The 70,521-nt window shown below is 43.4% G+C and overlaps 1 protein-coding gene across 1 annotated transcript; it reads right to left on the bottom strand.

Annotated features, from left to right (window-relative positions):
• Positions 1–9,935: 9,935 nt before the first annotated feature.
• LOC136463286 (protein DETOXIFICATION 16-like) lies at positions 9,936–51,798 on the bottom strand. Its single transcript, XM_066462294.1, has 8 exons — positions 51,529–51,798; positions 51,234–51,436; positions 51,041–51,122; positions 10,997–11,262; positions 10,792–10,878; positions 10,301–10,715; positions 10,099–10,185; positions 9,936–9,989 (listed from the first exon to the last, which is right to left on the bottom strand). The coding sequence occupies exons 1-8, from the start codon at positions 51,796–51,798 to the stop codon at positions 9,936–9,938; spliced, it is 1,464 nt and encodes a 487-aa protein (XP_066318391.1).
• Between the last annotated feature and the right edge of the window lie 18,723 nt (positions 51,799–70,521).

Raw genomic sequence — 70,521 nt, 5'->3', positions numbered from 1 at the left:
CCGATTGAAAGGAATTCTTTGGGTTTCCTTCTCAATAATTTCAGAAGGGTCAGGATTTCCCATTGGGCCGAGGAAATAGGAGTCGGGATTGGCAGCATAGGGGATCAAAATCTGGCTCTTGTATTCCTTTAGAAGATGATTGAAATCAAAGGGGAGTAAATCAAAAGAGGAGCGGGAGGATAAAATGAAAGTTGCCGAATATAAGTAAAGTTTACCTCTGGGATTTCATCCTGGGTCGCCATTGAAGATTTGAAGGAGGTCCGAGGTTGCACTGAAAGCTTGAATTTTTGGGCAGCGGCTGCGGTTTTGAACGGTGATGACCTAGGAGAATGAAAGAGCTTGTGGTCAATTTTAGAATAAAACAACTTTTATCCCGAAATTGAGGGGGCATGTGTTAACACTGGATTTTGGTCGATTCTGGAAGATGACAGGTAGACCCACATGCGGGAAGAAGGGTATTCGGCAAACAAAGCAAGCGGTCGGCTAAATGCATTGCGGTCGGTTACTCCAGAAGGCGGTGATTCCATTCGGGAAAAACAGAAGATGGCAGGCAAGGCCGATCGAAAAAGTGAAAGTTGTAATAGTAAAGGACTCTAAAAGTTTAGGGTAAGGAATCGTGAGTTTCCAAGTTTATTTAAAGGTTCCTTTGTAAATCGTAGTCCTCTAGGACTCGTTTTTTGTCTAGGGTATAAATATTGACCCTCGACCATTGTAATAAGGGTTCACAACCAAATCAATACAACCGGCCCCGTGCCAACTTTCGAGTCCTTTTGTTGTGTCGTCGAGTTCTTCGAGAGGAGTCATCGATCCGTCGACCTCCGTAAGTTCCGACAACCTTGTTATCATGTTTAGTATCATGCGGTGGATTTAGACGTGATGCAAGTAGTCTTGTTTGTTTTCAATGGTCGTGCGGCGGATCTTTGTTTGACAATCAAGAAGTCTTTGCTTATGCTTTGTTTATGAGTAGATACCGTGCGGCAGGCGTTTGCTCAATATGCTTAGTGAAAGCAAGATAGTTATCGGCTCTTTTAGATATGGCAAATCTAAATAGATTCATTAAGTTATCCAGTGTTACATGTTACGGAACATTTTATATATATTTGTAACATACTTCTGCCCAATCTAGATCAATATTGTTCGGCCCTCTCTTATGGTTTTATTCGTGCTTCAATGATCATTATTTTCGTATTACCTTCGCAAATAGATAATACGCTCGTAATGGCTGAGTTATTTTGATCTAGATTGTCACATGTCGTGGGTTCATGCATTTTAATTACGTTTAAGCTTTGACGAAACTAGGTGTCGTGCGGCAGATGCAGGTTTTAGATTAGTTTGAGTGTATTTATTTGCACGTTCCTGCTTCATGGACCCCAACTCGGCTAGATTGCCGAGCTTGGTTAGGTATTAATTCATGATTAATTCTATCTGTGCAAATACGTTCTCCCGTGCACATGCATCCGGTAATTGTATCTTTACGTGTGTTCATCCTACGATTAGCCGAATGGTTTATAAACTTGTTGGCAGACGGCTTTCTATAGCCGTGTGTCGTTGTAAGTGGCTTCAGGGCCGTATATATGGAACTGTCTGGTCTCACCCGACATGTTCCGGTTTGGCATTTAATTGTTTTATCCCTTGTTAGTTTTCAGGTCAAACTGACTGGCACGCTTCCGGATCACGAGGCACCCGGGAATCCGATTGAAGCTACGCTTTCCGGCTTGCTGTGTGTGAGGCACAGTGCGTCACATTTTGTGTCAACAATAGGATTTGCCATCAAAGAATGGTGGTTTGCCCCCCACATGGTTGAACACAACTTGAGCCATAATTTGACACTGAGGTTGTTAAGCCTTCAATTAAACGGTGACCACAGATCCGATACCACTTGAAAGGTCCTAATATGGCTAGAGGGGGGGTGAATAGCCTATTTAAAATTCTACAAATCAACTAGAGCAATTTGATTAGTATGACAAATAGCGAAATGCAAACTTGCTCTAGCTCTATGAGGGTTGCAAGCCACCTATCCAACAATTCTAGTTGCAATGATTACTAGGCACACAACTTGCAATGTTACTACTCACTAAGAGCTCTCAAACTTTCTACTCCAACGAGCTCCACTAGATGAACTTGAAACAACAAAACAAGCTCTCAATTCTAATTACACTAAAGAGCTTGCCACAACTAGTTTGCAAGAATATAAATGAGTGAGTAGGATGATTATACCGCCGTGTTGAGGAATGAACCAATCACAAGATGAAGATAAAGCCAATCACCGGGAGAATGCAAATGACAAGAGACAACTGATTTTCTCCCGAGGTTCACATGCTTGCCAACAGCTACGTCCATGTTGTGTCGACCAACACTTGGTGGTTCGGCGGCTAAGAGGTGTTTTACAAACCTCATCCACACGATTGGACACTGCAAGAACCTCCCCACAAGTGAGGTAACTTAGTGACATGAGCAATTTACTAGAGTTACCTTTTGGCACTCCGCCGAGGAAGGTACAACTACCCTCACAATCACCGGAGACGGCCACAAACAATCACCAACTCGTGCTGATCCTCCACCGCTGCACCAAGTCATCTAGGTGGTGGCAACCACTAAGAGTAACAAGCGAAATTCGCAGCACAACACGAATACCAAGTGCCTCTAGATGCAATCACTCAAGCAATGCACTTGGATTCTCTCCCAATCTCACAAAGATGATGGATCAGTGATGGAGATGAGTGGGAGTCCTTTGGCTAAGCTCACAAGATTGCTATGTCAATGAAAATGTGCAAGTCAGTGAGCTTCAACCGGCCATGGGGCTTAAATAGATGTCCCCACGAAATAGAGCCGTTATACCCCTTCACTGGGCATAACGCGGGCTGACCGGACGCTTTGGTCAGTTGATCGGACGCTGATCCCCCAGCGTCCGGTTGCTCGCAGTCAGCCACGTGTCCTGACTTCAACGGTCATCAGTCTTGATCGGACACTGCGCTTGAGTTGACCAGACGCTGAACACCAGCGTCCGGTCATTTACAGTAAGGTTCCAAAACTGACTTTTGCCGACCGAACGCGTGCGGTCATGCTCGACTGGACCCTATCAGCGTCTGGTCACACTTGTGACTTCTTACTGTGCTGACCGACAACAGGACCGAACGCAGCCCTTCAGCGTCTGGTCGTTGAGCGACCCAGCGTCCGGTCAGTTGACCGACGCCAGCATCTTTGCGACCAACTCCATTTCACCTCTAACTTCTTCACCCTTGCTGTAATGTGCCAACCACCAAGTGTATCACCTTGTGCACATGTGTTAGCATATTTTCACAAACATTTTTAAGGGTGTTAGCATTCCACTAGATCCTAAATGCATATGCAATGAGTTAGAGCATCTAGTGGCACTTTGATAACCGCATTTCGATACGAGTTTCACTCCTCTTAATAGTACGACTATCTATCCTAAATGTGATCACACTCACTAAGTGTCTTGATCACTAAAACAAAATGGCTCCTTCATTTTATACCTTTGCCTTGACCCTTTTGTTTTTCTCTTTCTTCTTTTCCAAGTTCAAGCCTTTGATCATAACCATGCCATCACCATTGTCATGATCTTCGTCATTGCTTCATCACTTGGAATAGTGCTACCTATCTCATGATCACGTTGATAAACTAGGTTAGCACTTAGGGTTTCATCAATTAATCAAAATCAAACTAGAGCTTTCAGCTGCACTGCGCTATTGGCCTCATCGGCGCGCGGGGAGAAGAAGGCCGAGCCGGAGCACTGCTCGCCGGGCTCTGGCCAAAGGGGCGCTGTGGCCAGGCCGCTCGATGGTGGTGCGTTCACCTTCCGAGGAGCACGCACGCCGGTAGGGGGCCATCGACGGCGCCATGGTTGCCCGCACGCTCGCTGCGTTCACTCGGTCGCCGCTCACCTCACTGTGCTGCGGAGAGAAGAGAGAGTGGTGAAGAGAGAGAAAGAGAGAGAGCAAAGGGGCGAATGAACTAGGGTTCCTGGGCACCGGCCGCGGCGCTGTTTTTGACCGGCCGAAACGGCGGCTCAGCCGTTCGATTCAATCCGATGGCAGAGAATAGCCGGACCAGAGACAGGCCTAGGTGGGCGCGAGCGGGAGGCCACTTTGCTGGCCCAAGCCCAGGTTGTGGCCTGGGTCAGCGCAGCGCACGCGCGCGCGAGTGAAAAGCAGAGCTGGGCCGGGCCACTATGTCAGTTCTGGCCCAAGATAAGTTTTCTTTTTACTTTCCAGTAATTGCTTATTTCTGGATAATGGAAAATAGCTCAAAGAAAATAGAAAAAGTAATTTTTTCCCTCTGGGTAAAATTCAAGAAATTGAGTATACGTTTTCCGCTGCCAAAGAAATTGTTTATTCTCCAGTTATTTTGAAGCAACGTGATATTTAATTGGAGAAAAAGAGACTTTGACATGACTGCAAAAGAAATTGTTTATTCTCCAGTTATTTTGAACCAACGTATTATTTTAATTGGAGAAAAAGAGACTTTGGCATGATTATGATGTTATTATTTTCTGAACAACGTTGTTAATAACAATATCGTAATTTTAATGATTTATACATTAATTCTATTTCTGCCCAACAGTGATGTAGAATTAGTGTGTAAGAACAATTGTGAATTTTAATGATTTTATACATTAATTCTATTTCTGCCTAATGGTGATGTACAATTAGTGTATATGAACAGTTGTATGTTTTGATTTTGACCAACGTTGGAATCAAGGCATGCAAATGGTGTTATTTTATGTTAAGAAAAGGTTTGACCTAGTTTTCATCTTGTCTAAGGTGGACTGGGTAGTCACCTCGCCGTGTTCCACAGAGTCTGTGACACCGGTAAGGGAGACAAACGAGGATGATGTCGTTTGGGCAACTAAAGAGAGGGATTTTGAATCCCAAAAGATGTCTTATGACTTTGAGCATAGGAAGAGGGTCACTGCCAACAAGAAATGTTTGGCTATGATAAAGAACATGATTGAGCCTGTAATTGTGGGCTCAATCCCAGAGTGTGACACGGTCACCGAGCACCTCGATAGAATAAAGAGTCGGTTCACTAGCTCTTCAAAGACATATGCTACATAGCTGATAAAGCAGCTGGTGACAGAGTGTTAATCTAGAAATGGTGGCATAAGAGAGCTCACGATGCGTCGTCGAAATTATGGCACTGTCGTTTAGGCCATATTTTGAGGGGGAGAATAAAAGACTAGTTAAGAATAATATTCTTCCTCCATTAGAGCTCTCAGATTTAGAATAATGCAGAGAATGCATAAAAGAAAAGTATGTAAAGAAAGTTAAGAAAGATACCAAACGAAGTGCAGGAATTTTACAGATCATCCACACAGACATCTGTGGTTAGTTTCCTGTAAAGAGTGTGGATGGTAATGATTCGTTCATAACATTCATAAATGATTACTCCCGTTATGTCTACATTTATCCAATCAAAGAAAGAATAGAAGCATTGGATAAATGTAGATATTTAAGGCAAAAGCTGAAATCCAACGCAATTTAAAGATTAAGATAGTCAGGTCCGACCGTGGGGGAGTACTACGGTCGGCATACCCCATATGGACAAGTTCCTGGACCTTTTACAAGGTTCTTACAGGAGAATGGCATAGTAGTCCAGTATTCTATACCGGGCGAACCTCAGCAGAATGGAGTAGCTGAAAGAAGCAATCATACCCTGATGGATATGGCGCGCAGTATGATAAGTTACTCCACCTTACAGTTGAGCCTGTGGATGGAGGCGTTAAAAACCGCCATTCATATTCTCAATAGAGTACCAAGTAAGTCAGTGCCCAAAACACCGTATGAGTTGTGGACAGGAAGAGTACCCTCACTAAAACACTTAAGTGTGTGGGGAGCCCTACTGAGGCTATGGATATGGTGCGCAGTATGATAAGTTACTCCACCTTACAATTGAGCCTGTGGATGGAGGCGTTAAAAACCGCCATTCATATTCTCAATAGAGTATGAAGTAAGTCGGTGCCCAAAACACCATATGAGTTATGGACAGGAAGAGTACCCTCACTAAAACACTTAAGGGCTCCTTTGGATACTGTGGTGGAAAAGGCACATGGGTTTGAGCCCCCAAAGGGGAATTCTCCACTGCACCTGCCGCCCCTGTCCCCCCAGGAGATGGAATTCCCTTGGGGGAAAAATTACCGGCCACCATTTGGGAACCACCGGGATACAAATCCTGGCCAGACAAAAAATATTCAAAAAAATAAAAAAATGAAGATTTAAAAAATACAAGAGTCCATAGGTTCATCTCATAGCTGGTCATCACCATTGGCTTTAGATGAGTGTGTTAAGCAACCCAAGAAAACATACAAGAGTCCATAGGTTTACGACAAAAGTACATATTACTTTAATCTTGCTGCATAACCAGGTAGAATTAACAACTGTCTCGTCATAACTGCACTACACTCTATCCCTCACAACCAGCATCAGCATCAGCAAGCTAGAGCATATAGAATCAGCCCTGCAATAGGATGGAGAAAATTCACTATTAGCCGATGCAATGCAATATTTATAAAATGGTGCAATGTAAACCCAGACTGAAGCTAATTCAGATACTTAAGAAATACAACTCATCTCTAGAAAAAGCTACATCGTAAATCCTACCAAGCAGTGAAATGCATAATATTGGAGCTAATGAACTGTTTTGATATCGAATCACCAACTACCAAATTTAGACCTCTCGTTGGTAAGACATCATCAAATTGTCGAAGCCGCTTTATTGAGCAGTTCTAGTACATCTATTTTCTGCCGCACCAGAAGCTCTGGTCTGACAATAATTGAGTACTAGTGAATTTGGTAATGGAGAGATTTGCCTGAGATCAGGCTTATGTGCCTAGCTAGCTTAACTGTCTCCTAGTTTAGAGTGGGCTTCTATGAGAAATGAGTTACAGATACTCTCTAGGAAAAGCTAAGTACATAACCGGTTTGTGATGGAAGATATTGGTTATTTACTTCCAAATGAAGCTTTGTATTAGGAACACGTGTGCTGAGTCCAGTAACAGAAAAAAAAACATTTTTATGCACACATCGACATTTCCTTTCTCGACAAAGAACGGTAAGTACTGATACATAGATATGGCGTGAGATATGAAGCAACCAGGAGAGAACATTAGACTTAACTTTTGGTTAGGAACAGAAGTAGGATCAAAATCCAATAGGTTTATTGACCACTTAAGTGACAGTGTAATTATCTAGAAGTAAACTACTTGTCTAGAATTGTATCCGATATGTATCGAGGTCCATTCAACCACACTTTAAATTACTTGTCGAGGAAAGGCAGAACAATATGGACCAATGTTGAACTAGGGACCAGTTGTTAAGACATAAAGTGCTGAAAATAAATCTAGATAAATGCTAATAATAAGAACCTTTGCCAACTACTACTAGATCACTAGAAAGATTTCTAAGGAAAAAAGGTAAGTCTAAAGATTGTGCCTCCAGCATATCCAGCGCACCCTAGAAAGAAGAGAATAATAGATGAAAGAAATGCGGGTGTGGGGGGTTGAAACCACCGCACCTTGTCTCGTGGATTCTTCTCCACTGGTCAGTTACTACTAACACTCTAAAATGCAGCTGCAGTGCGCTATCTAAAAAACAAAAATAGAGAAAACCTTGAGCCAAACAAAGAGCAGCAAGCTAGTTTGACAACCTCAACTGAACTGGAGTCATTAACCTAATGTTCAACTAAAAAAAGAAGCAACCAGTCACTGCAGCTAACAAGTGAAGGAAACAAATTGACAGGATTGCACCTAAGAAAAAACATAGAACAATAAAAAGAGCACCAGTTGTGGCAATCACCACCAGATTGAGAAAAACAGAGGGGAAAGGGACATCAATCAGAACTAAACTACACTACTACTAATGAACACAGAGCACTATCTCAGGAAATGTCTCTTGGAAAAAGCTTACTAACACCTGACCAAGGTGTTTTTTTTAAAAAAAGAACAGCAGTGTGCTCTCCTGCAATCCTACTAGTATTGGACATATGTTGATACATTTATTCTGTAAAAGTGCACACGAAATTAACACCTGACCACTTGTGGGTTAGCTAAGCCTTATGTATCAAGTGATTATTGGCACTCGACAAAGACATTGATGCTACTAGTGATTGGTGACATTCAGGCTTTGGTTACACTATCGGTCCAAAAATACAACTCTAAACATAAGATTCAGAACTCAAGCAAATAATATGCACACCCTATACTACACTGCATGTAATCCACGATGAAATATGAAATTCTAGAATAGTCTAGAAGAGAATAGCGTGCAATCCGAAGTACTGTAGGAGCAGGCAAGTCCAAGAAGCAAGAACGAGAACAGGAACAAAGCCGGGCACTCACCTCTCCTTTCCCCTTCTCCCTCGTTGCTCCTGCTGCGCCTTGTCGGTGGTCCCCAACTGCTCCTCCAATTCTTAGACAGGAGTGCAGAGAAATGAAGACCAACAGATCTAACAAGAAATAATATTTTGCAGTTGCAGATCCACTTCTCCCACGACAGATCTAACAAGAAACAACAGAGCCAAGATTGGGAAAGACAGAGGGAAAGGGACATGGAGACTCACCACGACGACGGACGGCAGGACAATTGGCGAAGACACGGCCCTGGAGAGTGACGACGTGCTCTAGGACGATGGTACCTGGGCGTTCTTGGCGAGACAGAATGGGGGCGGCCGCTGCAGATCCACTTCTCCCTGCAGATCTGCCGCTTCTTGGAGGGCTCGCGCTTCTTCGAACGGATCTAAAGCGGCCTGGTGACGCAGGGAGCAGCAAAGTACAGATCAAACCCTAGCCGCCATGGATTCCTTCTACCGAAGAAGGAGTGAACACCTGATGGGCGAGAAGAAAGCAAGCGAGACGGGGAAATAAATTGACGAGTGCATCAACGGGGAAGGACCTACAAAGCGGACGAGGAGCTCGAGCCCTAGTCGCCATGGCTTACCTTGCGAGAGGATGGAGTGCGCAGCAGCGCTGCTTCCCGGTGGATGGATGGAGTGTGTGGCGCTGTAGGCACGAAGCGAGTCGTGGGATGGTGGGAGATGGGGATGCGCAGCGCACGTGACTGGGAGTGGCGGCGCTCAAACCCTAGCCGCCATGTCTTGCTTTGCGCGGCTGCACGAGTCGATGTCGATGGCGAGCGCGAGGGGCGACAGGGAAACAGAGACACGACTCAAGAGGTGATTTTTTTGTTCGCCGTGGCTCCACGCGGATCGGGCTAAAAAGGCACGGATTTTTTAGCCCAAGCGATATCCAAACTGTAGCGTGGAATGGAGAGGGTGCCCACTCCCATGGACCTTGGCTCCCCCGCGGATGGGGCGGGGATACCGGCGGTATCAGCGTACCCAAAGGAGCCCTAAGTGTGTGGGGGAGCCCTGCTAAGGCTAAATTATTTAACCCAAATATTGGGAAGCGAGATTCCAAAACAGTAAGTTGCCATTTCATTGGCTATTCAGAAAAGTTAAAAGTTTTTCGTTTCTACTGTCCAGAGAGACATACAAAGTTTGTGGAAACAAGACGCGCTGTCTTCCTAGAGGATGAATTGATGAGGGGGAGCATGGTAGCTCAAGAAATTGACCTTGAATAGAAATGGGTGTATGCGCCCACTCTAATGATTCATGAGCTATTTTTCTCACTACTTGCTGTCACTGCACCGATAGTGTCAGATACTGTGGTGCCAGCACATGTTGTTATTCCACCTATGGCAACAATAAATAATGATAAGGAACCTGTTCTTCAGGATCCTATATAATCTATTGCCAAAACTGCTTTAACAGCCACATGGCCATGAGGCCATCGGTAAATTATTCCTTCGACCACACTAGCGTTTCTTGTGCCAATGCCTCTCCCTCTCCTTGAGTGTTGTCGCAACAAGTCTGCATCCCCTTGTCTGCTCCGGGCAATCTCATGTGGCTGGCCGCCATGTCTAATCTAACGGGGAAAGAGCAGAGCTGAACACTCGATCCTTGGCCTTCAGCGCCTGGAGAGTGCAGACCCAACGGCAGGATTCAGATTTCAGAGCAAGACGAAAACATGAAAACGAAACGAAATGCATGCGCGGCTTCGAATCAAAAACTTGTTATGCTTACTTCTTTCTTCCAGTTGGTGCATAGGGTGATGGAGAGCCGCAGGAGCATCTGCACCACCAGGCCGCACATGATGCCCAACCAGAGGCCCTGCTCATTCAGTGTGCAAACCAGCAGCGATAATAAGAACCTCTTCTCAAATCGAAAATTCAAAGAAGCTAGGTGGAGAAACTGTTGAATGAATGGGGGCAGGCAGAGTACGTGCCATTCCTCCTAGACGGCAAACAAAGGCAAACACGAACGCTGAAGGGATGCCGGCGAGGTAGTACGCTGCGAGGTTGATGTATGCGCCAGCCTTTTGGCGGCCACAGCCCCGAACAACGCCTGAAAGCACGCTCTGCAGGCCGTCGAAGACGATGGAGAAGGCGATGAGGGGCATCATCCTGGCGGTGTAGCGAACCACCTCCTCCTCGTTGCTGTAGGCGTACCCCCACAGGTGGCGCACCAGCACCATGACAACCCCTTCCGACACGCCCACCGCCAACGCCAGGAGCACCACCACCCGGGTTGCCAGCCGGGCCGCCCGCGGATGCCCCGCGCCGAGCTCGTTCGACACACGCGTGCTTACGGCACCACCAAGTCCCAGGGGAACCATGAATGCGAAGCTGCTGGTGTTCAAGCTACAAGCAAGGAGAAGAAACCATGAGCAATGGCCGATGAGAAGATCAGATGGGTAATGGATTGGCTTTATATTACCAAATGGACAGCACGGCCGTCTCGAGCTTGGGGTTGGGGAGGAGGCCGGAGAACATCACCAGGAACTCGAAGGACCACCACTTCATGCTGCAGTACAGCACATACAACGGACTGATGATGAGATCATGAGAGGAAGAAGCTAGCACAAGAATGGATGGATCGATTGATGAATCTCACTGAGACACTGACCACTCAAGGTACTCACCAGACCATGACGGCCGACGGCACGGCGAGCTTCAGGAAGTCGGGGACGCCACGGAACGCCTCGGCGGAGAACCCCGTCCAGCTGTACTTGCAGGACGGCGAGAGCCGGACGTAGAGCGCCAGGAAGGAGAGGTTGGCGAGGTACGAGATGGCGTTGGCCAGCACGGCGCCGTTGCTGCCCAGCCCGAGCGCGCGCACCAGCAGCCAGCACACGGCCAGGTGGAACACGGCGGTGGCGCCGGAGCTCAGCATCACGGGCACCACCAGCACGAGTAGAGAAACGACCTTTGAGAAATTCGGCTTTAGTCCCAGTATTTTTCGCGCTCGGAATTAGAGATACCTTTAGTCCCGGTTTATAGCTCTATTCGGGACTAAAGGTCCGTGTCCAACGGCTACTGCGGCAGACTTTTGCTACAGGGAACCTTTAGTCTCGGTTGGAGTTACCAACCGGGACTAAAGGTTAACTTTTACTCCCGGTTGGTCCCTCCAACCGGGATTAAAAGTCTACTCCCGGCTGGAGGCTCCGTCCAGAACTAGAAAGTTACCTTTAGTCCTGATTTCTATCTCCAACCGAGACTAAAGGTCCCCTCCTATATAGCCCTTGTTTCTCCCCGAGTCCGAGCCACTTCAAGCTCAGTGTTCTTGCTTCATCGCCGGCCTCTCTTCTTCCTCATCACCGGTGTATCACAAGATTTCTTCCATTCCTCTATCGATTCTTCGGTTCTAAATGTTACCAACTTTATACTCTCATTTGTCATCAGTAGCTTATTTCATTTTGTGGACTAGATATATGTGGTTTTTTTATGGTAGATTTTTTTATTTGTAAGCCATTTAAGCTCAAAATCACTTTAAAGTTTGCGTATTTGGATGAAGGAAGGTTAAAGTATTTATTCAAAACTAGTATTGAGTTTTCAATTCTAGCATGCATAGCACACTTCATGGTTTAGAGATATAGAGAATTTTAGAGTTTTTTAATTGTATTTGTTTATAAAATGAGAAATTTATATTATATTAAAAATAAGTATAAAGAGTAGATGGCAACTGCTTCTGGGTCCTCGGCCTCTCATCGGGTTCCAAAGCGACTGAGGCCGGACCTTCCTCTCATTGCATGCGGCAAGTGTGAGGAGAAGATTATGATGGAGTACCAGATGAGGAAGAAGTGTCCCAACAAGGACCGTATCTTCTACAAGTGTCCGGATCGCAATGTGAGTTATTTTATCGTATTTGATGATTATGGTTAATTTATACTTATTTTCATGATGATTGTGATTAAAGTTCTAATTTTTTGTTTTAATTTCAGTGGGATGGCACTGGATGTTCAGGCTGGTACTGGGAGGAAGAGTATGTTGAACACGTGCAAAACTCTCTTCCCCAGGCGGCTACGGCGGCTGATGAGGCAGTGATCCTGCGGAAGAAGCCCATAGATGTTGAATAAACGCATGATCTGTCTATTTTAGTTGGGATTGGTCGTGAAATCCTTATACTGCTGAAGTGCATTTTAGCTTTAGTTTTTTTAGTGATAGTTGGGATTGTCTACATTGTAGCGAGACTTTCATAAATTAATATCTTATGTGGTAGCATGCATGTCGTATAGTTAACTAATTATGTTCTAGATTTTAATATGGTATGTATGTCATGTAATGCAGATGAGCCGGCATTGGATGTACACTGCTGATCGCCGCTCCCAAGAGTTCATTGAGGGCGTGTATTCTTTCTTACGTGTGGCCGAGGCAAACAAACGCGATGGTTTCACGTGCTGCCCATGTGCCATATGTAAAAATTTGAAGGAATATGTTAGCTCAAGGAGTCTTTATTCACACTTGTTGAAGTCGGATTTCATGCCAAACTATATTTGTTGCACGAAGCACAGAGAAACCGGGGTTGTAATGGAAGAAGGTGAAGAAGAACAATGGGACGATGATGACATTATTGCTGAATATGGTGCCTTCAATGATACTGCAATGGGGGAAGCTAAAGAAGAGGTAGTGGCAGAAGATGAGCCCACTGATGATCTTGGTCAGGCCATTTGTGATGCACAAAGAGAATACGAAAGTAAAAAGGAGAAGATCAAGTTCGAGCGCATGCTAGAGGATCACAAGAAATTGCTATACTCAACTTGTGATGCGGGACAGAAAAAGTTGGGTACCACACTGGAATTGCTGCAATGGAAGGCAAAGAATGGTGTATCTGACAAGGGATTTGGGGAGTTACTAAAAATCTAAAAGAAGATGCTTTCGAAGGATAACGAATTGCCCATCACTATGTACGAAGCAAAACAGGTAGTCTGCCCTTTGGGATTAGAAATCCAGAAGATACATGCATGTCCTAATGACTGCATCCTCTACCGTGGTGAGGAGTACGAGAAGTTAGATGCTTGCCCGGTATGTCATGCATCGTGGTATAAGATCAGGCGAGATGACCCTAGTGATGTTGAGGGCGAACGTCCCACGAAGAAGATCCCTGCCAAGATTATGTGGTATGCTCATATAATACCACGCTTGAAACGTCTGTTTAGAAACAAAGACCATGCAAAGTTGTTGCGATGGCACAAAGAAGACCGTAAGGTAGACAATATGTTGAGACACCCTGCTGATGGGTCCTAGTAGAGAGCAATCGATAGAGAATTTCCGGAGTTTACAAATGACACAAGAAACTTAAGGTTTGCTTTAAGTACGGATGGTATGAATCCTTTCGGGGAGCAGAGCAGTAGTCATAGCACTTGGCCTGTTACTCTATCCTCCCTGGTTATGCATGGAGCATAAGTTTATTATGATGCCAGTGCTCATCCAAGGCCCAAGGCAATCTGGCAACGACATCGATGTGTACCTGAGGCCACTAGTTGAAGAACTTCTACTTTTGTGGAACAGACCAATTGTACGTGTGTGGGATGAGCACAAATAGGAGCACTTTGACCTGCGAGCATTGTTGTTCGTAACAATCAATGATTAGCCTGCTCTAAGTAATCTTTTAGGACAATCAAACAAGGGATATAATGCATGCATGCACTATTTCGATGACATTAAAGGTATATTCTTGAAAAAATGTTGAAAGGTCGTGTACCTTGGCCATCGTCGATTTCTTCCTATGAATCACCCCCTAAGAAAGAAAGGCAAGCATTTTAAAGGTAAGGCAGACCACCAGACCAAGCCGGGCAACCGAACTGGTGAGGATGTACTCAATATGGTCAAGGATGTGAAAGTAGTATTTGGAAAGGCACATGGCAGCGAACCTGTTCCGAACGACGCCAACGGTCACGCACCTATATGGAAGAAGTCCATATTTTGGGAGCTACCCTATTGGCAAGTCCTAGAGGTCCGTAGCGCGATCGACGTGATGCACCTGACGAAGAATCTTTGTGTGAACCTGCTAGGCTTCATGGGTGTGTATGGGAAGCCTAAGGACATATTTGAAGCACGATAGGACCTGCGGTGTTTGAAAGAACGAGACAACCTACATCCAGAGAAGACAGATGATGGACGCCATTACTTAAGTCCTGCCAGCTACACTCTTAGCAAAGAAAAGAAGGAAAGCATGTTTGAATGCCTAGCAAGCATCAAGGTACCATCTGGATTCTCCTCGAATATAAAGGGTATAATAAATGCACCAGAGAAGAAATTCCTAAACTTAAAGTCCTATGACTGCCACGTGCTCATGACGCAATTGCTTCCAGTTGCATTAAGAGGAATTCTACCTTCAAGTGTACGTCTAGTCACCGTGAAGCTATGTGCATTCCTCAATGCAATTTCTTAGAAGGCAATCGATCCAATGGATCTAGCTAAACTACAGAAGGATGTGGTTCAATGTCTTGTCAGCTTTGAGTTGGTGTTCCCTCCTTCTTTAATATCATGACACACCTCCTAGTTCACCTGGTCAAGGAGATTAGCATTCTCGGTCCTGTGTTCCTGCACAACATGTTCCCCTTTGAGAGGTTCATGGGAGTCCTAAAGAAATATGTTCACAATTGTGCTCGGCCAGAAGGAAGCATTGCCAAGGGCTATGGAACAGAGGAGGTCATTGAGTTTTGTGTTGACATTATTCCTGACCTTGATCCGATTGGTGTTCCTAAATCACAACATGAGGGGAGACTAAGTGGAAAGGGGACACTAGGGAAGAAAACATATATTGGTATGCAGGACAATTATTTTAATAAAGCACACTACACAGTTCTACAAAACTCCTTGGTGAATCTGTATATCGAGACACATAAAGAGTTGCTCCGATCCGAGTTTTTAGGGAAGTCTGAAGCTTGGATTACATGTCAGCACATGGAAATTGTAACACCCCAGGTGTTTGTCTTCCACATTTGCACTTGCATTTCATGAACATGAGCATCATTCATTCATTCATAAGCTTATATCACATGAAACATGATTTCAAAACATTGCAACATGTTGCATATTTCATGTATGTTGTTTCTTGTATGAAATGAAAAGTGTGCAACACTTAAGTGCAACATGTGCAACTCACTTTAGGGAAATATGGTTAGTTAATACTACGCAACAAGATCATGAAACATGTGAAACATGACTATGAAACAATTGTAACATTTCATGTGTTTTTCATTGTTTCAGTACATACGATGCTTGATTCTTGTGTGACCAAGTTGTGGTGTGGCTAATAATTCTCTTAAACAACTTAGTGACACCTAGAATGCCATTTGGAACATTGTTCATATTGGTCATGTTGCCTAAATAGGATTTCAAAAGTGGTTTGACTTGTTTTGACCCCTAAACCCCTTTGGTTTGACTATTTAAAAAGTGTAGCTTAGGATATTTGCATGTCTGAGCAACCTAAAGAAAAGTTGTAGCAAATTTTATAAGGAACCAACTTTGTTTAGGAGACAAGTCATCAAAATGTGCACAACTTGCTCAAAAATGGCCCACAAGTCAGAATTGAAAGCTGATTCAACACTTGAAAATATTTCTAAGTGTTTGTTGCAGTTTCAGTTTCATGAACTCGACTTTGGCTTGATACAACTCTTGATCCATTGAGAATTAGCTTTTGATTTCTCAAGCATTGTTGGAGCCCTATCTTGGCTCTACAACTTTCATGTACATTGCTTCCACTAATTCATCACGGTTTAAGAGATCAAACACTGTCAATCTTGGCTGTCAGGCTGATCATTTTCGCTGAATCAAAGCTACAGTACCTGACCGTTTTCAGACAACCACCGCCGCGTGGCGCCACCTGTCGCCGGCCGTCTAACCGCGCTGCCATGCGCCGTGGACATCCTGGCACGGCCAGCCACGACATGAACCCGCCCATGCGCCTGCCCGACCAGTTCGCCTGTCTATTTTGCATTCCAGTCGCCTCCACCACGCACAGCAACAGAGCCGCAGTAGCTTCGCCATTGCCGACCAAGCCGCGCCATCGCCTAGCTCGCTCGCCGCGGCAAAAACACGTCTGCCAGCTCGTCAATAGCTCCACCATGTTCTCCTCTACCTCCTCCACCTCTCAGCCGAGCCGATTGGGTCTTGGTAAGGGCGCATTGGCCGTTTCCACCATCGCCCGCCATGATGGGGTCTCGCCGAAGTTGGAGCTCTACGTGGCCAACTACCACCGAGGCTTTCCCGTCCTCTTTTCCTTGCTTGGGTAGCACAGTAGTGACCTCCTGAAGCTCATACCGAGCTCGGTTGAGGCAGCCATGGCTTGCCGTCGCTGGCAGCTCGTGCCGGAGCTCTACTGTGCCGCCATCACCGATGACGAGCCCCCTCCGCTAGGTCTTAGGTCTTGCCACTTGCACCAATCAGTTCCTCTCATCACGTAGAGCACGTAGGTGGCCTTGGTGTCGCCGGAGTCCTCGCCATCAATGAGCAAGACCACCGCCGCGCCATCGAACGCCGCCTCCTCTGTTCTATATCGCTGACGAGTGGGGTCGGCTGACACCCGGGTCCCACGCGCCAGTGACTGTTTGTTAAAAAGGATAGTTCAAATTTCTAGTTTTGAATGCTGTTTTGTAAATTTTGTAACTCCAAATGTGTAGATCCAAATGGTGTGATTCAAATTTTGTTAGACTCACAGTGAAGTCTAGTATTTAAGAAAAATATGACATGAGCACATGATGTAGAAATTTTGGAAGAATTAAATAGGAACTTGAAATGTGTTTTTAAATGCATGCAAACTTGTTTAAATCATATCTTGAGTTTCTATGATCCAAAAATTATGAAATGTGGTGGGTAAGCTAGTATTGCTTAGTAGAAGCTCCGGTTAAAATTTGAGAGTCATTGCATGTAGGGTTTTTGAGTTATAGATTTTCCTTTTATCATTAATTGATACTTGTTTGAATTGTTGTAAATTATCTAGGAATCCTATGACTATGAAACTTTGTGGGTAGTATCCTAGTAACTTATGGATGCTAGGAAAAATATGAAATCTGTTGCTTGACACTTTTCACTAAGGTTTCCTAATTATATCATTTTAAGCCATTATGTCCTATCATTTTTGTGTAGGCTGTCACACTTGCTCAAATGGTGTAAAATTTTTATGGTAGTCTACGTAGAGCATGTAGTATCTACTGTAATTTTTGTAGATTTAACAGTGTAGTTTTCATATATGTTTATCATTTCCTCTAATTAATTAAATAAATTAAGAAAGGTATTAAAAGAAATGTTTTGGTGATGAACACCTTACTTTCTGGTGTTCTTGTGATATGTGTAATAAGTGAGTAGAGTTAGTTTTGTCCAATTATTTGTTTACATCATGAGTTAATAATTATGTGTTTGCATTATGTCCCTCGGGATAGATCTGGGGACTTTAGAAAGTTCCCCATGATATTTTGGTTTGCTATGAATGTGATGAATACAAAAGTTGTGGATAATTTATGTATCTAGCTCCTGTCAAAATTTGAGGGCATTTGGCCCAGTAGTTTAGGAACTACAGCTGTTTAAGATTAGGTTCTAGTTTTACGTACTCTCTGTCTTGTGTGGATAGAGTTCTATTGAGTGAGGAATTCGACGTGGTAAAGGTTTGAATCATACTTTGAGGTCTGAAAATGAATGGTAGACAATTTCATAAGCTTTCTAAATTGTCTTGTTGCATGTCATTTGGATTTATAAATCTCCAGTTATAGCTAGTTTACTGTACTACTACATAGTCTTCATTTTGCTGAAATACAAATGCTTGAGTGTATGCTTGTTGCAATGTTCTCGTTGATTGTTTAGGGGTTAGCCTAACTTGAGAATATGCTTAGGTGCAGGTGCTAGGTCATTAACTGAAGATGAGCAATTATACATTAGGTTGTATAAACTTGGTAAGTAAAGTGATTTGAATAGGGCTTAAGTTGGAGTATGCAGACTACAGCGAACATGTGCATTCCCTAAGCATCCCTGACATTCATCATGTGCATCCATGATATTTATCTTGCGCATTCATGCAATAGGTGTGCCGGAGGGAGTGACGTTGCTGGAGTTCGAGGGAGCCAACCAGGAGGAGGAGCCCAAGGTGTAGGAAGCCGACGAAGCAACCGCCGCGGAGGAGTTGCCCAAGTGCCCTGACCACCGTCCTTCCTCTTTCCTAAAAGGCAAGCCCCAGAGCATATTAAGCCTCCCATGTTTTTACAAATACATTGATTATCTTTTATTTGTTGGTGATGCATTAAGTATAGGAATTGGTTGGAACCAATTGTTGCATTATATATATCCCTCCTTGTCTAGATATCGCACTGGAATCCTATTTAAGTTCAGGAACGGGTTAAATGCTTAGCCATGCTTAGTGCGGTAGAAGTCAGGTGATTTCCTGTCACCTGTGAGCTTTAGGATGAGGTGGATCACGGTTGGCTATATTTGCTATCGTGGAAAAGAACCATGTTAATAATGAATTAAGACCGGGTGGAGTCTTGTGTAGGTTTGGACATAGTGACTCCGTCTGAGTCATTTAAGGACCGATACGTTGTACGTCCTTATGTCATGTTGAACGCAGCCTAACACTTAGCTAGCCGGATAAGTCGTTCTGACCGCGAAGCCTAGTAGCTCGACTCAGGCCGGGGACACGAGCAGTGGCGTGCATTCTGGAGGTAGTAAGGATGTGCGGAGAGCCATTGGCATAAGTCTAAGGCGGGTTAGAGTCCCGAACAACCTTGGCAGAGTGGTTCTCTGAGAATGTCGATCTGTTCAGACTCGCGACTCCCGAATCGTACCAAAGGTGACTCGTTTGCGACCCTAACGGGGGAAGGAGGGTTTGTGTTTAGGAATACCCCTCCAGCTGGATAGGAATCAATTTGAATCGCCGTCTCTCCCGGATAGTGAGAACTTGACTGAGCAGCGGCAACGTAGATTTAATTAATTTAATGATATGGTTAAATGGATGATGATGATAAGGTTGCCACAATGAATACCTGATATGGTTATTAATGTTTGCACCCTAATAAAATGATTGCTTAATACAGGTGCTAATATAGAGGACAGGTTAATGGCTAAAAGTCACTGCTAGTTCAGGTTAAGAGTTGATCTTATTACTTATGCTTTTCCATAAAAAGAAAGTGTCAGCCAGATCCACTAAATTAAGCTATGCATAATCCTTGGTGTCATTTGTTTTGGTTTTCGACGGGTAAGTCTAGCTGAGTACATTCTCGTACTCAGGGTTTATTCCCTCTTGTTATAGATGACCTACTATATCAGGGATTCTGTAAGTATTGTCTTCACCCGGTGGGTGATGAAGACTAGATCATGGGCATGATCTCCATTTCTCTTATCTGAATGCTTTTGTGGGATTGTGATCAGTGAACTAGTATTTGTATTGAACTTGGGTGTGTAAGTCAAACTATTTTCTTCTGCATGTTTTACAAGAAGCTTAAATTTTATGTAGGGATATATATCTGGGGATGTATATATGGAGAGTATCTTAGTTACTACTTGTGTAATTAGCATTATATCTTGTTGGGTTGGGCTGCAATGAAGTTTTCTGTAGGTACGCTAACAACGCACCATGTAGATCGACTAGTTACCGCTAATTGAGAGAACGTATGCATGCCACCGTATATTCTGCTAAAGCTTAAATTTTCTTAGGTTTGTGAGGACGTACGAAACGAGCATGCATCATATTCACTCATGTCATTTATATTGCATTATTCCCTTCCTTATAATTGCTTATCCCAAGTATTAAGTGCAAACTCTCAGCAAAATAATCCTCTCACGTGAATTGCATCCCCTTTTGATACAGATGGCCATGCCCGTGTTTCCTACTGGTAGCAGCACCTTTTTGGACCAGTTCAGTACTCCCACTTTGCTCTAGAGGGTGCTTAGTTCAGTTGGGTACCCGGAGGCACCCAGCTACATGTGGAGGCAGGCGGTACCATTGGGAGATGTACCATGGTACGTCATGACCTTTATAGTGCCGCAAAACCCCACAAGACCATTGTGGCATGGGTGGAGCATTGAGACTAATGGGCAAAGCCCATGGGAAGCCGCTTAGGTTGCTGCCCTTGATGTGCTGATGGATATAGCACAGAGGTTCGGGGATGAGTTAGTGGGTGGACTAGCTTCATCCATTCCCCGAGTGTCTCCTACTAAGGCTGAGTGGACTCAGGACGTTGGCCAGGCCTTGGTTCGAGGCCATGGCAAACGTGTGCAGAGTGACAACGCTAGAATGAGTGCTATGATGGCGGTCTTGAAGCTTTGTCGAGTCAGGCAAAACACCCTTTCTAGTGCGCTAGATGAAGCTGGCAAGGCAATGGCAGCCTAGCACAAGTTCAGGTTGCGTGCCCGCAAGTATCACCGCAGGGCGGATGCATGTGGAAGAGCTCAGCAAGAAGTTGAGGAGATTCGCGGTATTGCAAATTACCACCTACAACAGTGGGGTCAAACCACACGCAAGAGAGACGAGCTTCATAACCAGCTAATGAACCTCACTATTGAGAGAGATGAGGCTGCACAAGAAATGGATCGTGTGACCCATCACAGGGATGCAGCTTTAGAGTTAGCTGAAGAAAGACGTTGGGGTTGGATTTTGGCTAACCACAACGCCTTTCAAAGGGAGCAAGCACTCCAAGAACAGCTTGAAGAGCTTCAGGTTGAGCACCATGAACTACACAACCATCTATTTCCTATTCCTCGCCCCATACCAAGGTATCCAAATGTGGGTGAACCTCAAGTGATTGAGGCCGATGACGAAGAAGAGGACGTGCAGATGGATGACAATGCAGCTGAGCCTGCAGATGAAGAAGAAGAGGAAGACCCCAAAGAAGTCCAAGGTGTCTCCTATGTGGACAGTGATCACTTTGACGAGTAGTTCGTTAGCAAGCCTCACTGGTTTGAGCCTTTGTAGTCATTGATGTAATGAACTTAAGTACAATGACTAATGTTGGATGTACCTTTTAAATTCGAACTCGGCATGTAATGTACTTTAATTCGCTCCCTTCGGAATGCGTATTGTAATGGTTAAGTTTGAAACTTGTCATGTTGAAATGCACTGCGTATGGCGCTAGTAATCCCATTGATGATGTGGTGATTGGAGAATGAATTATTGCCTCTGTTTATTGTATGAAGTTTTCATTCTCGTCAGTAAATTCAGTTTGGCATAATTACGTTGTTCCTCTCCAATGTGCTAACATCATCAATAATTACTGGTTGCGCATTGTTGCAGATGCCTCGTACTCGTTCCACTAGTGCGGGTGATGATGATGATCTTCTACCGCCACCACCACCCACACCAACAGAATTAATAGCAATGCTTGCAGAAGGACAGCGCACTATGGCCGAGGCCCTCCGTACAATTGCGAATTGGGATGGCCATGGCCCATGCTAAGGACCAGAACCAAATCAATACAGTGATTTCAAGGATTTCCTTGACATGAAACCCCCGATCTTCAAGGAGGCTGAGGAGCCTCTACAAGCTGATGAGTGGTTGAATACTCTCGAGCAGAAGTTCCGTCTGCTCCGCTTGACTGAGGTGCTGAAGACTGAGTACGCATCTCACCAACTACATGGGCCAGCTGGCATTTGGTGGAGTCATTATCGGTCCACTATGCCCGCTAATGCCCAAATCACTTGGGATCAGTTCAAGTCTGCTTTCAGGGGAAATTACATTCCTCCTGGTCTCATGGCGATCAAACATACAGAGTTCATGAAGCTGACCCAGGGGAACAAGAGCTTGAATGAATACCTGCAGGCTTTCAACAACCTTGCAAGGTATGCTACCTAGTTTGTGGACACTGATGCCAAAAAGATTGCTAGTTTCAAGCGGGGACTTAGCCCCAAATTGATGAAGACCATGGGAAATTGCAAGTGTGCTCTTTTTAATGAGTTTGTGAGTGATGCCTTATCGCAAGAGAACAACAATGCTGTGTATGCGGCTTCGAAAAGTCGTAAGAGGGCCTATGAGGCGGGCGCCTCACAATCCAAGGCTCCAGTCACACAGAGGGCTCCATTCTATCCTCCAGCGTCAGCCGCTAAGTTTCACCCACCGTAGAAGAAGAATCCCACCAAGACTGGGTTTCACAAGGTGTTTATAGTTGCTCTTCCCAAGGGCATTACCAGTCAGGGCAGTTCCAAGGCTCCTCCAAGCAACATGCCATGCTGGAACTACAACAAGACAGGTCACTGGGCAAGGGAGTGCCCTTACCCTAAGAAGAATAACTACCAAGGTGGCCGTCAGGGGTAGGTGAACCACACTAATATTACTGAGATTCCTTTAGGAGAGGTAGTGACTGCTGGTAAGTTTCTAATTGATCAACACCCTGTAGTTGTACTATTTGATTCAGGTGCCTCACATTCCTTTATTAGTCCAGTATTTACATCCAAGTTTATACATAAAACATACACTGTTGAGGGTGAGTGTTATTGTATTAGGGCTGCCAGTGGTATTATCCCAACCAAGCTGGTAGTTGGAGACGTATAATTTGAGATAGAGGGGCGAAGTTATCAGGTTGATCTGGTAGTTTTACCGGGGCTAGGTATCGATGTGATATTGGGAATGAATTGGATGAGCCGTCATGGAGTGCTTATTGATACATCGACTAGGGTAGTCATGCTCAGAGATCCTGGTAATCAAGAGGGTTTTCTAGTACAGTTACCCTGAGACATCAATCTTTCTTGCACAACCAATGCGGTGCAAGCAAAGTCTCTAGCAGATATCCCTGTCGTATGTGACTTTCCAGATGTTTTCCCGATGATTTGCCTGGATTGCCCCTAGATCGAGAAGTGGAGTTCAAGATAGAGTTGCTTCCTGGTACAACGCCCATCTCTAGAAGGCCATATAGAATGCCTCCCAATGAACTAGCCGCACTTAAGACCCAGTTGAATGAACTTCTAAAGAAAGGCCTTATCCATCCTAGTTCATCTCCGTGGGGTTGCCCAGCTATCTTTGTGAAGAAGAAGGATTAATCCCTATGCATGTGTGTAGATTATAGACCCTTGAATGCAGTTACAATCAAGAATAAGTACCCTCCGCCACGCATAGATATTTTATTTGATCAGTTGTCTAAAGCCAAAGTCTTTTCCAAGATTGATTTGAGATCTGGTTATCATCAAATCAAAATTCGGCCTGAGGATGTCCCAAAAACTGCATTCTCTACAAGATATGGTATGTATGAGTACCTTATTATGTCTTTTGGATTGACCAATGCCCCCGCACATTTTATGTATCTGATGAATTCGGTGTTTATGCCCGAGTTGGACAAATTTGTGGTGGTATTTATAGATGATATCCTGGTCTATTCTGAGAATGAAGAAGATCATTGAACATTTGCAGGTGGTTCTCACTAGATTGCGGGAACACCAGCTGTATGCAAAGTTCAGCAAATGTGAATTTTGGCTTCGTGAGGTACCCTTTCTTGGACACGTGTTGTCCGATTGTGGAATTATGGTTGATCCCACCAAGGTGCAAGAAGTGTTGAACTAGAAGGCTCCAATCTTGGTGCACAAGGTTCAGAGTTTTCTGTGGTTGGCTGGCTATTATCGTCGCTTCATCCTGGATTTCTCTAAAATAGCCAAGCCTATGACTCGGTTGCTGCAAAAAGATATGAAGTTTGTCTGGACTCCTGAATGTGATGTAGCTTTCCACACCCTATGAACTCTTCTAATGTCGGCTCTAGTTTTGGCACAACCGGATATCAAGAAACCTTTTGATGTGTTCTGTGATGCATCAAGTATTGGGTTAGGAGGTGTTCTTATGCAAGAGGGTAGAGTCATTGCTTATACCTCTCGCCAACTTCGGAAGCATGAAGTGAATTATCCAACGCATGACTTGGAACTTGCTGCTGTTGTTCATGCTTTGAAGGCCTGGAGACATTATTTGCTTGGCAATGTGTGCAACATCTACACTGATCATAAAAGTCTCAAGTACATCTTCACTCAACCAGAGTTGAATATGCATCATATGCATCAGAGAAGATGGCTTGAGTTGATCAAGGATTATAACCTCTAAGTGCACTATCACCCTGGCAAGGCAAACATCATGGCGGATGCCTTAAGCAGGAAGTCTCATTGCCACTCCTTGGTTGAAAGTGACATCCATTTGTCAAAGCTCCTTCATCCTGCAGTCCTTTACAACATCACTATCAGTTGTACTCTACAGAGTTGAATTATCGAGCTACAGAAGACAGATGCAGGTGTGTTTCACATCAAACACAAGATGAAAGAGCAAGAAACCAAACATTTTTGAGTAGATGAGGATGGCGTGTTATGGTTCAAGGATAGGTTGGTGGTTCCGAAGGATAGAGAGCTTAGAAATCAAATCATATTCGAAGCCCATTCCTCTAAATTATCTATTCATCTTGGTAGTAGCAAAATGTATCATGATTTGAAGCCTCACTTTTGGTGGACCAAAATGAAGAAAGAGATAGCCGCTTATGTGGCTAGGTGTGACACTTGTTGTCGAGTCAAGGCTGTGCACATGAAAGCTGGATTACTTCAGCCACTCTCTATTCTAGGTTGGAAATGGGAGGATATCAGTATGGATTTTATAGTTGGACTTTCCACTACTCAGAGGAATTTTAACTCCATTTGGGTGATTGTAGACCGACTGAACAAGTCTGCACACTTCATTCCTATCCGCATAGATTTCCATCCAACTAACTATGCGGAGTTGTACTTCAATTAGATAGTCTGACTTCATGGGATCCCTCATACTATTGTCTCGAATAGAGGACCACAGTTCCCTGCTCGCTTTTGGGAGCACTTACATGGATTATTAGGAACTAAGCTAGTAAGAAGTTCTGCCTATCATCCGCAAACCAATGGGCAAACTGAATCAGTGAATCAAATCTTAGAAGATATGTTGAGAGCATGTGTCATCTCGGCTAAGGGCTCATGGGAAAAATGGTTGCCCCTAGCTAAATTCTCGTACAATAACAGTTATCAAGAGAGTATCAAGATGGCACCATTTGAAGCTTTGTATGGCCGAAAGTGTAGAACCCCGTTGAACTAGGTAGAAGCCAGTGAAAGGAGATATTATGGAATTGATTTTGTTCAAGAAGCCAAAGAACAAGTCCGTACTATCCAAACCCACATGGCCGTAGCTCAAGCTAGGCAGAAAAGTTATGCTGATCGACGTAGAAAACCGATTGAGTTTGAAGTTGGAGACTTTGTTTATCTGAAAGTCTCACCTATGAAGAGTGTCCAACGCTTTGGTGTGAAGCGAAAGCTTGCTCCGAGATATGTTGGTCCGTTTGAAATCATTGGACAAAGTGGTAAGGTGGCGTACAAGATTCAATTACCTCCTGAGATGACTGCTATCTTCAATGTCTTTCATGTATCCCAATTGAAGAAATGTCTTTGCGTCCCTGAAGAGAGAGTTCCATTGGGGGATATCGAGTTAAAATCTGATTTGACCTTTGAAGAAAAGCCGGTCTGAGTGATTGACACTCATGAGCGAGTGACTCGGAGTTGGGTGGTCAAGTTTTACAAAGTCATGTGGAGTAATCAGGGTAGTGAACGTGATGCAACGTGGGAAAGGGAAGATTATTTGAGGGATGGTTATAAGGAATTCTATCAATAATGGTATACTTTTCAAATCTCGGGATAAGATTTTTATAAGGGGGGAGGGCTGTAATACCCTAGGTGTTTGGCTTCCACATTTGCACTTGCATTTCATGAACATGAGCATCATTCATTCATTCATAAGCTTATATCACATGAAACATGATTTCAAAACATTGCAACATGTTGCATATTTCATGTGTGTTGTTTCTTGTATGAAATGAAAAGTGTGCAACACTTAAGTGCAACATGTGCAACTCACTTTAGGGAAATATGGTTAGTTAATACTATGCAACAAGATCATGAAACATGTGAAACATGACTATGAAACAATTGTAACATTTCATGTGTTTTTCATTGTTTTAGTACATACGATGCTTGATTCTTGTGTGACCAAGGAGTGGTGTGGCTAATAATTCTCTTAAACAACTTAGTGACACCTAGAATGCCATTTGGAACATTGTTCATATTGGTCATGTTGCCTAAATAGGATTTCAAAAGTGGTTTGACTTGTTTTGACCCCTAAACCCCTTTGGTTTGACTGTTTAAAAAGTGTAGCTTAGGATGTTTGCATGTCTAAGCAACCTAAAGCAAAGTTGTAGAAAATTTTATAAGGAACAAACTTTGTTTAGGAGCCAAGTCATGAAAATGTGCACAACATGCTCAAAAATGGCCCACAAGTAAGAATTGAAAGCTGATTCAACACTTGAAAATATTTCTAAGTGTTTGTTGCAGTTTTAGTTTCATGAACTCGACTTTGGCTTGATACAACTCTTGATCCATTGAGAATTAGCTGTTGATTTCTCAAGCATTGTTGGAGCCCTATCTTGGCTCTACAACTTTCATGTACAATGCTTCCACTAATTCGTCACGGTTTAAGAGATCAAATGCTGTCAATCTTGGCTGTCAGGCTGATCGTTTTCGCTGAATCAAAGCTACAGTACTTGACCGTTTTTAGACAACCACCACCGCGTGGCGCCACCCGTCGCCGGCTGTTTGACCGCGCTGCCACGCGCCGTGGACATCCTGGCACGGCCGGCCACGACATGAACCCGCCCGCGCGCCTGCCCGACCAGTTTGCCTGTCTATTTTGCGTTCCAGTCGCCTCCACCGCGCGCAGCAACAGAGCCGCAGCAGCTCCGCCATTGCCGACCAAGCCACGCCATCGACAAGCTCACTCGCCGCCGCAAAAACACGTCTGCCAGCTCGTCAATAGCTCCACCATGTTCTCCTCTACCTCCTCCACCTCTTAGCTGAGCCGATTGGGTCTTGGTAAGGGCGCATTGGCCGTTTCCACCACCGCCTGCCATGACGGGGTCTCGTCGGAGTTGGAGCTCTATGCGGCCAACTACCACCGAGGCTTTCCTGTCCTCTTTTCCTTGCTTGGGTAGCATAGTAGTGACCTCCTGAAGCTCATACCGAGCTCGGTTGAGGCAGCCATGGCTTGCCGTCGCCGGCAGCTCACGCCGGAGCTCTACCGTGCCGCCATCACCGATGACGAGCCCCCTCCGCTAGGTCTTAGGTCTTGCCACTTGCACCAATCAGTTCCTCTCATCACATAGAGCACGTAGGTGGCCTTGGTGTCGCCGGAGTCCTCGCCGTCGACGAGCAAGACCACCGCCACGCCATCGAACGCTGCCGCCTCTGTTCTGTATCGCTGACAAGTGGGGTCGGCTGACACCCGGGTCCCACGCGTCAGTGACTGTTTGTTCAAAAGGATAGTTCAAATTTTCAGTTTTGAATGCTGTTTTGTAAATTTTGTAACTCCAAATGTGTAGATCCAAATGGTGTGATTCGAATTTTGTTAGACTCACAGTGAAGTCTAGTATTTAAGAAAAATATGACATGAGCACATGATGTAGAAATTTTGGAAGAATTAAATAGGAACTTGAAATGTGTTTTAAATGCATGCAAACTTGTTTAAATCATATCTTGAGTTTCTGTGATCCAAAAATTATGAAATGTGGTGGGTAAGCTAGTCTTGCTTAGTAGAAGCTCTGGTTAAAATTTGAGAGTCATTGCATGTAGGGTTTTTGAGTTATAGATTTTTCTTTTATCATTAATTGATACTTGTGTGAATTTTTGTAAATTATCTAGGAATCCTCTGACCATGAAACTTTGTGGGTAGTATCCTAGTACCATATGGATGCTAGGAAAAATATGAAATCTGTTGCTTGACACTTTTCACTAAGGTTTCCTAATTATGTCATTTTAAGCCATTATGTCCTATCATTTTTGTGTAGGCTGTCATACTTGCTCAAATGGTGTGAAATTTTTATGATAGTCTACTTAGAGCATGTAGTATCTACTGTAATTTTTGTAGATTTAATGGTGTAGTTTTCATATATGTTTACCATTTCCTCTAATTAATTAAATAAATTAAGAAAGGTATTAAAAGAAATGTTTTGGTGATGAACACCTTACTTTCTGGTGTTCTTATGATATATGTAATAAGTGAGTAGAGTTAGTTTTGTCCAATTATTTGTTTACATCATGAGTTAATAATTATGTGTTTGCATTATGTCCCTCGGGACAGATCTGGGGACTTTAGAAAGTTCCCCATGGTATTTTGGTTTGCTATGAATGTGATGAATACAAAAGTTGTGGATAATTTATGTATCTAGCTCCTATCAAAGTTTGAGGGCATTTGGCCTAGTAGTTTAGGAACTACAGCTGTTTAAGATTAGGTTCCAGTTTTACCTACTCTCTGTCTTGTGTGGACAGAGTTCTGTTGAGTGAGGAATTCGACCTGGTAAAGATTTGAATCATACTTTGAGGTCTGAAAATGAATGGTAGACAATTTCATAAGATTTCCAAATTGTTTTGTTGCATGTTATTTGGATTTATAAATCTCCAGTTATGGCTAGTTTACTGTACCACTACATAGTCTTCGTTTTGCTGAAATAGAAATGCTTGAGTGTATGCTTATTGCAATGTTCTCGTTGATTGTTTAGGGGTTAGCCTAACTTGAGAATATGCTTAGGTGCAGGTGCTAGGTCATTAACTAAAGATGAGCAATTATACATTAGGTTGTATAAACTTGGTAAGTAAAGTGATTTGAATAGGGCTTAAGTTGGAGTATGCAGACTACAGCGAACATGTGCATTCCCCGAGCATCCCTGACATTCGTCATGTGCATCCATGATATTTATCTTGCGCATTCATGCAATAGGTGTGCCGGAGGGAGTGACGTTGCTAGAGTTCGAGGGAGCCAACCAGGAGGAGGAGCCCAAGGTGCAGGAAGCCGATGAAGCAGCCGCCGTGGAGGAGTTGCCCGAGTGCCCTGACCACCGTCCTTCCTCTTTCCTGAAAGGCAAGCCCCAGAGCATATTAAGCCTCCTATGTTTTTCCAAATACATTGAGTATCTTTTATTTGTTGGTGATGCATTAAGTATAGGAATTGGTTGGAACCAATTGTTGCATTATATATATCTCTCCTTGTCCAGATATCGCACTAGAATCCTATTTAAGTTTAGGAATAGGTTAAATGCTTAGCCATGCTTAGTGCGGTAGAAGTCAGGTGATTTCATGTCACCTGCAAGCTTTAGGATGAGGTGGATCACGGTTGGCTATATTTGCTATCGTGGAAAAGAACCATGTTAATAATGAATTAAGACCGAGCGGAGTCTTGTGTAGGTTTGGACATAGTGACTCCGTCTGAGTCGTTTAAAGACCGATACGCTGTACGTCCTTATGTCATGTTGAATGTAACACCCTAGGTGTTTGTCACCAGTGAAACAATGAGTTTGAGCTCAAACATGGCAAGTTAGGTGGCGATGAATATGTGAAAGCCGAATCTATTAACAGGAGCCCAACCTAAGCTTGGATTTCACCTTTGCTCACCTATAGACCCTTTTCAAGATATATGCTTGGGTGGTGTGTTTGGGATATATTCATGTGTCGCACATCAATACCCATCTATATTGGGCACTGGAAAAGTTTCATGAAGTTTGGATTTAAAAAGTCACATGAAATGATAAGTTATATCCTTGTTGGAATGGTTTTACTAAGTGCTTGAATTGCACTATTAAGCGAATGGAAATATAGGTCATCAACCAAACCTTGCAACCTTGCCAAAATGACTCTAGATGAACTCTACAACAAAAGTCATGAAAGGTTCATGTTGAGCAAATGCCAAGAAAATGTCTCAATTGGACTAAAACCATAGTTTAAAGCTTTATCATGATGCCACTCTAATCATAGTGGAACCTGGTCTTATTTACCAAATATGATGTTGCGCCTTAAATAAAAGTTGTAGACCATATCACGGGGAACAAACTTTGTTTAATGTCCAAGAGCTAATTCTGAACCTAGCTTGGTCAAATCAAGCTCACAAAATTGAATCCAGTACTGTTTTGAAGCTTCAAAAATTGGCTAAGTCTGGAATGACTGAAATTCGTGATTTCCGTTTCCATGTACCTGCCTTTGGTGATTTTTAGTTTGCAAACCGTGTCGAACTTGGCCAAACTTATTTAAGCAAAGTTGTCGTCCTCATGTAGCTCTACGACACCGTGCAATTGGTTTGGTTTTTCGTCACTCCGTTTATGAGTTAGAAGAGGGTGAAGAATGCAGTTTCAGTCGACTTGAAACTGAAACTCAGGATTCAGTTTCAGGTAGCCTACTTTGTAGCCTTTTATCTCTCAAAATAGGCCGAATCAATCCTAGGTCCCTTAATCAAAGTTGTTGTACTCATGTAGCTCTATCATACGGTCTAATTGGTTGATCAAATTACTAATCGTTTCGAGAGATATGGAGGGGAGAAAATCGAACTTCAGTCGTAAGTTTGAGGTGGTATTACATTTTTGAATCTTCAGAACAGAAGCATGGCCGACCGGCCGCAGTGCTTCTCCGCCGCGTGGCCCGACGCTCTCTCGCATGCCCACCACGTCGCCGCGCACGTCGATTTAGAGAGCCCGAGCTTCATTCACTCGCCCCTCTGCCTCCCTTGTTGTCTCCGGCTCGCTCTCCACTCGCTCTCTCGCTCTCCAGCCGCTCGCAGTCGCCACTTGCCAGCCATGGCAAACAGCCGCGCGCCCGCAGGCGCTGTGCGGCCAGGCGGCCAGGGGCAGCCGCGGCCCTAGCTACGGCCGTCCGTGGGTGTGCCTCGCCACCTCGACGCAGCCGTGACTCCTCCCCGCTGCCACCGGCCGTTTCCGTCACCATGGCCGCCACCACCGGAGCCACAGTTCGCCGCAGGCTCCTGTGCTCGTGGTCAGGCCACCATGGGCAAGCTTCTGCCGAGCGGAGCAGCCCTACGAGTGCGCGCGGACCTCCCGGTGCTCCGCCGCCGCTCCACCATCGCCGAAGAGCCCCCTACGACCGTCACCGACGAGCCACAGTGCCTCCTCTGCTTCCTAATCCTATCAGGGACTGTTTACTAGAATTCGACGTAAGTCAGGGGCCTAGCTGCAATGTCATTGACTCAAGTGAATAGTGCTTCCGAGGACTTATTTGTTGTAAATCGGGTAAAACTTTGAAACTTCATAGTAAATCATAGGAAATTCGTAAATTAGCAAATGAGGACTTTTTGGAATCCTTGTGAAATTCTCTATGCACTAGATCTATAATATGTCAGGTTTTAGTTTAAAGTTGTAGCTGTAAAAATGGATTTGTGCAGTTAGGGTTTGAATGCTAGTCTTATTTGTTTTTTTTTATAACTGCAGTTGTTGTGCTCAAATAATTGTGAAATTTTTGTGGAGTGCTAATAAGATGATTGTTGTTGTCTGGTAAAAAGTTCATGAGTTTAGGATTTATATTTTTAGAGTTATAAAAATAACAAATGACATATACTGCTTTGCTTCTATTCTGGACAGTTCTGCATGTATGCATTGTTTGGCTCAGTTAAGTTATGAATCATGCCTTGTTGATAATAAATGAGTTGTAGTAATTTTCATAAGCTTTTCAAAAAGCTAAAGAGCACAATTTTTGGTTAAGTATGTGTTTAGCTATAGTTGTTTAAAGTACTGTGGCAGTTTCTGCCCAAACCCAGACAGGGTTGCATTGTGTGCCATGTGTGACCCTGTTAGTAGCAGAATTAGTTCTAGATGTTTGTAGCAAAGTTGTTCACAATTTGTTAACCTTTCCAAAAATTCCAGAACCATAATTATTGGACATGTGGAACTCAACTTATAGCTGTTTAAAGTAGCATATCAGTTTCTGTTCATGTTTTGGATAGAGACGTCTTCCTTGGTTTAATTGACCTTGTTAACTATGAAATCATCTTAAGATGATAATAAGAAAGTTGTAGGTAACTTTATAAGCTTTCCATAAAGTTAAGAATCCTATTTGTTAGAGGTCTAGAACTCCATTTATGCTTCTCTAAAGTTCCTATAAGTTTTCTATCCATAGCTGTGCCTCTGCTGTTTAGGCTGCTGGTGCAAGTGTTACTTGTGCAACTAGTTTCATGGTGTAAATGATGTTTACTGTAGTTTTGGTAAATACAAAAGTCGTAGATGATTATCTTATCTTGCTTGTGTTAAATTTTCATGATCCTAGGTCTGATAGTTTAGGAGTTGCATGCTTAACAAGTCTACTGTTAGATTTTGATTACATTCTGCGCAGACTTAAAAGATTGGCATATTTGGTCATGATAACTTGGGAATCATGCTGAGATGATTGAAGATGAAATGTAGATAATTTCCTAAGCTTTCCAGAATGTCTTGTCTCATATCATTGGATTTATAAAACTCTAGATATGATTGATTTATAAAGCTGCTGTTTGCAAGTCCAGAAATTGGCATATTCCGGTTATAGTTGTTGCTTCACCTTGACTTGCTTTGCATGTTGCTAGGTGTGGTTCACGTCCTTGGTAATTAAGTTAGATACACCTGAGATCTTGTGAGACTTATGTGCCATGTATAATATTCTTTGTTATCTTAGCATGATAGATTGGGTGATGTTAAGTTAAGCATCGCAAAGTACTTAAGTGTGTTTAGTGTAAACGATGCTTGTCTTGCTTGCTATTTGTGATGCGTCTCATGGTACTATTCTTCATATTCATGCACTTGCATCTTGCATCTCATCTAGGTACGCTAGATGCACCACGTGAAGGACGAGATGTTGGAGCCAAACCCGAAGATGGTGTTGGTGGATCCATCCCGAGGATGGAAGGACCCTGGAGTGCATGCCTAGAGTGGAGACGTCGTCAAGACGGAGCAAGCTAACTGAACTGACTTGTGTCGGATCCCAGGCAAGCCCCGGAGCATTATAAGTCTCCCAGTAATTTACAAATGTTTACTACGTATTTATGATTGATGCATTAGGTTATAAGAGTTGAATGAAACCACTTGATGCATGTACATTCCTTGTCCAGATATTACACCTTTAACCGGTATAGGTCCAGGATCGAATATATGCTTAGCCATGCTTAGACCGGTAGAAGTCGGGTGATGTCCTGTCACCTGCGAGATATAGGTGGATACCGGAGCACGGTTGGCTATATCTGCTATCGTGGAAAAGAACCATGGGTTGAAAAGTAAATCAAGGTCGGGCGGAGTCGATGGTAGGTTGACTCATGTGATTCCGTCTGTGCTGATTAAGGACCATACCGTTGTTGGAACTTCTGACAAGATTGAACGCATGCCTCTCACTTAGCTGGCCGGATAATTCGTTCCGACCGCGAAGCCGAGTAATTCAACTCAGGCCGGGAACCGTTCTGTTGTGCGCTCCTTCCGGGGAACGATCAGACTGAACCCAAGGGCAGGCTTGGCCTGAGCATCCTGGTATCTGGTGTTCCAGATTGTGCGGCGCGGTACGGACCCGCGAAATGTGTACCTGAGTTGTATCAAAGGTGACCTAAGGCTATCGTGGCTGGTAGACCTAGGTTTGTGTTAGGAATAAACTCCCAGCTGGTTGAAATCGATTCGAATCGCCGTCTCTCCCGGATAGTGAGAAACTTGGCTAGCTCCAACATCGTAGTAACTGTGTTATGAAACATGATGGTTCGGATAAAATTGGAATTTCAATACCGGCTATGGTTACTATTGTATGCTCTAAAAAGATATACCACATGTTTGGCACAGGATAGTTGCTAATCTAGAGATGGATAGTTCTAATTAACTTGATGACAGAATTATAATTGTATAATTGAGTTAATCGCTTTTTATGCAAAATGTTGTCAAGCTACCTCCACTTATAAAGCCTTGCATACTCCTTGGAGTCAATTTTATTTCTAGTTTATGACGGGTAAGTCTAGCTGAGTACATTCGAGTACTCAGGGTTTATCCCACCATGTTGCAGGTGAGGTTTCGGCCTGTTGAAGATGGTGGCTAACCGCCGGTGGGCTCGGTGACTCTATATTTATTCTCATCTATATGCTTTTAATCTGAGGATGTCACTTATGCTAGCAATGTATTTGGAACTCATATTAATAAAATCCTTCGAAAGCAATGTTGTTTTCACTAATCGGTTTTGAAATCCAAACTTGTAGTATTATTTACGAACCTATTTGTAATATTATTTCCGCTGCAACTCTGTGTATGTGATGTGTATTTGCTTAATCACGCGATCTTGGTTGTGATGTTGATTTACCGAGGTCCTGCGTGACACTCGGCGGACTACCGGGTTTATATAAGTGAGAGTATGCGCGTGTCAACGTGTTAAGCGGGGACAGCCATACTTGATCTTGTATAAATTGGGCGGTTCTGTCACAGCTGGTATCAGAGCGAGATTAAGCATAATACTGTCATGTACTTAGTTTTCAAAACAAAGTTTTGTTTTAAAAAGCCTATTTTGACTAAAATTTTAGCTACAGGCAAATTTGTTAAAACTAATTTGCAACATTATGCTAGCGACATCCTCCTTTATGCCCAGTTAAGGACTATTAGGTAGCTATCTAAGTACTAACTTTGGGGGATGTACTTTATTGCAATTTTTACTTTCGTCGTCCATACGGCGTGCTATTGTATGGATGCCGTTCACTTGAATGGTAATGTCTGGATCAATTGCCTCTACGCCCAGGTAAGTGTGAGTTGTGAGAGCCTGACCGTCCAACTGTCGGTCTAGGGAAGAGTTAGCTATGGTTACTGGAATATTTACATGTTACACCCATGTATATATGAAGGTACTTAATTGTGGGTATATCTGTCGGGTAGCTATGGATACCGAAGTATATATATCTAGGGATATATATATGGGGAGTATCTTAGTTTACTGCTTTCATTAAGTGCTTATTTATCTCTTGTGGGGATGGGCTGCAATGAATTTGCCTGCAGGTATGCTAACCACGAATGCGTAGATTGAATGTAGCTGACGACTAGCTATATATATCGAGAGAGTACGTGTTATGCCACCGACATAGAACGTGATTGCCGCCTTAGGCTGGCAATTTTGTGAGGACGAGTAGGACGAGCATGCATCATGATTGTGCTTGTGCATAAATATGCTTCCCTCACCTTGTTCTAATACTATGTAACTTGTGATCAATGTGATGTTACTATCTTCCCTGTGTGAGGATAGACAAAATGCCTTGTTCCATGCCGCTTGAATAGCTGTGCTTGAAGATAGGATGTGATTAGCTTTGCTTTGTATGTTTGCTTCCAAAGGAAATAGGTGACAAGATGATAGTTAGCAAAAGGTTCACCCCTTTGAAAACTAAATTGCTAAATGTAAGTAAAACTTGTTTTGTAGAGATATCCACCTACTCTGTAAAAAGGAAATAAAGGATAACAGTACCTTACTACCATGTTCGCATAATATGTGTAGTAGTGTTGCTGTAGGTAACTGCTTATTATGAACGAACCTTGTGCTTAGTAATAGTCATTTAAGCTAATTGGATTGAGTGTTTCGAAAGGCGTGTTTAAGGCCAGGATGTAGGTGTGGATGCTCGTTATCTAGGTAGTGCCGTAGCTGTCACTCTTTTGTCCTCGGTAAGCATACGAGTGTTGAAGAGCGCTATCCTAGAACGGCGTCTAAGTTTTGATAATTTCTTGGTTGTCGTCTCCCATTTAAGTTCTCTTTTAGGAGCCTGAGCCGGTACACGTGATTGCTAGCCATTGAATGTTGCGCTACGAAGATCTTTATCCATGCCTTTTCTTGACCTTAGGCCCAAGTTTTGTTCTCTTGAACGCTTACATGTGTCGTGGTTGTCCCGCTCTTGTGTGGAAGGACCTTGCTCCGAAATCCTTGTCAGACTTCATTGCTCCTTCTCCTACAGATGATCTGATGCAATACTAACCGCTATCTACTCTGGCTTTGGAACCTTTTCCTAGCAGATCATGTCGTTACTTTATCCACTGAATCCTTAGTCAGTGCCTTGGCTCTGTCCCTCGAATCTCGTTTGTTTTGTCTCCAACACTCTCAAGTCTATGGACAATTATCTGTCTTGATCCCATGTTGCAGCGCGGGAAGACCAAATCCTGTGGTCATCTTTACCTGGCAATCACTTTAGGGGACACAAGGCGTATATGGAAATTTTGCAAGAGTCCCCTGCTTAGCTGTCTTGGGCATTTAGGCTATGTTCTCTTGCGCGGTGTTTTGATCTGCGGATCCCCTACTTGTTGACTTCTAACTTTGTGACTACCTTTGTTTGCTATCCCTCCTTCGTATAATGCTTGCACCTATGCAACCAAATTTGTGCTACGTGAGAATGCTTGTGGGTTGTATGTTCAGTAATGGTGCCACGATTAGCAATCTATGGTGCCGCGATGAAACCGAGGGCATCCTGTGGACTGCAGCCACAAGGTTGTGCTGCTCGGCACGCGCTGGTATCGAAGTTTCTAGTCATGATCCATTATAGAACTGCTTCGATGTGTTATTTTCACGTGAGCTCCTCCTTGGTTATCTCTCCTTATCGTATCAAAAGATCTGTATGTCGAACTAGATACAATAGGACTTCCTTCTGGAGTCATCCAAAGGATAACCTTTGAAGAACAGGTCACTGATAAGAACATTAATAGACTACAAGAGATGGTAGACAAGTGACTCTACTGGACTATCCCTGTAATGACGTCGATCATCTAGTGAGCAACTTATGTCATTCTCGTTGGATTAGAAAGGAAGCTTCAATGTCCAATGTAGTTCAACAAAGCTAGTTTTGCTATAGTGTTAATCAAATCAACTTACTGCGCCACTGCACCATGAAGTACGCAGGACCGTGCTATCTTGGATTCCTCCCAAAGTAACAATGCTTTATGGACGCCAACGAAAGAAATTCTTCAGACAACAACTTACGACGAAGAGCAAGTATCAGAAAGTGTTGTGACCAAATTAGTCTCTCTGATACTCCAAAGTTAAGTAGCCTAATGCTATCACTGATGTTGGAAACTTGATGACATGTTTCTCTTCCCTTAAGAGTTTTTCGCATCGAATCTCGGGACGCAATTCCTTTAAGGGGGGAGGGCTGTAACACCCTAGGTGTTTGTCACCAGTTAAACAATGAGTTTGAGCTCAAACATGGCAAGTTAGGTGGCGATGAATATGTGAAAGCCGAATCTATTAACAGGAGCCCAACCTAAGCTTGGATTTCACCTTTGCTCACCTATAGACCCTTTTCAAGATATATGCTTGGGTGGTGTGTTTGGGATATATTCATGTGTCGCACATCAATACCCATCTATATTGGGCACTGGAAAAGTTTCATGAAGTTTGGATTTAAAAAGTCACATGAAATGATAAGTTATATCCTTGTTGGAATGGTTTTACTAAGTGCTTGAATTGCACTATTAAGCGAATGGAAATATAGGTCATCAACCAAACCTTGCAACCTTGCCAAAATGACTCTAGATGAACTCTACAACAAAAGTCATGAAAGGTTCATGTTGAGCAAATGCCAAGAAAATGTCTCAATTGGACTAAAACCATAGTTTAAAGCTTTATCATGATGCCACTCTAATCATAGTGGAACCTGGTCTTATTTACCAAATATGATGTTGCGCCTTAAATAAAAGTTGTAGACCATATCACGGGGAACAAACTTTGTTTAATGTCCCAGAGCTAATTCTGAACCTAGCTTGGTCAAATCAAGCTCACGAAATTGAATCCAGTACTGTTTTGAAGCTTCAAAAATTGGCTAAGTCTGGAATGACTGAAATTCGTGATTTCCGTTTCCATGTACCTGCCTTTGGTGATTTTTAGTTTGCAAACCGTGTCGAACTTGGCCAAACTTATTTAAGCAAAGTTGTCGTCCTCATGTAGCTCTACGACACCGCGCAATTGGTTTGGTTTTTCGTCACTCCGTTTATGAGTTAGAAGAGGGTGAAGAATGCAGTTTCAGTCGACTTGAAACTGAAACTCAGGATTCAGTTTCAGGTAGCCTACTTTGCAGCCTTTTATCTCTCAAAATAGGCCAAATCAATCCTAGGTCCCTTAATCAAAGTTGTTGTACTCATGTAGCTCTATCATACGGTCTAATTGGTTGATCAAATTACTAATCGTTTCGAGAGATATGGAGGGGAGAAAATCGAACTTCAGTCGTAAGTTTGAGGTGGTATTACATTTTTGAATCTTCAGAACAGAAGCATGGCCGACCGGCCGCAGCGCTTCTCCGCCGCGTGGCCCGACGCTCTCTCGCATGCCCACCACGTCGCCGCGCACGTCGATTTAGAGAGCCCGAGCTTCATTCACTCGCCCCTCTGCCTCCCTTGTTGTCTCCGGCTCGCTCTCCACTCGCTCTCTCGCTCTCCAGTCGCTCGCAGTCGCCGCTTGCCGGCCATGGCAAACAGCCGCGCGCCCGCAGGCGCTGTGCGGCCAGGCGGCCAGGGGCAGCCGCGGCCCTAGCTGCGGCCGTCCGTGGGTGTGCCTCACCACCTCGACACAGCCGTGACTCCTCCCCGCTGCCACCGGCCGTTTCCGTCACCATGGCCGCCACCACCGGAGCCGCAGTTCGCCGCAGGCTCCTGTGCTCGTGGTCAGGCCACCATGGGCAAGCTTCTGCCGAGCGGAGCAGCCCTACGAGTGCGCGTGGACCTCCCGGTGCTCCGCCGCCGCTCCACCATCGCCGAAGAGCCCCCTACGACCGTCACCGACGAGCCACAGTGCCTCCTCTGCTTCCTAATCCCGTCAGGGACTGTTTACTAGAATTCGACGTAAGTCAGGGGCCTAGCTGCAATGTCATTGACTCAAGTGAATAGTGCTTCCGAGGACTTATTTGTTGTAAATCGGGTAAAACTTTGAAACTTCATAGTAAATCATAGGAAATTCGTAAATTAGCAAATGAGGACTTTTTGGAATCCTTGTGAAATTCTCTATGCACTAGATCTATAATATGTCAGGTTTTAGTTTAAAGTTGTAGCTGTAAAAATGGATTTGTGCAGTTAGGGTTTGAATGCTAGTCTTATTTGTTTTTTTTATAACTGCAGTTGTTGTGCTCAAATAATTGTGAAAATTTTGTGGAGTGCTACTAAGATGATTGTTGTTGTCTGGTAAAAATTTCATGAGTTTAGGATTTATATTTTTAGAGTTATAAAAATAAAAAATGACATATACTGCTTTGCTTCTATTCTGGACAGTTCTGCATGTATGCATTGTTTGGCTCAGTTCAGTTATGAATCATGCCTTGTTGATAATAAATGAGTTGTAGTAATTTTCATAAGCTTTTCAAAAAGCTAAAGAGCACAATTTTTGGTTAAGTATGTGTTTAGCTATAGTTGTTTAAAGTACTGTGGCAGTTTCTGCCCAAACCCAGACAGGGTTGCTTTGTGTGCCATGTGTGACCTTGTTAGTAGCAGAATTAGTTCTAGATGTTTGTAGCAAAGTTGTTCACAATTTGTTAAGCTTTCCAAAAATTCCAGAACCATAATTATTGGACATGCGGAACTCAACTTATAGCTGTTTAAAGTAGCATATCAGTTTCTGTTCATGTTTTGGATAGAGACGTCTTCCTTGGTTTAATTGACCTTGTTAACTATGAAATCATCTTAAGATGATAATAAGAAAGTTGTAGGTAACTTTATAAGCTTTCCATAAAGTTAAGAATCCTGTTTGTCAGAGGTCTAGAACTCCATTTATGCTTCTCTAAAGTTCCTATAAGTTTTCTATCCATAGCTGTGCCTCTGCTGTTTAGGCTGCTGGTGCAAGTGTTACTTGTGCAACTAGTTTCATGGTGTAAATGATGTTTACTGTAGTTTTGGTAAATACAAAAGTCGTAGATGATTATCTTATCTTGCTTGTGTTAAATTTTCATGATCCTAGGTCTGATAGTTTAGGAGTTGCATGCTTAACAAGTCTACTGTCAGATTTTGATTACATTCTGCGCAGACTTAAAAGATTGGCATGTTTGGTCATGATAACTTGGGAATCATGCTGAGATGATTGAAGATGAAATGTAGATAATTTCCTAAGCTTTCTAGAATGTCTTGTCTCATATCATTGGATTTATAAAACTCTAGATATGATTGATTTATGAAGCTGCTGTTTGCAAGTCCAGAAATTGGCATATTCCGGTTATAGTTGTTGCTTCACCTTGACTTGCTTTGCATGTTGCTAGGTGTGGTTCACGTCCTTGGTAATTAAGTTAGATACACCTGAGATCTTGTGAGACTTATGTGCCATGTATAATATTCTTTGTTATCTTAGCATGATAGATTGGGTGATGTTAAGTTAAGCATCGCAAAGTACTTAAGTGTGTTTAGTGTAAACGATGCTTGTATTGCTTGCTATTTGTGATGCGTCTCATGGTACTATTCTTCATATTCATGCACTTGCATCTTGCATCTCATCTAGGTACGCTAGATGCACCACGTGAAGGACGAGATGTTGGAGCCAAACCCAAAGATGGTGTTGGTGGATCCATCCCGAGGATGGAAGGACCCTGGAGTGCATGCCTAGAGTGGAGACGTCGTCAAGATGGAGCAAGCTAACTGAACTGACTTGTGTCAGATCCCAGGCAAGCCCCGGAGCATTATAAGTCTCCCAGTAATTTACAAATGTTTACTACGTATTTATGATTGATGCATTAGGTTATAAGAGTTGAATGAAACCACTTGATGCATGTACATTCCTTGTCCAGATATTACACCTTTAACCGGCATAGGTCCAGGATCGAATATATGCTTAGCCATGCTTAGACCGGTAGAAGTCGGGTGATGTCCTGTCACCTGCGAGATATAGGTGGATACCGGAGCACGGTTGGCTATATCTGCTATCGTGGAAAAGAACCATGGGTTGAAAAGTAAATCAAGGCCGGGCGGAGTCGATGGTAGGTTGACTCATGTGATTCCGTCTGTGCCGATTAAGGACCGTACCGTTGTTGGAACTTCTGACAAGATTGAACGCATGTCTCTCACTTAGCTGGCCGGATAATTTGTTCCGACCGCGAAGCCGAGTAATTCAACTCAGGCCGGGAACCGTTCTGTTGTGCGCTCCTTCCGGGGAACGATCAGACTGAGCCCAAGGGCAGGCTTGGCCTGAGCATCCTGGCATCTGGTGTTCCAGATTGTGCGGCGCGGTACGGACCCACGAAATGTGTACCTGAGTTGTATCAAAGGTGACCTAAGGCTATCGTGGCTGGTAGACCTGGGTTTGTGTTAGGAATAAACTCCCAGCTGGTTGAAATCGATTCGAATCGCCGTCTCTCCCGGATAGTGAGAAACTTGGCTAGCTCCAACATCGTAGTAACTGTGTTATGAAACATGATGGTTCGGATAAAATTGGAATTTCAATACCGGCTATGGTTACTATTGTATGCTCTAAAAAGATATACCACATGTTTGGCACAGGATAGTTGCTAATCTAGAGATGGATAGTTCTAATTAACTTGATGACAGAATTATAATTGTATAATTGAGTTAATCGCTTTTTATGCAAAATGTTGTCAAGCTACCTCCACTTATAAAGCCTTGCATACTCCTTGGAGTCAATTTTATTTCTAGTTTATGACGGGTAAGTCTAGCTGAGTACATTCGAGTACTCAGGGTTTATCCCACCATGTTGCAGGTGAGGTTTCGGCCTGTTGAAGATGGTGGCTAACCGCCGGTGGGCTCGGTGACTCTATATTTATTCTCATCTATATGCTTTTAATCTGAGGATGTCACTTATGCTAGCAATGTATTTGGAACTTATATTAATAAAATCCTTCGAAAGCAATGTTGTTTTCACTAATCGGTTTTGAAATCCAAACTTGTAGTATTATTTACGAACCTATTTGTAATATTATTTCCGCTGCAACTCTGTGTATGTGATGTGTATTTGCTTAATCACGCGATCTTGGTTGTGATGTTGATTTACCGAGGTCCTGCGTGACACTCGGCGGACTACCGGGTTTATATAAGTGAGAGTATGCGCGTGTCAACGTGTTAAGCAGGGACAGCCATACTTGATCTTGTATAAATTGGGCGGTTCTGTCACATTGAACGCAGCCTAACACTTAGTTGGCCAGATAAGTCATTCTGACCGCGAAGCCTAGTAGCTCGACTCAGGCCGGGGACGCTAGCAGTGGCATGTATTCTAGAGGTAGTAAGGATGTGCGGAGAGCCATTGGCATAAGTCCAAGGCGGGTTAGAGTCCCGAACAACCTTGGCAGAGTGGTTCTCTGAGAATGTCGATCTATTCAGACTCGCGACTCCTGAATCGTACCAAAGGTGACTCGTTTGCGACCCTGATGGGGGAAGCAGGGTTTGTGTTTAGGAATACCCCTCTAGCTAGATAGGAATCGATTCGATTCGCCGTCTCTCCCGGATAGTGAGAACTTGACTGAGCAGCGGCAACGTAGATTCAATTAATTTAACGATATGGTTAAATGGATGATGATGATAAGGTTGCCACAATGAATACCTGATATGGTTATTAATGTTTGCACCCTAATAAAATGATTGCTTAGTACATGTGCTAATATAGAGGACAGGTTAATGGCTAAAAGTCACTGCTAGTTCAGGTTAAGAGTTGATCTTATTACTTAAGCTTTTCTGCAAAAAGAAAGTGTCAGCCAGATCCACTAAATGAAGCTATGCATAATCCTTGGTGTCATTTATTTTGGTTTTCGACGGGTAAGTCTAGCTGAGTATATTCTCGTACTCAGGGTTTATTCCCTCTTGTTACAGATGACCTACTATATCAGGGATTCTGTAAGTATTGTCTCCACCCGGCGGATGATGAAGACTAGATCATGGGCATGATCTCCATTTCTCTTATTTGAATGCTTTTGCGGGATTGTGATCAGTGAACCAGTATTTGTATTGAACTCGGGTGTGTAAGTCAAACTATTTGCTTTCGCATGTTTTACAAGACTTGTTTTGTAATAACGATGACTCTATGATGATGTAATCTATTTGCGAACGTCTGCGAAATGTTGTAACATACGATATGTTATGTTGAATTACTATGATCTTGGTTGTATGCAAGTTGGTTTGAAATCCTTCGAGATTTCTGTTGACTACCGGGTTTATATGGGCACAAGTTCAAGAATTTGATCATTTTCAGCGATTGTTTTTGTACTTGTGCTCTTATAAATTGGTCGGTTCCGTGACAGAAACTTTCAACGACTGGTTGCAAAAAGAATGTCAGGGTGATGAGAGTATTGATGAGCAACTGTATTTGTTAGCTAGGCAGCCATCGTGGCATATCCTCACATACAAAGGGTACGAGATAAATGGGAATACATTTTACACAGTAGCCCAAGATAAAAGGAGCACCACCAAAATAGTGGTGTCCGCATAGATGCCACCGACCCTAATAGAAATAAGCAAACATATTATGGTCGCATAGAGGAGATATGGGAACTAAACTATGCACCTACTTTTAAGGTACCTTTGTTCAAGTGTCAATGGGTAAAGGCGACTGGAGGCGGGTAGCAGTCGACAACCAGTACGGAATGACAACCGTGGACCTCAACAATATTGGGTACAAAGACGAACCGTTCGTCCTTGCCAAGGATGTGAATCAGGTGTTCTATGTCAAGGACATGTCTACAAAACCGAAGAGAGGGAAAACAACAATGACCCAATCAATGAGCCAAAGCGCCACATAGTTCTTTCAGGGAAAAGAAATGTCATCGAAATTGAAGACAAGTTAGATATATCAGAAGATTATGAAAAGGATAACAGAATTCCACCCTTCACAGTGAACAAATACCCAATCATCCAGCTAAATGATGAGGACACTCCTTGGTTACGGCGCAATCATAACCAAGGGATATATGTTAAGAAGAAGTTCACTACTATGCTCGCTTGATATATATAGTGATGTATTAGACCTATTATGTAATAACTGTGACTTCAGATTTTTTTATTGTGTTTTCATATTTTTTACGGTTTAAATGAATTTTCTGCTTGACGGTGGATTTCCTGTGGAGAATGTGTGATGAAAAACCAAATGATCAACGTTAATAAGATGTGAAAACTTATTTCCTGTCAAAAAGTAATAGTTTTAATGATTTTAATCAAGTAGTATATTTTTGCATGGTGCAAATTGTAATTATTATTTATACTATGTTAAATATTTATACAGTAAAATAAAAGAGTTTAGGTTACAAATTTTTGTTGTGTATAATAATGCAAAACCAAGTCCAGAAATATTTATTATAATTTTTTGGATGATATTTTATTTATTAGGCAATTAATAACTCTCTGCATATTTATATAAAAGAAATAAATAAAAAAGGGAAAAATGTTTGGAACCAACTGCAGCCCACCTTTACTCCTGGATCGATCAACCACCCGGGACTAAAGGTTGGCTACGTTTTCGTGGCCCGCCAAAAAAATAACTTTAGTCCCGGGTCATGGCTGCACCTGGGACTAAAGGTCAGACCTTTAGTCTGGGTTCTTACCATCAGCCGGGACTAAAGGTTCTTTAGTCCTGGGCCGTGGCTTCACTTTACCATAACCCGGGACTAAAGGTTCTATAGTCCCGGTCCGTGGCTTCACCCGGGACTAAAGATCCGCCAAATATATATCGCCTCATCTTCTTCTCCCCATTCATCATCTTCATTCTTCGCCCAAGAGCCACCGCGCCACCGCCGCTCCTCATAGCCTCTAGACGCCTCCACGTGCCTCTCCCGTCTCTCGCCATCTCCGCCAACGGCCCTGGCTCGCGCCTCTCCCATTCGTGCACGGCGCCTAGACCCGGATCTGCCGCCATCATCCTCGCCCTCACCCAAATCTGATTTGGATCCACCGCGGCCTCATCGCCGTCGTCGATCCTCATCGTCGTCGTCGTCCCCGTCGCATCCTCGTCGTCGAGAGATCACCTCCGGCCATCCTCGTCGTCCTCCATGCTCGTCGTCCTCGTCAACGCGCTCATCCTCGTCGTTGACTTGATTAAAACCTCCAGCCATCATGCTTGTGTTGCTCGCCGTGCTATATGTGAGCAATAGTGTGTGTATATTTATTTGTAGATTTTATTTGTGTATGAGTGTGTGCTCGGACCGTCTCGCATCTGGTCGGTGGTGGGTGCTGCCGATGTGGCGAAGGTCATTGCAGGTGGCCAGAATGTCATGCCTGCCATCCCTTTCAGCTTGGGTGTCGCCGGTGCGGGGAGATTAGAGTTCTGCACGCTCCTGTTCATGGTCACGGCTGCGAGGAGGGAAGCGGCGACAACCACGGCTGCGGGGAGGGTGGCTTCGGTTGAGGAAAAACTTAAGCCCATGGTGGTAGCGGCAGATGCCTAGGGGCGTCGGTAGCTGCGTCGAGCGCAAAGCAGTGCCGATGGCGTTTGACGTGCCCAAGTGGGCATGGATGGCGTACAGGAGGCGTTCGATGGGCAAGTTGGCATTGGCTCGTTGGCTCCATCCGTCCGTCGCTTAGAACGCACGTACTAGTTGAACTTGCGGATTCCGGCCTCCAGATCCGAGACGTTCGACGGTGTCTGTGACGTAGTAGCAGGGCACATAGTTCTCGTACTCGAGCAGGCATACCTTCGCCTCCTTGGCGCGGACTAGTTAGAAAATTGTAGAAAATCCATAATAGTTGAACTCGCGGACCGTGTTTAGCTCGGCGAGCATGTTCTCTACCGAGCGGTAACGGACGTCAAGGAGGAGCTTTGATTCTACGAGGGAGAGCGGCAACAGTCGTGGAAGACCATGTTCCCTTCCTCGTAGAATTGGAGCTCTTCCGTGGCCAAGTACGGTGCCGTCCGGTGGAGAAATGCTCGCCGAGATGATCACATAAGCAAGGTCAACTAGTACGGATGGTTATTTATTCACACGTCCCGATATCGTCGCAGTAGTCTGTCAATCACCGTACCCAAACGTAGTACATATATAAATATAAACGATAAACGATTATTATGTGTGTACACTCCCATTCTTCTGTTAACCTGCGAAAATATCATGTGAATTACTTACCTGCCACAATGACCATGGCCACGGCCATGAAAAATGCCAACGACACAACACTAGCAACCTTGTTGGCAAGCACCATTGTGTTGTTGGGACGAATTACTATATGGAGAGAAGCACTTGTTCCTCTCTGTCTGGATGGGTTCTTGTTCATTCGTTGCTCTCCTCTTCCCCACTGGGTTATATATACCTAGAGTGCTGTTATTACATTTGTTGCATCAATATCTTACTTTTACCAAAGTCTCCTTTGACGAACTTTTCGAAAACCATAGAGTAATCAATAGAGTCTACTGGAGTACAGATACAGAAATGATTTTTACAAATGTTACTATCCTGTAGGAGTTCATTTTGTAGATATAGTTTTTATTTTTTATAGATATATCTGGTGGTGTAAAAGCTAGATGGCTGCCTCAAGAGACAACATGGATGAAGAAATGATAAATATTATCAACACCAGCACTCAATTTGCCGATGGTGACCAGCAGGATGTAGATGACAGGAGACAATACCTGGCTCTTGAAGATAACCAAGAAAATATTGTGCAAGAAAATACTAGCGAGGTATATATATTTATATATATATTTGAATATTATATTTATATATATATTTGAATATTATATTTATATATATATTTGAACATCTATCATCTATTATGTGTACACATGATATTGATTTATTCTTTTTATACGTAGCCCTCTGGATCGACGACCACAACGGCGAAAAGCAAAAAAATTCGAGGCCCGAAAAAGCCATTGGAGGGGCGCTACATAATATCGGAATTCAATATCAAGACAGGCGAACCGCTTGGTCCACATGCAAGGAAATTCGTGCAACACTATGGGTGCCTTGTATGGGACAGACTTCCGATCAGTGCCCATGAATGGAAGCAAAAGATCAACGAGCCTCATGTTAGTTTTGTCTCTGATCTTGATAAGAATTTAATTTGAGATGATATCCTTCAACATTTCACGTTGCAAGCGGATGATTATGATGCTATCAACGATGATGAATTGAAGGAACTAGTTCGAAAGTGGGCTATGAAGAAGATGGCCACACAATTCCAGACTTGGAAGAAATCCCTATACATGAAATACGTCAAGAAGAACCTAACGCCCAATTTTAATATTAGCGGCCCGCTTGCGAAGTTGAGGCCCTACTAGAATGATTTTGTACAGTACAAGACATCGGAAGAGGGTGAAGAACGGGTGAGAAGGAACCAAGAGAATGCTCGACAGAAGGTATACCACCATGGCATGGGATCAGGTGGCTACGCGACTGCCATTCCCAAGTGGGAGAAAATGGAAGCGGATATTCTTGCCAAGGGTATCGCACCAGAATCACTCAATTGGCCCACACGTGCAAAGAATTGGTTTTTCGCTCATGGGGGAAGACTGGACCTAGAGACTGGGAAGCTGGTTCATGGCACAAAACTCGAAAGAGCAACACAAAGATTGTCTTATGCTCTACAAGCTAAAGCTATTGGTGCGTTCAGGCCCAATAGAGAGAAGGATGAACTGACGTATGCCCTTGGGACCGCTGAACACAGTGGCCGAACGAGAGGTTTAGGACGAAATATTTCTTGGGAGCATGGTTTCCCTGATGACAGAGATACCTACAGAAGCCGACAGAGAAGGAAGGATGAGGATGCAGCGCGGATCAGCAGGTTGGAGGAATTGGTTCATGAGTCACGGGAGGCGTTGCTTCAAGCACAGGAGCGCAAAAAAGACATGCAAGCTAGAATGCAGGATGAAATCATAAAGCAAGTGCAAATAGCAATGAGTGCCTAGAGGCAGGCATCAGATCCAGGAATGAACATTAATATTAGCCCCCCTAATCAGTTGAAAAGCAGCTGCGCTTCCACGGAGTTGCCAAATCAAGATGACGCAATGCTACGTTTCCCCGTGGATGACATCACTGCACCGTTTACATCATGTGAGCTACATATTCCAAAAGAGAATGCCACAATCATGGTGGCTCTCGGTGTTTTTTCTCCTCCAGATCCTACCAAGACACCAAGAATCCATGGGGCAATAATACCACCTGGATATGTTAGCGTCTCAGTGGATAGAGTTAACAAAGGTTTTAGTGACCTGCCTCTTGACATTCCAGGAGGTGATGGGGAGAAGACTCTAGGAGAAGCAGAGAAAACATTCATACTATGGCACAAGCGCTACATCATTATTCCTGGGGTCTCTACTCCACCGCCGCTTCCTCAACTGCCAGACAATAGGTGCGGACAAAAGTGAACGAAACATTTTTTTCACAAACTTTCTATTGACATGTATGATTAATAATAACAATTTCTTATGCCTAATTATTCTTTTTTGTAATCACACAGCAAGGCCTCCGCCAACCTAAGTCCAATTATTCAATCTCTAGATCATCATAGTGCTCCGAGCAATTAGGTGGCAACGACGCTACCGCCGCCACCTCCAAGGAGGTCTCCAACGCCTCCAACAGCTGCCCCACCTCCTTTGATGACTAAGAGGAAGCTAGCTCCTAAGAGGTCCGCCCCACAAACAAAGTCATTGTCCCACCAGCCGGCAAAGAAGAAAGCCTCATCTAATCCAAGTTATTCCCCAAAAACTGTCTTTCAAGAAAAGTGAAAAGGAATTAAAAGCTACAGTAAAAAAAAGATGTGGACAATTTCTTCAAAAAAGTAAAAAAGCAACGAGAAGAGAGGGACAACCCGAAGAAATCATACTTCTACCTACCTCCAGATCTTCTAAGAAAGAAGGTGGACCAGAAAAAGCGGGAATCTCAAAAGACCTGGCCAAAATCGGACTACGACCGCTCTCTCACCAAGTCATTTGAGGCGGCGCAGAAAAAGACTAGACCAGGGAAAGGTGTTGCACAACTCGGACAACAATCGCAACAATCAGCACCCCCTCTTGTCGTTCGTAATGAATATGGTTCGAACTTAGACTTAGACGTCGATTTTGAGGAGCTGGCTCGGTTTTACGAGGAAACTGGTTTGGACCTTGCCCAAGTGCTCGCTGAAGGATCATCTTCTCTGAAAGTGGATCCTTGGAAGAAATTTGAACGTGGAAAGAGTCTATACAACCCTAAGGCCTTAGGTGAACTAGGTACGTAAATGTACCTGCTAAACAAGTGGTATATGGCGACGTGTGAACGAGGAGAGGCCTTTGTTACTGTCAGAGTTAGAAACCAACATTACTTCCGTGGCGATGACGTTATATATGTCGAGTTTGAAGAATTACACCAACTATGTCACCTAGACTCTCTCGACAAAAGTCTCATTAGCTGCTATTGTCTGTAAGTGTGATTATTTTCTAATATTAAAGTGTGTATATATAAAGCTACATGTATATATATACATTATATATCCTCACACTATATTTTTATATATGCAGATATGAGATGACAGAACTCAGAAAGAGAAAGGATAATGATGTTGGTTTCGTTGATCCAAATGTCGTATTCAAACACCCTAATCCGCCACCTCAATGGAAAGCTGAACTCGAGAAAAATCTCATGAGGTTCTTAGTGAACCAACAAAACAAGGACATACTCTTCCCCTATAACTTCAAGTGAGTGTTAAATAATTAATGTCAATCATATGGACATTTGTTCAATTATTTGCTTACTAGCTAAGCTATATCCCATATATATACATATATGTTGACTCTAGTTAATGTCGATCATATTTGTGTATAAAAACATATGCAACAATCACTGGATATTGATGGTCATCGATATGGCCAATAGTCGGTTGAGAATCTTAGACTCGTTAAGAAAAGAGCAAACAGAGTACCAAGACATGATAGATATTATCCAAGGGTAATATGATCTCTCTAGCAACTATATATACCTCGATCTCTTAACTGCAACAATTATTAAAGACCAAATTAATGTTTTATTTTATTGGGCGCAGTGTTTGGAAAAGTTTCATTGAGAATCACCACATGAAACATTGCAAAGCGCCACTGGATGTAATCGCACACAAAGTAAGTACTATCTACATTTATATATATATAATTCAATTAACACCATGCATGCTTTCAATTCACCGGATCTGAGGTAAGAACAGGGGAACAACTACTGCGGATACTATGTTTGCGAGTTTATCGGGGCGTACACAAAAAGAACTTCTGAAGAGATCCTCAAAGTATGTTATATAAATATATTCATATATTCACAATTTCTTTTGTTGCTCATATATATAAGTAATCAAGTGACCAACACACACACACATATATATATATATATATTAATACTTTTTCTTTAACTTTTATTGAAGACTCTACGGTTGAAGAAAAAAGTCATACGACGTGACCAACTGAAAGCAATTCAAGAGACCATAGCAGGATTTCTTAATGACCAGGTCCTCAACCCTGCCAGCGAGTTCTACAATGACGTCAACGAAATATGGAAGCCAAACTAGATGGAGTGATTTTGTTATCCCAATGATATGATAGAATATACAATGCAACCTTTAATTGTAATATATATATATACACACACATGCATACATATTATATGTACATAAAATAACGTACAATATATGTATATGCATGTAATATATACGTTAGTTTCATACTTTAGTTTGTACAAAATGTTCGAACATTATAAACGTATAGAATACGTATATTATTAGCAGCGTAGAATACGTATTCGAAAACCTATTCGAAAACCAAAACGAATTAAAATAGAAACAAAAAAAAGAAAAAAAAAGAAACTTTTAGTCCCGGTTGGTAATACCAACTGGGACTAAAGGACCGCTCCCACGTGACTAGGCCGGGAGGCCCTTTAGTCCCAGTTGGTCTTACCAACAGCCTTTAGTCCCGAGCGCGAAACCGGGACTAAAGAAGGAGACCTTTAGTCCTGACTTGATACTCCCGGTTTCAAAACCGGGACTGAAGGCGGTTGACAACCGGGAGTACAGTCCGTTTCTCCAATAGTGCAGGTTCTGTGTCTGCAGGAACCGGACCTGGCACTGCAGCGCCCCATACAGGAACAGCGCCGGGATAATCCACCGGATGTACAGCCTGTTCGCTTGCTCGTAAACGATCGTAAATTTTCAGCCGGGAACAGTGTTTTTCTCTCACACCAAACCAGCCAACAGTAAATAATCCACGATACGATACGGCCTCCCGAACAGGATCCCCGCCGCCGCCGCGATCTCCGGGTCCTGACCGCACCAGACAAGGATCTCGCCGGTGTAGGCCCACACCACCGACACCGGTATCCTCACCAGAGCGAGCACCAGCATGGCCCGCTGATTGTACACGCTCAGCTGGTAGTACTGCTTCGCTCCGAACGCTTGGCCGCACAGCGTGTCAAGGCTGCACGGCATGCCAGCCTGCCGATGCAAAGCATGGACAGAAACGAGGGAATGAATCAGAGAAACGAGAGAGAGAGACGGCGGGAGATGTGATGTGATATCCACCACACCAGCAAGCTGAAGCCCGTGACGCCGGCGAAGGAGGTGGCCAGGGACGCGCTGGCCAGCGGGAGCTCGCCGAGGTGGCCGACCAATATCACGGAGACCATCTGAACCAGGTTCTGCAGGAGGAACCCGACGACGAGCGGCCCGGCGAGGTACAGCTGCTGCTTCGTCTCGCGCACCTCCAACGCCAAGCTCTCCTCCTCCTCGTCCTTGCCTCCTCCTCCGTGAAGAAGCTTTTCCGTGCTCGACGGTGCGCTCAGCAGCGGCTCCTCCATGCTTGCCCTCTCTTGCTTCACAGTCACAAGTGTACAAAAGCCGAGAAGGCAGCAGTGGAGATCCAGCCGGACGGACGGCACTGATCTGTTACCTTGGCATATACTGTATGTAAACGGATCGAGCTCACTAGTTTGGAGTACAATATATTGGTGCAACAATAAGCAGGAAATAAAAAGGCTGCTGCATATGCCGCCTAGCGCCGAAAGGAAACTGCTTGCACTAATAAAAAGCCTACAGTACAAAATGACGATGCTTTGGAGTTTTTTTTTTATTTATAACACTTTTTTTTAACTATTTTCAAATTTGACACTGATTTTTTTTATTTTTAAATCTAACACTTTTGGCGGCGCTTATTACCATGCACTACTACAGAATGGATTTGTTGTCCCGGGCGGTAACAGCCTTTAGTCCCGATTACCGCGCCGGGACAACGATCCCGGGACTAAAGGTGGAACCTTCAGTCCCGGGTCATCGAGCCGGGACTAAAGAGGGACCTTTAGTCCCGGTTGGTCCCTCCAGCCGAGCAACCTGGCGTACCCTTTAGTCCCTGTTGGTAACCCCAACCGGGACTAAAGGTTCCTTTTCTTTTTTATTTTTTTTGTTTAATTTGTTTTCAGTTCAGTTACACGTATTTGTTTAATATATAATATGTTTTTATGTACGTATTCTACGCTGCTAATATAAATACACGCATGCGTATAATTACATCTAATTCTCATCTTGAGCATTATTATATTCGAATAAAGTATGAAACTATATATATTATAGATATATATATATGTATATATACAACACTTTCATAATCTTGTTCTCGAAAATAACGATATCAATAAACATTTAATTTACATCATTTATTCCTTTGGATCAAAGTAGAACTCGCCGTTGGGATTTAGCACTTTTTCTAGAAGATATCCTGCTATTGACTCTTGAACTGCTTTCAGATGGTCTTTTTGCATGACCCTTCGTTTCAACCATTCAGTCTTGCATTTGAAATAAAAGGAAAAGTATTAATACACATATATGTATATATATTCATTTAAAAATAAATAAAAATTGATATATACGTACTCTGAGGACATCTTCAGGAGTTCTTCTTATGTGCGCAGTGATAAATTCACAAACGTAGTATCCACACAAGTTATTACCTGGTTCCTGCCGCAAACACCACTGTACGAGAAGAAGATTATTCTCATCATCTCACACGTAAATTGAAGTATGATATAGTAATTAAACACGTGGGGAAGTGTATATAGTATAACTTACTGGTATTTCAACTACATTAAGTGGTGCCTTGCAATCCTTGCGATGTTGCCGAATAAACTCTTTCCAAACCCTGTGCGACCAATAATGTACGATCGTTAATAAATTATGGCAAAGTCTATTCAATAATAGTTGTGCGCGAGAGATCGAAATTACCCCTAGATAATGTCTATCATATCTTGGTATAGTGCCCGTTCTTTTCTCAACGAGTCAAAGATTAGTAACCGACTTGAGTTTAACTCAATGACAATGAGTATCCAGTGAAAACTGCATTGGTTTATACACACACGTACATGCATATAAGTTGTATTGATATTACATAAAATGTGTAGACTATATTATTATTAACACTTACTCAAAGTTGTACGGGAAAAGTATTGTTGTCTTGTTGTGCTGCTTCACGAAGAACATCATGATATTCTCCTGTGCTTCAGATACCCATCGCTCCTTGACAATAATACCGGTTTTGAATACGATATAAGGATCAATGAATCCAACACTGGTGTCTTGTATTCTTTGGAGCTCTGACATCTGGAATCTGTATATAAATATAAGTTACATGTGAGGATAATTATATACGCGTACGCATGGAAGTGAGTTTATTAAATAAAAGTAAGAATCACTTACAAACAAAAGGAGCTAATGATTGATTTGTCCAGAGCGTCCATGTGGTATAGTTGATACAATTCTTCGAAACTAATATGTAAGATGTCATCGCCACGGAAGTAATGATGGTCTCTAAATCTGACAAAGATCCACTGCTCACCCCTGCCACACGCCTGTATGTACCACTTGTTGAGCAAGTACATTTGCGTACCCAATTCATTCAGAGCCGCAGGGTTGTACAGACTTTTGCCATATTTATAAGTCTTTCAGGTATCAACTTCTAGGTTTTGGATTGGAGCTTTGCCCGTCAATTGATCCAAGGTTAAACCAGTATCTTGAAAAAAAGCATTAAGGGCTTGAACCGACACTTCTCCAGAGTTGTCTGGTCGATAGACTTCTATGTTGGAACCATATTGATTAGCAACAACAAGATTTTGCATTGGTTGCTTCTGTTGTCCGAGCTGTGGGACATCCTTCCCTGATGCTCTTTTCCTTTTCTTATCTGCATCATGTGACTTCACGAGGGAGCGGTCATAGTCTGATAGTGGCGAAGGCTTACGAAGTTAAATCATCTTTTTCTTGTGAGCATCGACCTTCTGCCTCAGCACCTCTCGTGGTAGGTAAAAGTACGGCTTCTCCTTAAGCTTCGCTTGACTCTTCTTTTTGGTATCTATAAAAAAATCTTTCACTTTTTTGTCTTCTTCAGCTGCTATTTGCTCATCAGTCTTTTCAGAAAGTATTTCTTGAGAAATAACTCTTTTTCTCGGGGTCTTCTTTGCCGCCGGGACCTTAGACGTCTTTGTAGTGCGTCGTTGTGGAGGGGGTGGGGGCGGTGTTGGAGACCGGCGTGGAGGCGATGTGGCCGGTGTTGGTGGAGACCGGCGTGGAGGCGTTGGAGATCGTTGTGGAGGCGGTGGGGCCGGTGTAGGAGTTGGAGATCGTTGTGGAGGCGATGGGGCCGGTGTAGGAGTTGGCGATCGCCGTGGGGATGAAGTCATCTCGCCCCCCGTGACGCTGTGATGAGATGGGGAATGAATGATTAGGCTAGGCTAGGGGGAGACCCTGCTACAAAAACAAGTTGTGTGTCAATTATTTTTTAAGCCAATAGAAAATTAATGGAAAATAATATTTCATTCACTTTCATTCGTACCTAGGGTGAGGTAGGGGAAGCGGTGGCGCCCCAGGAATGATGATGAAGCGTTTGCGCCATTGAATAAATGTCTTTTCTGCTTCTCCTAGTGTCTTCTCCCCATCACCGCCTTCAATGTCAAGAGGAACATTGCTGTAACCTTTGAGCACTCTATCGACCGAGACGCTAGCATATCCAGGTTGAATAACTGACCCATGGATTCTTGGTGTCTTCGTTCGGTCTATTGGAGATACAACCCCGATAGCCATCATGATTGATGCATTATTACCATCTGGAATGTGCAGCTCACATGTTGTTAGAGGCTCGGTAATGTCATCAACAGGGAAGCGCAACCCAGCGTCGTCTTGAATAACTGGCAGCTCCGTAGAAGCACAACTGCTTTTCATCTGACCAACGGGGCTAATGGTGACTCCCGGCGTTGATTGCGATTGCATTTGACTCATTGCTAGCTGCACTTGCCTCTTGATCTCCTCCTGCATTCTTGCCTCAAGAGATTTTTCTCGTTCACGTGATTCAAGCAATGCTTGTCGTAACTCATCAACAAATTGCTCCAATGCACGGATTCGTTCTGCCTCCTCATCCTTCTTTCTTTGGCGGCTTCTGTAGGTATCCTTGTCTGCTGGGAATGCGTGTAGCCACGGAACCGCCCCATAGCCTCTTGTTCGACCACCGTGTTCAGGATTCTCTAGGGCATATGTCAATTCATCCTTCTCTTTGTTGGGCTTGAAAACACCACTATCAGCTTCTTCCCTAGCACAAGCTAGTCTCTGTGTTGCTCTCTCAATTTTTTGGCCGAAAATTAGCTTGCCAGTGTCTGGGTCTAGGCTTCCCCCATGAGCGTAGAACCAATTCTTCGCGCGTTGAGGCCAATTCTTCTCTATTGTTTCAGGTATGATTCCCTTGGCAATAATCTCTGCTTCTAGGTTCTGCCACTTGGGAATAGCACTCTTATAACCACCTGATCCCATGCGATGATGGTATTGCTTCTGTCGGGCATTCTGTCGATTCCTCATCACACGTTCCTCACTGTCTTGAGATATCTTGTATTCTACGAAGGCATCCCAATGGGACTCCAACTTGACAAATGCCTTAGCATTGAAATTCGGCGTAGCATTCTTCAAGATAAACTTTTTATACAATGTCTTCTTCCAACTCTGGAACAATGTTGTCATCTTCTTCATTGTCCAATCCCTCACTAGCTCCTTCAAAGCATCATCTGCTTGTAATGTGAAATGCTGAGTGATATCTCTCCAAGCTAGGTTCTTGTCACGATTAGATACAAAACTAACATTAGGAGGGGATATCTTCTGCTTCCATTCACGAGCACTAACTGGGATCCTATCCCTTACAACGAACCCACATTGATTGACATATGTCTGAGCATGTGGTCCCAATGGTTTGCCGGTGTCGGTGTCGAATTCTGATATTATGAAACGGTCCTCTAATGGCTTTTTTGGCCCTCGGACTTTCCTACTTTTGTCGGTGGTTGATATAGATCCAGAGACCGACTACATGAGTAGAAACACAACGATTAACAACAAATATACGTATGCATGCATCTATAAGAGATGATAGATAATCGAATATACCTCGCCAGTATTTTCTTGCGCGACAATTTGTTGATCTTCAACCACCGGCATATTCAGGATATCCTCATAATCAGCAAAGTACTGACTCGTGTCATCTACATCCACATTGGTGCCGTCGTTGATAATATCCGCCATTATGTCATCACTCAAGTTATCATTCGGAGCAGCCATTTGTATCTTCAAGATAACACATAGATAGAATTACTATGGTACATAACATAAGTACATGTGATAACACATATAGAATTACTAAATCCAATTAAATATAATAACACATAATATTTCATCAACATGGAAATAAGTACATGTATATATATACACATAGAATGATACAATATATTTTCTCTCTCTCTCAACACATAGAAATAAGTGCATATGTCTATATCTCTAGATATGCATGTGATACACATAGAATGTCTCTCTAGATACAATTTTCTCTCTCTCTCAACACATGAAAATAAGTACATGTATATATACATATAGAAATAATTAAGTACATATGTATACATATAGAATCTCTCTCTAGATATAATATATATAGAGAGATAGAATATATAATTACTAAATCCAATTAAATAAATCTAACATGAAATTAGATAAACTAGTAAGATAATACATTTTAATCTAACATATATCAAAAACTATAATAAAAAACTATCTAAAAAAAACTATCTAAATAAAATACTAATTAAATTTTAATACATTTAAATCTAATATATCAAAAACTATCTAAAAATAACTAAAAAACTAATAATAAACTACTAATTAAAATTGAATACATTTTAATCTAACATACAGCCAAGACTTTGTAAAAAAAATCTAAAAAACTTGCGAGAGCAGCAGATCAAGATCGAGTTCGACGGAGGCCGTACGGCGTGGGCGCGCGGGAAGCGTCGGCGACAGAGGGTGGGGTCGGGTGCGGCGGCGGAGACGGGATGCGGTGATGCGGGCTTGGAGAATGGCGTGGCCGGGCGGGGGTAGACGACGGCGGCGGCGCGGCAGAGATGAGCTCGACGATGGCGGATGGCGCAGCCAGGCGGGGCTGAGCGACGGAGGCGAGATCGAAGATGAACAGAACAGACGTTCGATATATATAGCCCGCGACCCTTTAGTCCCGGCTGGTAACACCAGCCGGGACTAAAGGACATTTAGTCCCGGCTGGTAATACCAACCGGGACTAAAGGTCCAACCCTTTAGTCCCGGTTGGTCTTACCAGCCGGGACTAAATGTCCTTTAGTCCCGGCTCGTGTTGCCAGCCGGGACTAAAAGTATTTTTTGGCGGGCACCGAAATTGCCGCCCACCCTTTAGTCCCAGTTCTTGGTCTGGGCCGGGACTGAAGCCCTGAAAAATTTGCCAACCCGCCAGCGTAATTGGAAAGGCCTAGGATTTTGTTTTTGTTTAATACTAGGTTAATCAATTAATTCCATAGCAACTTCAATACTTTGCAATATTTATTTTAAAAAATACTATTGATTAACTAATTATTTATTGTAAATAGGAAAATTTTGTAACCTAAAGTTTTTAATTTCTTTTATGAATATAGAATATAAATGTTACTAATACTAAGTATTTTGTTAATGCAAAAATATATTTCTAACTTAAAATTAATAAAACTAATATTATTCGATAGGAAATTTATTATCACATTATTGTAACGTCAATGTTTCAATTTTTTCTCGGTTTTTGACCAAAATTGACAGGAATTTTTTGTTGAACCTATAAAAATAGAGAAAATATAGTATTTTTTATTCTAAAACTTTCTCAAATGAAAAAATGGCCTATATAAGGATTGTATATATTGATGAGCTTAACAAACTCGGTATTCAAAACTTTTCAATTTGAGACAATCTAGGGTCCCGAAAACTAGTTTGTAGGCATCGAAATTTAAAAATCACAAATTTGAACCGTCTAAACTTTCTCAAATGGAAAGTTGACCAAAACAACAATTGTAGATCTTTTTGAGTTTAACAAACTTGGTATTAAAAACTTTTCAATTTGAAGTCATTTAGAGTTCATAATACTAGAGTCAAAGTGTTGTTTTTTATTTGACCAAATTTGACTTGGTCAAACTTGCTCAAATGAGACACTAAATGACCTCAGATGAAAAAAACTCTGAATACCAAGTTTGATCATCTCAGTAAGATCTACAATTGTTACATAGCTCATTTTCCCATTTGAGAAATTTTTATCAAACACTAGTCACAACTTCTTGAATCTCATATATACTTTCTAAAACTATGTCACGTACTTGTGAAATTTGAACTACATTTTGTTCAAGCTTTCTCAAATGAAAAAATGGCCTATATAAGGATTGTATATATTGATGAGCTTAACAAACTCGGTATTCAAAACTTTTCAATTTGAGACAATCTAGGGTCCCGAAAACTAGTTTGTAGACGTCGAAATTTAAAAATCACAAATTTGAACCATCCAAACTTTCTCAAATGGAAAGTTGACCAAAACAACAATTGTAGATCTTTTTGAGTTTAACAAACTTGGTATTCAAAACTTTTCAATTTGAAGTCATTTAGAGTTCATAATACTAGAGTCAAAGTGTTATTTTTTTATTTGACCAAATTTGACTTGGTCAAACTTGCTCAAATGAGACACTAAATGACCTCAGATGAAAACACTCTGAATACCAAGTTTGATCATCTCAGCAAGATCTACAATTGTTACATAGCTCATTTTCCCATTTGAGAAATTTTTAGCAAACACTAGTCACAACTTCTTGAATCTCATATATAATTTCTAAAACTATGTCACATACTTGTGAAATTTGAACTACATTTTGTTCAAGCTTTCTCAAATGAAAAAATGGCCTATATAAGGATTGTATATATTGATGAGCTTAACAAACTCGGTATTCAAAACTTTTCAATTTGAGACAATCTAGGGTCCCGAAAACTAGTTTGTAGGTGTCGAAATTTAAAAATCACAAATTTGAACCGTCCAAACTTTCTCAAATGGAAAGTTGACCAAAACAACAATTGTAGATCTTTTTGAGTTTAACAAACTTGGTATTCAAAACTTTTCAATTTGAAGTCATTTAGAGTTCATAATACTAGAGTCAAAGTGTTGTTTTTTTATTTGACCAAATTTGACTTGGTCAAACTTGCTCAAATGAGACACTAAATGACCTCAGATGAAAAAACTCTGAATACCAAGTTGGATCATCTCAGCAAGATCTACAATTGTGAAGTCATAACATATTACATAATATCCGTCTCTAAAACATAATATATTAAACATGCATCGTTGTATCATGCGGGCACAACAGTGAATTTCTTCTTGACGTATGACCCTTGGTTATGATCTTGTCGTAACCATGGAGTGTCTTCATCATTTAACATGATGCTTGGATCTTTCTTCACTATGAAGGGTGGAATTCGGACATTTCTTTCGTAATCTTCTGACATGTCTGACTTGTTTTCAATTCCCATTATATTTATTTTCCCAGAAAGAATTATGTGGCGCTTTGGCTCATTGATCATTGAGTTGATGTCTTCGTTTTTTCCTCTCTTTGATTTTGTAGACATGTCTTTCACATAGAACACCTGACTCACATCGGCAGCAAGGACGAATGGTTCCTCTTTGTACCCAATATTGTTGAGGTCCACTGTTGTCATTCCATACTCTTTGTCGACTGTTACCCCTCCTCCGGTCAGCTTCACCCATTGGCACCAGAACAAAGGGACTTTAAAATTAGGTGCGTAGTCTAGTTCCCATATCTCTTCTATGCGGCCATAATATGTTTGTATATTCCCATTTGGATCTGTTCCATCTATGCGAACACCACTATTTTGATTGGTGCTCCTTTTATCTTGGGCAACTGTGTAAAATGTATTCCCATTTATCTCGTACCCTTGGTACGTGAGGATATGCCACGATGGCTGCCTAGCCAATAAATACAGTTGCTCATCAATATTGTCATCGCCTTGACATTCTTTTCGCAACCAACCACTGAAACTTTCCATGTGCTGACGCCTAATCCAAGCTTCAGTCTTCCCTGGAAATTTGGATCGTAAGAACTCCTTATGTATCTCGATGTATGGATGCACCAATGACGAGTTCTGAAGAACTGTGTAGTGTGCTTTATTGAAATAATCGTCTTCCATGCTGATATATGTTTTCTTCCCTAAAGTTCCTTTACCACTGAGTCGCCCCTCGTGTCGTGATTTGGGAACGCCAATCGGGGCAAGGTCAGGAATAAAGTCAACACAGAACTCAATGACCTCCTCTGTTCCATAGCCCTGAGCGATGCTTCCTTCAGGCTTAGAACGGACTTTCACATATTTCTTCAAGACTCCCATAAACCTCTCGAAGGGGAACATGTTATGTAAGAACACAGGTCCAAGAATACTAATCTCCTTCACCAAATGAACTAGGATGTGTGTCATGATATTAAAGAAGGATGGAGGGAACACCAACTCAAAGCTGACAAGACATTGAACCACATCATTCTGTAGAGTAGCTAGTTCCACTGGATTGATTGCCTTCTGAGAAATTGCATTAAGGAATGCACATAGCTTCACGGTGGCTAGACGTACATGTGGAGGTAGAATTCCTCTTAAAGCAACTGGAAGCAATTGCGTCATAAGCACGTGGCAGTCATGGGACTTTAAGTTTAGGAATTTCTTATCTGGCACATTTATTATACCCTTTATATTGGAGGAGAATCCCGATGGGACCTTGATGCTGCTTAGACATTCAAACATGCTGTCCCTCTCTTCTTTGCTAAGCGTGTAGCTAGTAGGACTTAAGTAATGACGTCCATCATCTGTCTTCTCTGGATGAAGGTTGTCTCGTTCTTTCATGCCCTGCAAGTCCTGGCATGCTTCAAGTGAATCCTTTGGCTTCCCGTACACACCCATGAATCCTAACAGGTTCACACAAAGATTCTTTGTTAGGTGCATCACGTCGATTGCGTTGCGGACCTCTAGGACTTGCCAATAGGGTAGCTCCCAAAAGATGGACTTCTTCTTCCACATGGGTGCGTGTCCCTTAGCATCTTTGGGAACAGATTCACTGCCTTGTCCCTTTCCAAATACTACTTTCACATCCTTGACCATTGCGAGTACATCTTCCCCGGTTCGGTTATGAGGCTTCTTCCGATGGTCTGGCTTACCTTTAAAATGCTTCCCTTTCTTTCTTACTTGGTGATTCAACGGAAGGAATCGACGATGGCCAAGGTACACGACCTTTCGACATCTTTTCAAATATATACTGTCAAGGTCATCAAAACAATGTGTGCATGCATTATATCCTTTGTTTGTTTGACCTGAAAGATTACTTAAAGCAGGCCAATCATTGATTGTTACGAACAACATTGCTCGTAGGTCAAAGTGTTCTTGTTTGTACTCATCCCAGACACGTACACCTGGTTTGTTCCATAAAACTAGAAGTTCTTCAACTAATGGCTTCAGATAGACATCAATATCGTTGCCAGGTTGCCTCGGACCTTGGATGAGGATCGGCATCATAATGAACTTCTGCTTCATGCATAACCATGGAGGAAGGTTGTAGATACATAGAGTAACTGGCCAAGTGCTATGACTAGTGCTCTGCTCTCCAAAAGGATTCATACCATCTGTACTTAAGGCGAACCTTAAGTTTCTAGCCTCATTTGCAAACTCTGGAAATTCCCTGTCTATCGCTCTCCACTAGGACCCATCAGTTGGGTGTCTCAGCATATTGTCTACCTTACGGTCTTCTTTATACCACCGCAACAACTTTGCATGGTCTTTATTTCTGAACAAACATTTTAAGCGTGGTATTATAGGAGCATACCACATAACCTTGGCAGGGATTTTCTTTCTAGGACGTTGTTCACCCTCAACGTCACCAGGATCATTGTGCCTGATCTTATACCGTGATGCTTTACATACCGGACATTCATCCAAATTCTCGTACTCATTGCCATGGTAGAGGATGCAGTCATTAGGACATGCATGTATCTTCTGGATTTTTAATCCCAATGGGCAGACAACCTTTTTTGCTTCGTACGTAGTGGTGGGCAATTCATTTGGCTTCGGAAGCATCTTCTTTATGAGGTTCAATAAATTCCCAAATGCCTTGTCGGATATACCATTCTTTGCCTTCCACTGTAGCAATTCCAGTGTTGTACCCAGCTTTTTTTGCCCCTCTTCGGCCGTCGGGTATAGCAACTTCCTATGATCCTCAAGCATGCGCTTGAACTTAACTTTCTCTTTTTCACTTTCCCATTCTTGTTGTGCATCACGAATGGCATCGCCAAGAGCATCACCGAGATCATCTTCTACCGCTACCTCTTCTTCATCTCCCCCCATTGTAGTATCATCAAAGGCACCATACTGAGCAATAATGTCATCAATGTCTAAATCTTCTCCCTCACCTTCTTCCATCATGATCCTGCTTTCTCCATGCTTAGTCCAACATATATAGTTTGACATGAAACCTGACTTAAGCAAATGTGAATGAAGACTCATTGAGCTTGAATATTCCTTTAAATTCTTACATAGGGCACATGGACAGCACATGAAACCATCCCGCTTATTTGCCTCGGCCACACCTAAGAAATAGTGCAAGCCCTCAATAAAGTCTTGGGAGCGGCGATCGGCATTGTACATCCAATGGCGTGATATAATCTGTATTACACGACAAATTATGAAAACCTAGAACATAATTTAGTATTTTATTACACAACATAAATGACACACACATGGTTGATTAATTAACTAAGTCTGGCTACAACGTAAGCAATCCCAACTATCACTAAACAAACTAAAACTACAATGCACTTCAGTAACATAATTATTTCGTGATCGTACGCAACTAAAACAGACAAATCATTCTTCTGTTGAATATCAATAAGCTTCTCCTGCTGGCTCACTGCCTCATCAGCAGCAGCCGCTACCTCAAGCGCACCCAAATTCTGCACGTATGTAGCATAATCTTCCTCCCAGTACCAACCATCGCATCCATTGCCCTCCCACTATAATTAAAGCCAAAAAATATTTAGTCAAAAATATTCAAGAAAAGCAGGTCAATTAGCCATAAAGATAAAATGCGTAAGAAACTCACATCGCGATCCGGGCACTTGTAGAAAACACGACCCTTGTTGGGTCCCTGTCTCTTGACTCGGTACTCCATCACAATCTTCTGCTTACACTTGCCGCAGATAATGAGAGGGAGTTCTGGCCTCAGTCGTTTTGCAACCGAACGAGAGGCCGATGATCCGGTACCAGTTGTCATCTACTTTCTATACTTATTTTTGCAAACTAGTGTAAATTTCATATTTTCTAAAATGATATATTTAAACAAAACTAGTACGGATTTCACATGTTTCAATAAATAACCATCTGTACTAGTTGACCTTGCTTACGTGATCATCTCGGCCAGCATTTCTCCACCGGACGGCACCGTACTTGGCCAAGGAAGAGCTCCGATTCTATGAGAAAGGGAACACGGTCTTCCACGACCGTTGCCGCTCTCCCTCGTAGCATCAAAGTTCCTCCTTGACGTCCGTTACCGCTCGGCAGAGAACATGTTGGCCGAGCTGAACACGGTCCGCAAGTTCAACTAGTACGGATTTTCTATAATTTTCTAACTATTTACTAAGTTTTTCATTTCATGGAAAATTTAATTCTAAAAAAGGCATGATTTCTAAGTAGTTCATTTCATGGAAAAAATAATTCTAAGTGACCTGCTCGATATCGGTGAGCTCGCAGACGTTTAGGTTGCCGAGGATAGTAACATTTGTAGATGACATTTGTAGGTCTGAAGTTATCAAATATCCATCAAATTATAGCTCAAAAATATGTTTCAATAAATACCATCCGTACTAGTTGACCTTGCTTACGTGATCAACTCGGCGAGCATTTCTCCACCGGACGGCACCGTACTAGGCCAAGGAAGAGCTCCGATTCTACGAGAAAGGGAACACGGTCTTCCACGACCGTTGCCGCTCTCCCTCGTAGAATCAAAGCTCCTCCTTGACGTCCGTTACCGCTCGGCAGAGAACATGCTCGCCGACTTGAACACGGTCCGCAAGTTCAACTAGTACGGATTTTCTACAATTTTCTAACTATTTTCTAAGTTTCTCATTTCATGAACTAATTTAACTTTTGTTTATCCAAACATATATGCAAATCATCATGTGATTTTGAGCTAAAAATGACATATAAAAGCATAATAAAGTCCAACATATAAAGTTACACATGCATCTACATCGCAAAATGAGATAAGCTACTGATAAAACATAAGAGGATTAAGTTTGTTACCTCCAAAATCGAAGAGCAACACCAATGGAGGGGGAGAGAGCAAGAACAACAGCAAGCTGAAAAACAGAGGCAGTGAGTTTGAATGGAATGGCTCGGGCTCGGGGAGGAAGAAATGAGCTGAATTATAGGCCGGGATTATTAGTCCCGGTTAGGGGTCCAAACCGGGACTAAAGATTAATCTTTATTCCCGGGGCATCACCCAAACCGGGACTAAAAGCTTTAGTCCCGGCTAGTATTACCAGCCGGGACTAAAGGTTTACCTTTAGTCCCGGTTGGTAATACCAGCCGGGACTAAAGGCCCCTGCCCCGCGGACGACCGTTGGGCAGGGACCTTTAGTCCCGGTTGGTATTACCAACCGGGACTAAAGGGTCCTTTAGTCCCGGGGGCAAAAAATGCCGAGGCTAATGCCAAATTGGGACATCGTTCTAAAGTCTGTTCTCTAGTAGTGATGGCGTGGCCAAACAACGCTGACGCGCCATGCATGGCGGTGCGGCAGCGGCGATGACGTGGCACTTCCCCGGGCCCTGACCGCTGATGTGGCAGGCGCTGTCGCGCCGCAGATTTTGGCGCGGCAGTGCTGCCCCACGGCCCATGGCGCGGCCAAGCCCAATACAGGACCCCGGACCAGCCTCACTCCCCTCACTGTCTCTCCTTCACTCCAGTGAAAGGGATCGAGGGGGAGACGCGCCCGCCGCCACCGCCATCCACGTCTAACCACCGCCGCCGAGGCTACCGCCCGCGCCTCCCCCCGCGACCACCGTCCTCCCTCTCTTCCTCTCTCCCCATTCCTCCATTTCTAGGCTGCTCCAGGAGCTGTGCCCTTCGCTGGCGCAGCGTCCCCTTCCCCACCGCCGGCCGGCCTCTCTCCTCATCGCCTCCTTCACCTGCACCCTCTTGTCCCTTCCTTGGCCGGCCAGCGGTGTGGCACACCCCTCTCCTTCTCTCTCTTGCTCCCAGAAGAAGCCCACCGCCGGCGGCCACCTCGTCGCCATTGATGGATTTGGCTAAGCCCCCAATCTTCCCCTTGTTGTCAAGGTACTCCCCTTATGTATTTGTTGATTGAATCGAAATTGTTGTTACTTAGGGTTAAGATACAAAATTAGTTTGAATGATTAGTTAGTATAGTAAGTTAGTATAGTTTAGTAAAGTATAGTTAGTATAGTTAGTTAGTTTAGTTAGTATAGGTAGTATAGTAAGTTAGTATAGTTAGTAAAGTTAGTGAGTCTAGTTAGTTATTGTATTTAGTATAATTAGTTATTGTAGTTAGTCTTGTATAGGTGTTAATATTAGATTAGTTAGTATAGGTATTAATATTACTATAGACAGTACGTACGACGATTAAGATGACTTGATGAAGTTTCCTCAATTACTTTTGTAGATGGATTGTTGTGTCTGAGTTTTTTATGGAGGAAGTGTTAGTAAAGAAGATGATATGTTTGAGGATATGGAAGAAGAATTAGAATGGTTTGATGAACCTCCTAGCTTCAATGACCTTTGTGTCCATTTGAATGCAAAGTTTGACGGTGATTTCACACTGAAGAGGAGGTTTGATAGTGGGAAGACTAGGGCACACTGTCCTGATGCCCTTGCACGACCCTGCTCACTGGTCCCGCTACAATAGGGTGCTCCAAGGTTCCAATGTGCCCATGGCTGCTGTGGTGGTGAAGAATGGGTACAGGATGCAGGGTCTCCATGACGGGCCATCCAGTGACGGTGTTGGAGGCAATGAACAAGAATTAGGGGTCGAAGGGGAACCAACTCAGGGTAACATGGATTTGGACGGTCAGTTGACGTAGGAACAGTTCATTCATCTCCAGTAGGCTCTATAAACAATGACTTTGATATGAACGAGTTCGAACAGGAAAAGGAGGAACAGGAGGAGGATAGGATCAGTGATGTAGTTAGTAGTGATTCAGACTATTCTGATGATGACCAAGGAGGTGCAGATGCTATGCCAACACCGGTTCATGCCATGCTAGTACCGGTTCATGCTATGCCATTACCAGTACCAACTGAGGTACTTCATGCTATGCCGGCTCAGGGTAGACTAGTCATAGATTTGCCAGAGGGTGGTACCCCCTATGATTCATGGGGTAGAATTAGTGAAGCATAGCAATACGTTCCACCACCACCTTACACAATGATAGAGCTTATGCAACTGAGGTCGATGAATGTAGCTTTGAGTGGTGTTCTGAACTATAGGGATGTCAGCATGACGGATATGGCAGTTTGTGACACCGGTCTGCAGATGTGTAGGAAATCATTGTGTGACCATGAGAATGAAATCCTTAGCAAGGGGATGATATTCAATACAATGTTAGAGATGAAGCTATTCCTCAGGACTATGCTGTGTATCACCATAGGCTGTACACCATCACTCATTCAGACCAGGAGTTGAGGTACCACGTGATATGCAAAAATGGTTGTATGTGGAGGTTAAATACACGAAAAAGACAGAGTGATGGAAGTGGAGGATAAGTAAAGTGGTCCAACCCCACACATGCCTATCAAATTAGGGGAAGGAAAATCATCAGCAGCTCACTGCACATTACCTTGCTCGTCGTATATTCGGGCTTTTGCTTTGGCAGAGGGAGAGAATAATGAATCATGGTCATGGTTCATGCGGCTTCTACATGTACAAGTGCTTGGCCCATCTCGCACTATATGTTTGATCTCGGACCATCACCCAAGGATTCTTAATGCTGTAGGTGAACATATCGATGGGTTCCCGCCTCTAGTGCACAGATGGTTTATGCGATATTTTGTCGCTAATTTCTAGCGGTGTTAGAGGAAGAAGGAGGTTTGTGATAAGGTAAAGGCTCTATGTTGTGTACGTATAGAGCACCAATTCAAGGAGACAAAGAGAGAGCTAGACAAGATGGTAAATGAAGCGGGCAAGGCCTGGTCAGAGGCGTAGATGGAATAGAAGGCTAAGTGGGCATTAGCATATGATGAGGGCGGTTTCAGGTACGACATCATGACCACCAACTCGTCAGAGTCTTCCAACCATGTATTCATTTGAGTTCGGTCGTTGGCTGTGTCTAGAATTGTTGAGTTCTCATTTCAAAAGTGCAACGGATATTTTGTCAAGAGGTGGGAACTTGCATAGAGGAATCTAGCTGAGCATGGGCAATTTGGAAAAGCCGGAATAGAACATTTGGAGGCTGAGAAATTGGCCAAGTAGCATACCACCGCGCTGTATGGACCTTGCCGACACGTCTTTAGTGTATGGGGGAAGGGTGGCACAAGCTTGGGCGCCGAACATTATGGTGGATGGAACTACTGAGTTGATCTTGACAAAGTAGAGTGCAGTTGCAACGTCCCTTAGATGATGCATGCCCCTTGCTCTCACATGATCACTACTTGCAGGGTCTATGGATATGACTTCAAGGGTCTGCCATACATGTCACCCTTGTATCTCCGTTCGAACACCCTTAGTATATGGGAGAAGAGCTTCGAGCCATACCTTGACTCGACACAGTGTCCCCCATATAATGGTTATGACTACGTGCCACATCCAGACCTAATAAAGGTAGGGAAGGGTAGGAGGAAGAAGAAGCGACTCAAGGGGGACACGGATGCTATGAGAGGATACGACGAAGACATGTACGGAGGGGGAGACTTCAATGAGACTCATGGCAGGAATATTTGCTCTGTTTGTAAAGAACCTGGTCACAAGGCTAGCAAGCATAGAAGACGGGGGCAGCAGGTCCATACATATAACTTGCTTATTTTCCTAGTGAAGTTGTTTAATATGTTTGTTAATGTTACTTTCAATATGTACATGTGCTTTCATATTGTGTTCCTGTTGCATATCATGTAGTTTAAATTTTGCAATGCTACTTAATGTTAATTTCAATATTGTATTATTCATCATGTTTGTTATAACCCTTTGTTTATCAATTTGTACCAGGATGGCCCCTCCCACATAGCACCCGCTATACCCCCTTCTTGAGGTGGAGTACGACGACAAGCACCAAGCTCACATGTTGACCGACATCGATGCAGAGGTGCCCTTGCCTCCTTTGAGGCAATGCACACACAATAGGGTACACTAGTGGGGCGAGCGTTACACATCGTATATATGGCGTGCCGGCTTCCTCGAGCTTGTCCGCGTTGTCAACTATGGTCTTCTAGCCCTTGGCCCTGCACTTCTCATTGAAGCTGTAGATAGGTGCGAGTCCCCTCATTCTCCGTAAACATTCTTATAATAAAATTGAGGTAAGTAACAATCGTTCTATTTTCGTAATGCAACCTCACAGGTGGAAGCCTGAGACCCACATGTTCCACCTACCTTGCGGCGAGATGACCATGACCATGCAGGACGTGAAGGCTATCTTTGGCCTTCGGTTGTGGGGACTTCTAGAGACAGGTATAGTTGGTAACGATCAGTGGAGACAGTTGGTGGCTTAGTTCTCTGGCTGTCGGTGTTTCGAGTTACCACCAACAAGTAAATTTCTAATATTGCGTGTCTAGCTCGGATGGTGTGCTTAGAGGACATGAGGTTTATACTAGTTTGGGCAAAATGTCCCTACGTCCAGTTTGTTGCTACCGCTCGTGTTACTAGTACTGAAAGTTCGTAGTAGGGGTTACAAACGGTCGAGAGAGGGATAGGTCCCAAGTCTCTGGTGGTGTGTTGCGATGAGTTTCGATGGATCCGAGTCCCCATTGTGGGATGCCCTGCTTTCCCTTTTATAGGCCAAGGGAGAGCATGGGTTATAGTGGAGGAAGAGAAGAGAACAAGAGGAAGAAGTCCTTCTGGATGGCCGGGTCCTTCTTCTCCTTTATGTGGGTCCCACCGACCCTGTGGACATCAACAGGGATAGCTTTTTGTCGTGGCCCTATTCATCACTAGCACCATGTGTAGGCGTCGTCTACCGTTCATGGCGTTACTCTCTGTCCTGGCAGACGTCGTGGTGAACTGACACGATTGTCAGTGTTCGTATGAGGGTTATGTAGAATAGCACCGGTACACCCGACACTGTTCCTGACGTGAACCCCCAGGTGTGGCCCATCGTGGGTTGCAAGCTACATCAAGGTGTGCCAGTCTCTTCCCTGGCATCAGAGCTTTGACCCAGGCCCATACGCTTGGACCTAGGATGGTTGGTGGTGGTATGGGTCTCCATCGAGAGAGACGGAGCCTCTAGCCTAGGGGTTGGGCGAGGCGGAGCTAGTCCTTAGAGGTCGAGCGAGGCGGAGCCCACAACCTTGGTGTCGGGCGAGACAGAGCCCGTCCCTAGAGGTTAGGTGAGGCAGAGTCCGCCCTCAAGGGTTGGGCGAGATGGAGCCCGTGGCCTCGGTGTTGGGCGAGGCAGAGTCTGTCCTCAGGGGTCGGGTGAGGCGGAACTCATGGCCTTGGTGTCGAGTGAGGTGGAGCCACCCTTATGGGTTGGGTGAGGCAGAGCCCGTGGCCTCGATGTCAGGTGAGGCAGAGCCAACCCTTAGTGGTCAGTCGAGGCAGAGCCCATGGCCTCGGTGTCGAGTGAGGCGGAGCCAACTCTCAGGGGTCAGGCGATGCAGAGCCCGCGACCTCAATGTTGGGTGAGGTGGAGTTTGCGCACCTAGGGGTCGGTGGGAGCTATAGTCATGCTCTTGACTGCTCAGACGAATAAATGTTGATGGTTATTAGCTCCTCTTCGGGTACCCTAGTATTGGTTCGCAATAGTAGCCCCCGAGCCTACAGAGGAGTAGAATACTCCTTCGGAGGCTTTTCTGAACAAGAGGACTCTAAAGGCTTTGGCCTTCTTTTGTCGCCCACAGTGTGACCTAGGGATGGTGATTCCCTTTCCTCAAGCCCCCTCCTATGGCAAGGGCTTGGTCGAGGATTGGTTCATCTTTGCGATTGTCTTCCCTC

This window comes from Miscanthus floridulus, chromosome 7 (assembly GCF_019320115.1).
Source record: "Miscanthus floridulus cultivar M001 chromosome 7, ASM1932011v1, whole genome shotgun sequence".
Taxonomy (NCBI): Eukaryota; Viridiplantae; Streptophyta; class Magnoliopsida; order Poales; family Poaceae; genus Miscanthus; species Miscanthus floridulus.
This window is presented reverse-complemented; position numbering and strand designations above follow the sequence as displayed.

Excerpts from the sequence above, each read along its gene's own strand:
- LOC136463286 (XM_066462294.1), bottom strand. The coding sequence starts at position 51,798 with ATGGAGGAGCCGCTGCTGAGCGCACCGTCGAGCACGGAAAAGCTTCTT. Across the intron at positions 51,437-51,528 it reads TCACGGGCTTCAGCTTGCTG|GCTGGCATGCCGTGCAGCCT; the intron begins GTGTGGTGGATA and ends TTGCATCGGCAG. Across the intron at positions 51,123-51,233 it reads GCGGCGGCGGCGGGGATCCT|GCTGTACATCCGGTGGATTA; the intron begins GTTCGGGAGGCC and ends GCAAGCGAACAG.